Raw genomic sequence first — 63,780 nt, 5'->3', positions numbered from 1 at the left:
CGCAGGCGCAGCTTTGTGTTCCGTGCTTTTGTGGAACACCCGAGGGCTGGAACCGCGCGCAGCGCAGTGCACGCTCCATATAGAGCAGCCGGGAGCCTGAGCAGGGTAGAGGGGAAAGCAGCGCCAGCCCCTCCCTGCAGCGCGACGGAACTAGCAACCTGAACAAGAGGCCACCTCCGCCCGCCTGTGTCAGGGCGGAAATTAGGCACAGGAGAGACCGGCAAACAGAAGCCAAATAAACAAAGGGAACCGCTTCAGAAGGGACCGGTGCAACAGATTAAAATCCCTGTAGAAAACACCGACTACACCGGAAGGGGCCTGTAGATATCCAGAAGTGTAAGCTGGAACGAGGGGCTATCTGAAACTGAACCGAACCCACACTGACCGCAACAGCTCCAGAAAAATTCCTAGATATATTTTTACTTTTTTTTTTTTTAAGTAAAAAAAAAAAAATTTTTTTTCTTTTTTCTTTTCTATTTTTTCTCTTTTATTTTCTTTTAAAATTCCCTATTACTCCCCCATTACTCCTTAACTTTCATTTTCATAGATTTTTACGATTTTCTTAATTAGAAAAAAAATTTTATTCTTGTGTTTTTTTTCTTTTTTGTCTTCTATTTTCTATTTTTCTTTTTCTCTTATTTCCTTTTAAAGTCCTCTATTACTCCTCTACTACTCCTTAATTTTCATTTTCATTACACTATAACCTTAAAAAAAAAGAGAGAGAGAGAAGCCCTATTTTTAAACCGAACTTCATATATATTTCTAAAAAATTTTTTGTGTGTTGTGGTTTTTGTTTTTAATATAATGTTTTTAAGAGTCTAACCTCTACTCTAGATTTTTAATCTTTGTTTTTCAGTATATGATATAAATTGTGGACATTTAAGAATCCAATATTCAGTTCCCATTTTTATTCAGGAGTGTGTTGATTATTCTCTCCCAATCTTGACTCTCCTTTTTCTACCTCAGAACACCTCTATTTCCTCCTTTCCCCTTCTCTTCCCAATCCAATTCTGTGAATCTTTGTGGGTGTCTGGGCTACGGAGAACACTCTGGGAACAAACTGCATAGATCGGTCTCTCTCCTCTTGAGTCCCCCTTTTTCTCCTCCTGCTCATCTCTATCTCCCTCCTCCCTCTCCTCTTCTTCATGTAACTCTGTGAACCTCTCTGGGCGTCCCTCACGGGAGAGAATCTTTTCAGCATTAACCTAGAAGTTTTATTAGCAGTGCTGTATAGTAGGAGAAGTCTTGAGACTACTGGAAGAATAAAACTGAAATCCAGAGGCAGGAGACTTAAGCCCAAAACCCAAGAACACCAGAAAACTCCTGACTACATGGAATTTTATGTAATAAGAGACCGTCCAAAAGCCTCCATACCTACACTGAAACCAATCACCACCAAAGAGCCAATAAGTTCCAGAGCAAGACATACCACACAAATTCTCCAGCAACACAGGAACATAGCCTTGAACGCCAACATACAGGCTGCCCAAGGTCACACCTGACTCATAGACACATCTCAAAACTCATCACTGGGCACTCCATTGCACTCCAGAGAGAAGAAATCAAGTTCCATGCACCAGAACACCGATGCAAGCTTCCCTAACCAGGAAACCTTGACAAGCCAATCGTCCAACCCCACCCACTGGGTAAAACCTCCACAATAAAAAGGAATCACAGACCTCCAGAATACAGAAAGCCCACTCCAGACACAGCAATCTAAACAAGATGAAAAGGCAGAGAAATACCCAACAGGTAAAGGAGCATGAAAAATGACTACCAAGTCAAACAAAAGAGGAGGAGATAGGGAATCTACCTGAAAAAGAATTTAGAATAATGATAATAAAAATGATCCAAAATCTTGAAAACAAAATGGAGTTACAGATAAATAGCCTGGAGACAAATATTGAAAAGATGCAAGAAATGTTTAATAAAGACCTTGAAGAAATAAAAAAGAGTCAATTAAAAATGAATAATGCAATAAATGAGATCAAAAACACTCTGGAGGGAACCAAGAGTAGAATAACAGAGACAGAAGATAGGATAAGTGAGGTAGAAGATAAAATGGTGGAAATAAATGAAGCAGAGAGGAAAAAAGAATCAAAAGAAATGAGGACAACCTCAGGGACCTCTGGGACAATGTGAAACGCCCCAACATTCGAATCATAGGAGTCCCAGAAGAAGAAGACAAAAAGAAAGGCCATGAGAAAATACTCAAGGAGATAATAGCTGAAAACTTCCCTAAAATGGGGAAGGAAATAGCCACCCAAGTCCAAGAAACCCAGAGAGTCCCAAACAGGATAAACCCAAGGCGAAACACCCCAAGACACATATTAATCAAATTAACAAAGATCAAACACAAATAACAAATATTAAAAGCAGCAAGGGAGAAACAACAAATAACACACAAAGGGATTCCCATAAGGATAACAGCTGATCTATCAATAGAAACCCTCCAGGCCAGAAGGGAATGGCAGGACATACTTAAGGTAATGAAAGAGAATAACCTACAACCTAGATTACTGTACCCAGCAAGGATCTCATTCAGATATGAAGGAGAATTCAAAAGCTTTACAGACAAGCAAAAGCTGAGAGAATTCAGCACCACCAAACCAGCTCTTCAACAAATGCTAAAGGATCTTCTCTAGACAGGAAATGCAGAAAGGTTGTATAAACGTGAACCCAAAACAATAAAGTAAATGGCAACGGGACCACACCTATCAATAATCACCTTAAATGTAAATGGGTTGAATGCCCCAACCAAAAGACAAAGATTGGCTGAATGGATACAAAAACAAGACCCCTATATATGCTGTCTACAAGAGACCCACCTCAAAACACGAGACACATACAGACTAAAAGTGAAGGGCTGGAAAAAAATATTTCACGCAAACAGAGAACAAAAGAAAGCAGGAGTCGCAATACTCATATCAGATAAAATAGACTTTCAAATAAAGGATGTGAAAAGAGACAAAGAAGGACACTACATAATGATCAAAGGATCAATCCAAGAAGAGGATATAACAATTATAAATATATATGCACCCAACATAGGACCATTGCAATATGTACAGCAAATGCTAACGAGTATGAAAGAGGAAATTAATAGTAACACAATAATAGTGGGAGACTTTAATACCCCACTCATAACTATGGATAGATCAACTAAACAGAAAATTAACAAGGAAACACAAACCTTAAATGACACAATGGACCAGCTAGACCTAATTGATATCTATAGGACATTTCACCCCAAAACAATCAACTTCACCTTTTTCTCAAGTGCACACGGAACCTTCTCCAGAATAGATCACATCCTGGGCCACAAATCTGGCCTTGGAAAATTCAAAAAAATTGAAATCATTCCAGTCATCTTTTCTGACCACAGTGCAGTAAGATTAGATCTCAACTACAGGGAAAAAATTGTTAAAAATTCAAACATATGGAGGCTAAATAACACGCTTCTGAATAACCAACAAGTCATAGAAGAAATCAAAAAAGAAATCAAAATATGCATAGAAATGAATGAAAATGAAAACACAACAACCCAAAACCCATGGGACACTGTAAAAGCAGTGCTAAGGGGAAGGTTCATAGCATTACAGGCTTACATCAAGAAACAAGAAAAAAGCCAAATAAATAACCTAACTCTACACCTAAAGCAATTAGAGAAGGAAGAAATGAAGAACCCCAGGGTTAGTAGAAGGAAAGAAATCTTAAAAATTAGGGCAGAAATAAACGCAAAAGAAACTAAAGAGACCATAGTAAAAATCAACAAAGCTAAAGCTGGTTTTTTGAAAAAATAAACAAAATTGACAAACCATTAGCAAGACTCATTAAGAAACAAAGAGAGAAGAACCAAATTAACAAAATTAGAAATGAAAATGGAGAGATCACAACAGATAACACTGAAATACAAAGGATCATAAGAGACTACTACCAGCAGCTCTGTGCCAATAAAACGGACAACTTGGATGAAATGGACAAATTCTTAGAAAAGTATAACTTTCCAAAACTGAACCAGGAAGAAATAGAAGATCTTAACAGACCCATCACAAGCAAGGAAATCGAAACTGTAATCAGAAATCTTCCAGCAAACAAAAGCCCAGGACCTGATGGCTTCACAGATGAATTCTACCAAAAACTTAGAGAAGAGCTAACACCTATCTTACTCAAACTCTTCCAGAAAATTGCAGAGGAAGGTAAACTTCCAAACTCATTCTATGAGGCCACCATCACCCTAATTCCAAAACCAGACAAAGATGCCACAAAAAGGAAAACTACAGGCTAATATCACTGATGAACATAGATGCAAAAATCCTTAACAAAATTCTAGCAAACAGAATCCAACAACATATTAAAAAAATCATACACCATGACCAAGTGGGCTTTATCCCAGGAATGCAAGGATTCTTTAATATCTGCAAATCAATCAATGTAATACACCACATTAACAAATTGAAAGATAAAAACCATATGATTATCTCAATAGATGCAGAGAAAGCTTTTGACAAAATTCAACACTCATTTATGATTAAAACTCTCCAGAAAGCAGGAATAGAAGGAACATACCTCAACATAATAAAAGCTATATATGACAAAGCCACAGCAAGTATCACCCTCAATGGTGAAAAATTGAAAGCATTTCCCCTGAAATCAGGAACAAGACAAGGGTGCCCACTCTCACCACTACTATTCAACATACTTTTGGAAGTTTTGGCCACAGCAATCAGAGCAGAAAAAGAAGTAAAAGGAATCCAGATAGGAAAAGAAGAAGTGAAACTCTCGCTGTTTGCAGATGACATGATCCTACATAGAAAACCCTAAAGACTCTACCAGAAAATTACTAGAGCTAATCAATGAATATAGTAAAGTTGCAGGATATAAAATTAACACACAGAAATCCCTTGCATTCCTATACACTAACAATGAAAAAACAGAAAGAGAAATTAAGGAAACAATACCATTCACCATTGCAACAAAAAGAATAAAATACTTAGGAGTACATCTACCTAAAGAAACAAAAGACCCATACATAGAAAACTATAAAACACTGATGAAAGAAATCAAAGAGGACACAAACAGATGGAGAAACATACCGTGTTCATGGATTGGAAGAATCAATATTGTCAAAATGGCTATTCTACCCAAAGCAGTCTATAGATTCAATGCAATCCCTATCAAGCTACCAACAGTATTTTTCACAGACCTAGAACAAATAATTTCACAATTTGTATGGAAATACAAAAAACCTCGAATAGCCAAAGCAATCTTGAGAAAGAAGAATGGAACTGGAGGAATCAACCTGCCTGACTTCAGGCTCTACTACAAAGCCACAGTCATCAAGACAGTATGGTACTGGCACAAAGACAGAAATATAGACCAATGGAACAGAATAGAAAGCCCAGAGATAAATCCATGAACCTATGGACACCTTATCTTTGATAAAGGAGGCAAGGATATACAATGGAAAAAAGAAAACCTCTTCAACAAGTGGTGCTGGGAAAACTGGTCAACCACTTGTAAAAGAATGAAACTAGAACACTTTCTAACACCATACACAAAAATAAACTCAAAATGGATTAAAGATCTAAATGTAAGACCAGAAACTATAAAACTCCTAGAGGAGAACATAGGCAAAACACTCTCCAACATAAATCACAGCAGGATCCTCTATGACCCACCTCCCAGAATATTGAAAATAAAAGCAAAAATAAACAAATGGGACCTAATGAAACTTAAAAGCTTTTGCACTACAAAGGAAACTATAAGTAAGGTGAAAAGACAGCCCTCAGATTGGGAGAAATTAATAGCAAATGAAGCAACAGACAAAGGATTAATCTCAAAAATATGCAAGCAACTCCTGAAGCTCAATTCCAGAAAAATAAATGACCCAATCAAAAAATGGGCCAAAGAACTAAACAGACATTTCTCCAAAGAAGACATACAGATGGCTAACAAACACATGAAAAGATGCTCAACATCACTCATCATCAGAGAAATGCAAATCAAAACCACAATGAGGTACCATTACACGCCAGTCAGGATGGCTGCTATCCAAAAGTCTACAAGCAATAAATGCTGGAGAGGGTGTGGAGAAAAGGGAACCCTCTTACACTGTTGGTGGGAATGCAAACTAGTATAGCCAGTATGGAGAACAGTGTGGAGATTCCTCAAAAAACTGGAAATAGAACTGCCATATGACCCAGCAATCCCACTTCTGGGCATACACACTGAGGAAACCAGATCTGAAAGAGACACGTGCACCCCAATGTTCATCGCAGCATTGTTTATAATAGCCAGGACATGGAAGCAACCTAGATGCCCATCAGCAGACGAATGGATAAGGAAGTTGTGGTACATATATACCATGGAATATTACTCAGCCGTTAAAAAGAATTCATTTGAATCAGTTCTAATGAGATGGATGAAACTGGAGCCCATTATACAGAGTGAAGTAAGCCAGAAAGATAAAGAACATTACAGCATACTAACACATATATATGGAATTTAGAAAGATGGTAATGATAACCCTATATGCAAAACAGAAAAAGAGACACAGAAGTACAGAACAGACTTTTGGACTCTGTGGGAGAAGGCGAGGGTGGGATGTTTCGAGAGAGCAGCATGTATATTATCTAAAGTGAAACAGATCACCAGCCCAGGTGGGATGCATGAGACAAGTGCTCGGGCCTGGTGCACTGGGAAGACCCAGAGGAATCGGGTGGAGAGGGAGGTGGGAGAGGGGATCGGGATGGGGAATACACGTAACTCCATGGCTGATTCATGTCAATGTATGACAAAACCCACTGCAATGTTGTGAAGTAATTAGCCTCCAACTAATAAAAATTTAAAAAAAAAAAAGAAAAAAAAAAAACTACTAAAAAAAAAAGTTATAATGTCATATGAAATGCTTCAAAGTGCTACATCTAATTAAAAACATTTAAGAAATTAAAAAAAAATAAACATATCATATTGCAACATAGAGAAACATATCTACCTAATCTGTCTCTCATATCCCTGACTTGCCCTAAACTCTCTGGTGCTGTGTTTACCCTACAGGATTTATGAATCCATCAACTTTGCTCCTTTAGTTGCTGGGAGAGAGATGAACAAACCTGTCCCTGGATGGCAGCCCTCTTTCTGCAGTCTGGGTGCCACTGAAAGGCCTTTACTCACTCTTCCCAGCTTCACTGAAATTCTTGTGCAATCAGTCGAAAAAATATCTGAGCCAGCTCTCATGTGTAAACAAGTTTTGGCTTTCCTTCCCTGCCCCAACTGTCCTGCACAGAATGTACCACAGTAGGGTTAGATTGCAAGAACTTTCACTTTCTCTGGGAAGACAAGGATCTGGGGTGATGAATTAAAACTCAGATGTTCATTCTAGTAAATCATGTGGTTGAAAATCAATGTAAACTCCTCTCTGCTTTCTATTTCTCTTTCTAACCTCTTTACCTTGAAGTACCCTAATTCTGGCCTCTGTCAATAGCACCTACTGGCAAAATCCCACTGTAGGAGACCCCTAACTATGGGCTTTATGATTCCCTGCACCAAAGTACCACCCAGCAGGGATGGGTTCCACCAAAAATTTATGATCAACAGCTTCATATAGGACTTCAACTTTGCCCTGCAATTTTAGTACAATTTCAACAGAAACTCTCACTCTTGCAAAGGACTAATGAAGATCTTGTCTGTGTTTCTCAAACATCAATCTCTTTCAGTCCCTCACACTTGGCAGAAGTCCTTGCCTCCTCCTTTACAGGAAAAAAACCCACAACATTTAAGCTACTGGTACAACTTTTTAAGAGATATAGGGCTTTCAGGTTATTTAGTTCATCTTGAGTTAGCCTTGGTAGGGTACCAATCTGGATTCAACCAGGAGAAAGGGACAATTCAGTCACTTGAACAAAGTTTAATATAAAGAATGACTAACTGCAAGAGGGATTAGAGTAACAAAGAATTTACTTTGTTGTTGTTGTTCAGACACTAAGTTGTGTCCAACTCTTTGCGACCCCATGGACTGCAACACACCAGCCTCCTTTGTCCTCCACTTTCTCCCTCCAAGAGTTTGCTCAAATTCATGTCCATTGAGTCAGAGATGCTATCTAATCATCTCCTCCTTTGTTGCCCACTTCTCCTTCTGCCCTCAATCTATCCCAGCATCAGGGTCTTTTCCAGTGAGTCAGCTCTTCCCCTTAGGTGGCTAAAGTATTGGAGCTTCAGCTTCAGCATCAGCCCTTCCAATGAATATTCAGGGTTGATACGTTTTAGTATTGACTAGTTTGATCCACTTGAAGTCCAAGGGACTCTCAAGAGTCTTCTCTAATGACACATTTTGAAAGCATCAATTCTTTGGAGCTTAAAGTTCTTTATAGTCCAACTCTCACATTCATACATGACTATTGGAAAAGCCATAGGTCATCCTAAAGGAAATCAGTCCTGAATATTCACTGGAAGGACTGATGCTGAAACTGAAACTCCAATACTTTGGCCACCCGAGGCAAAGAACTGACTCATTTGAAAAGACCCTGATGCTGGGAAAGATTGAAGGCAGAAGGAGAAGGGGATGACAGAGGATGAGATGGATGAGTTGGCATCACTGGCTTGATGGACATGAGTTTGAGTAAACTCTGGGAGTTGGTGATGGACAGGGAAGCCTGGCATGCTGCAATCCATGGGGTCGCAGAGTCAGACACAACTGAGCAACTGAACTGAACTTGACTATATGAACCTTTCTAGGTAGTGATATGTCTGCTTTTTAGTATGCTGTCTAGGTTCATCATAGCCTTCCTTCCAAGGAGCAAGCATCTTTTAATTTCTCGGCTACAGTTACCACACAGTGATTTTGGAGCCCAGGAAAATAAAACATGTCAGTGTTTCCACTTTTCCCCCTTCTATTTGCCATGAAGTGATGGAACTAGATGCTGTGATTTTAGTTTTCTTTTTAATATTGAGTTTCAAACCAGCTTTTTCACTCTCCTCTTTCACCCTCATGAAGAGGCTTTTTAGTTCCTCTTCACTTTCTGCCATTAGAGTGGTATCAACTGCATATCAGAGTTTGTTGATATTTGTCCTAGCAATCTTGATTCTAGCTTGTGATTCATCCAGCCCAGCATTTAGCATGCTGTGCACTTCGTATAAGTTAAATAAGCAGGGTGACAATATACAGTCTTGATGTACTCCTTTCCCAATTTTGAACCAGTCATTTAGTTGTTACATGTCTGGTTCTGACTGCTGCTTCTTGAGCCCCATACAAGTTTCTCGTGAGACAGGTAAAGTGGTCTGATGCTTCTATCTCTTTAAAGAATTTCCCACAGTTTGTTGTGATCCACACAGTCAAAGGATCTAGCATAGTCAGTGAAGCAGAAGTAGATGTTTTTTCTGGAATTTCCATGCTTTCTCCATGGTCCAACAAATTTTGACAGTTTGATCTCTGGTCCCTCTACACTTTCTAAACCCACCTTGTACATATGAAAGTTCTCAGTTCATGTCCTGCTGAAGCCTAGCTAGAAGGATTTTGAGCATAACCTTGTTAGCATTGAAATGAGAAAAATTGTACGGCAGTTTGAATAGTCTTTGACGTTGCCTTTCTTTGGGAATTGGAATGAAAACTGAACTTTTCCAGTTGTGGCCACTGCTGAGTTTTCCAAATTTGCTGACATATTGAGTGCAGCACATTAACAGCATCATCTTTTAGAATTTTAAATAGCTCAGCTGGAATTTCATCACTTCCATTAGCTCCATTTCTAGTAGTACTTCCAAAGGCCCACTTGACTTCACACTGCAGGATGCCTGGTTCTGGGTGAGTGACCACACCATTGAGTTTATCTGGGTCATTAAGACCTTTCTTGTATAGCTGTTCTGAATATTTTTACCACCTCTTCTTAATCTCTTCTGCTTCTGTTAGTTCCTTGCTTTTTCTGTCCTTTATTGTGCCCATCTTTATATGAAATGTTCCCTTGATATCTCCAATTTCTTGGAGAGATCTATGGTCTTTCCCATTCTATTGTTTTCCTCTATTTCTTTGCATTATTCATTTAAAAAGGCTTTCTTATCTCTCCTTGCTATTCTCTGGATCTTCACATTCAGTTGGGTATATCTTTCCCTTTCTTCCTTGCCTTTCACTTCTCTTCTTCCCTCAGCTATTTGTAAAGCCTACTCAGACAACCACTTCACCTTTTTATACATCTTTTTCTTTGAGATGGTTTTGGTCACTGCCTCCTGTACAATGTTATAAACCTCAGTTCATAGTTCTTCAGACACTCTGTCTATCAGATCTAATCTTTTGAGTCTATTCATCACCTCCACTGCATATCATAAAGGATTTAACTTAGATCATACCTGAATGGCCTAGTGGTTTTCCCTACTTTCTTCAAGTTAAGCCTGAATTTTGCAATAAGGAACTGATGATCCAAGCCACAGTTAGCTCCAGGTCTTGTATTTATTGATTGTGTGGAGTTTCTCCATCTTTGACTACAAAGAACATAGTCAATCTGATTTTCATGTTGACCAGATATCTGGTAATGTCCATATGTAGAGTCATCTCTTGTGTTGTTGGAAAATTGTGTTTGCTATGATCAGCATGGTCTCTTGACAAAACTGTTGGCCTTTGCCCTGCTTCATTTTGTACTCTAAGGCCAAACTTGCCTGTTATCCCAAGTATCTCTTGACTTCCTACTTTTGCATTCCAATCTCCTGTGATGAAAAGGACATTTTTTTTTTTTTTTTTTGGTGTTAGTTCTAGAAGGTGTTGTAGTCTTCATAGAACTGGTCAATGTCAGCTTCTTTGTCATCAGTAGTTGAAGCATTGACTTATATTACTCTGATGTTGAATGGTTTGCCTTGGAAACAAACCAAGATCATTCTGTTGTTTTTGAGACTGCACCCAAAAGTACTGCATTTTGGACTCTTTTGTTGACTGAGGGATTGACTAGCAGGAGTAAAGAGAATTCTAAAGAGTATGAGGGTGGCAGATATAAGAAACAGCCACTAACTCGAGGACTAAGATAGAGTGCCCAAGGCATCCTTGACCCCAGGGATGAGATATGGACTTCTTGGAAAAGGCAAGATCAGATTCATGCAATCATGATCAGTTTGGTGCTGCACCAGCAGAACCCGCCAGAAATCCACCCTATAAGGCTGGGAAAATTGTTCACCACAAGGTATCTTAACAGAGGCACTTTGCTACTAAGTGTCCTATATCTCTTAAAGAAATTGATTTAGTAGTTTAAATTTTTTACCTGTAAAGGAGGAGTCAAGGTCAGCTGCTGAGTATGAAGGACTGGAAGAGACTGAAGTTTGAGAAGCATGGACAAGATTTTCAGTAGTCCTTATTAAGAGTGGGCTTCCCTTGTGCCTCAGCTGGTAACGAATCCACTTGCAATGCGGGAGACCTGGGTTCAATCCCTGGGTTGGAAAGATCCCCTGGAGAAGGGAAAGGCTACCCACTCCAGTGTTCTGGCCTGGAGAATTCCACAGACTGTATAGTCCACGGGGTCACAAAGAGTCTGACATGGCTGAATGACTTTCACGTCACTTCACTTTATGAAGAGTGGGAGCTTGTGTTGAAATTGTACTAAAATTGCAGGGCATCATTGAAGCTGTTGATCATGAATTTATGGTGGAACCCATCCCTGCTGGGTGGTACTTTGATGCAGGGAAGCATAAACTCCATAGGTGTCTCCAACAGTGCAGATTTTGCCAGTAGATGCTATTGACAAATGAGATCAGAGTGAAGGTACTTCAAGGTATTGATGGGGTTAGAAAGAGAAATCAAAAGCGGAGAGGAGTTTGCACTGATTTACAGCCACGTGATTTACTAGAATGAGCATCTGGGTTTTCATCTCCCCAGTGTCCCATCTTCCCAGATAAAGAAAGCAAAAGCTGAGGCATTCTGACCCCACCGTGGTAATTTCTGTGCAGGACAGCTGGGGCAAGAAGGGAGAGTCAAAACTTGTTTATGCATGAGACTTGGCTCAGCTATTTTTTTGACTGATTGCACAAGGATTCCAATTTTATTTCTTCTGAATTTGTGAGGGTGAGAAGAGAGAGTAAATGACTTTCAGTGGCACCTAGGCTAAAGAAAGAGGGCTTGGCGTCCAGAGACAGGTTTGCTCATTTCTCTCCCAGCATCATGAGGAGCCCTAATTGGTGGATTCTTAAGTCCTGTAGGGTAAACACGGTATCAAAGAGTTTAGGGGAAGTCAGGGGTATGGGAGACAGATTGGAGGGATATGTTTCTCTATGTTGCAATATGATATGTTTAATAAGCCTTCCTAACAGTACTTCCTGACACTAGTCCTGCAACTCTCTAACCCAGTCTCCGTATTTTAGGGAGTTTTTCTTTCTTCCGTCATTCATTGTTCATTGTACAAGTAATATGTCAATGTATCCTCCTTACCTTAGTCTTATTTCAGTTGACACTAAAGACCTCTTGGGTACCTAAATCCCCCAACTCACTCTGTTACTCTGAAGAGGAGGCGAGTGCTGGTACTACTTGAGAGGTTATTATTCCAGAATTTCTCTGCACTCTCATGCACCTATCAATCCACATCCACATACATCTACGACCATATAGATGCACAAATATTTAGCACCGCTTTTAGGCAAGAAGGAAAAAGATGTGTCCCTTAACAGTATCATACGATGCAATACAACATTTGGACCCAGGTGCTGATGCAGAGACAGAGGGTTGTAGGAAAGGAGTCATGAAACATGAAGCCAATAACATCGGAGTCTCAACCCCATTTAGTAGCTCTGTAACCTCAAGCAAACTATTTAACCTTGTGGTACCTCGGTTGTGATGCTTAAAGAGGAAAGCTCCTTGCACGCAGAGGTTGTTGAGTTACCTCCTCTATGAGCTTCTGTCGTGGCTCCTATGCTAAAAAATCTGCCTGCAGTGCGTGAGACTCTGGTTCCATCCCTGCATTGGGAAGATCTCCTGGAGGAGAAAATGGCAACCCATTCCAGTATTTTCACCTGGAGAATCCCATGGACAGAGGAACCTGGCAGGCTAAAGTCCATGGGGCAGCAAAGAGTCAGACACAACTGAAGCCACTTGGCATGGCATGGCCGTGTCTGTATATCTGTCTGTCTGTATATCTGTCTGTCTATCTATATTCATCTATCTTCTATCACTGTCTTCTCTACCCGCCCTCACGTCTCTCACTTTCTCATCTGATAGATTTTTTAAAAAATTACACTAAGAACCATGTCTCAAAGAACTTGCTTGGAAAACAAACATTGCCCAACACCTCACAGGTGTGAGGTTTTTTTTTGGGGGGGGGGGGTGGGGGGGGGGGGTTCTTTTTTTTCCACCAAAGTCAGCTGCTTGGCAGAGGTCCAAGTTTCAAGTTTCCTAAACGCCTTCCTAAGTGCCGATGGTGGCCTTGAATGCAGGTCAGGCTCTCTGTCCAGCAGTGTATAAATCTCAGCTGCCTGGGCCTTGCTGCATCGTCTGCACATGATGTCCTCAACTAGCAACATGAAGCTGGGCGCTTCTTCCTCCTGGCCAGTCTCCTCACCCTCAACACAAGGCTCCACGCAATTGGTAAGTCTTGTCCCACCTCTCAGAACAAGAGAGTCAGGAAGTGGGAAATCTAGGACTGTCCTGTGCAGTCTAAAGAGGGGATGGAGCGGGGATGAGTAAACATGGAGAACAGTCCACATGAAGAGACACTGGGACACACTCTAATTTTCCCGACGAGTCCCCATGCCAGCATCCCTTTGTGTCTGCCGACCTCCTCTCTCCCTTTCTCCAAAGGCCAACCTTTGCATCTGCACTGCCCTCACTTCCCCCTCTGACTCTGCTTCATCAGCTTCTGGGCCTGTTCCCAGCATCTCTACCCTCTTCTCTGCATTTGCTTCTACCTACAAACAAATACATTTCTGCATTGTTGAGAAACATGCTTCTGAACTTGCTTCTGTTTTCTTTCTTGACAGTTACCAATCACACCTCAGCCCTTCTAATATCACTCCAACCACCACCACTACAATCACCACTAACATACCCCCCCCAATCAATTATCCCCCCACTTCACTCTCCTAAGCATCAATATCTTCCTGGTTGACAATCTAATAATCTTCTTCAATAGTTAACCTCCTTGGTATCTCTGCAGAATCTGCCATTGTTCACGATTTTTCAGCCTGAAACCCTCTTCCACGGCTTCTCTCTTTGCTCTTCCTTTTCTGTGCCTCTGGCTTTCTTTTCCTACACTTCCACAGCCAAAGATGATTTCTTTGGCTGTCTTGCTCCCCCCATATAATCAATGACCAGACTTTGTCAAATCTTCTTTCACAGCTTCTCTTACAGCCTTTGCAATCTGATTGCCACCACCCTAGTTACCTCCCTGGACCCTTGCAATACTACTGGAACTCTCTCTCCTCTAAAACACATGTTGTGTGTTGAATTCCAGCCAACTCTATTCTTGAATATGAGATTGTTCTTCCCAAAGTGCAGCTCTAATCAGGCAACTGATTTCCTCAAAATGCAAATATCTGACAACCTCCCCAACCCCAAACTGTGGAAATCTCCTTAATCCTTGAAAGCCCCTTTGTACTATTTCCACCATAAGCATAATGGACACGCTCAGTTCTTCTAGACTACTGCAGTAGTTCTCAAACTTTAATATGACATGAATTACCCAAGGATCCTGTTAAACTGCAGACTGTGATTCAGGTCTGGGATGGGGTCCAAAATTCTGCATTCTTAACAAGCTTCTAAGTGATGCTGATGACGTTGGCCTACAGACCACATTTTGGGTAGGAAGAGGCTCTGCCAATACTTTAGAATCACCCCAGAAGTGTATTAAAAAGACCAATGCCAAGACCCTCGGCTGGACCAATTAAAGCAGGCTCTCTGAGGTCTCAAGCTCTGTGTTTGCTTGTGTGTGTTTACTGAGATAAAATTTACCATTTTAAGGTGTACCCCTCAGTGGTTTTTAATATATTCACAACGTTGTGCAGACATCACCACCATCTAATTGCAGACCATTCATCACCCCCTAAAGAAAGACCATACCCATTGTCAAACTCCCTGTTCTTTCCTCCCCCCACCCCCTTCTAATCCACTTTCCATCTTTGAAGCATTTTTCTATTCTAGATATTTCATGTAAAGTAAATCATATAATCATGTGGGCTTTTGTGTCTGGCTTCTTCAACATTTTCAAAGTTTATCTAAATTGTAGCATCTACCAGTACTCCATTCCTTTTTATGGCTGGATTGTACAGTTCTACCAGGTATGATTTATACATTCATCAGTTGATGGACATTTGTGTTATTTCTACTTTGTGGCTAGTAAGGAAGTTATGCTGCTATGAGCATTTGTGTATAAATTTTTGTGTGAACATGCTTTCAGTTCCCTTGGGTGGATTTGCAAAGAGTAGAATTGCTGAGTCAAGTGGCAAGTCTATGATTAATTTCTTGAGGAACTGCCAAGCTCTGTTTTCCACAGAGCCTGTACCAGTTTACCTAACATCAATCTGTGAGAGTTCTCATCCCTCCCACATCTTTTCTGACACTTGTTGACACCTGTCTATTAATTATAGCTGTCATAGTGATTGTGGGATATCTTACTGTGATACCTCATTGTGGTTTCAATTTGCATTTCTCTAGTGATTAATGATATTGGGTGCTTTTTCATATGCTTAATGTTCATTTGTATATGGTCTGTTCAAGAAATGTCAGTTCAAGCCCTCCCTTTGCAAGATGGGAGTGTTTGTCCTTTTCTTGCTGAGTTGTAGGAATTCATTATATATTCTGGATTGTTGTCATTGTTTAGTTGCTAAGATGTGTCTGACCCTTTTGCAACTGAATGAACTATAGCCCACCAGGCTCCACTGTTCATGGGATTTCCCAGGCAAGAATACTAGGGTGTATTGCCATTTCTTTCTCCAGGGGATCTTCCTAACCCAGGGAACCAACCCATGTCTCCTGCACTGTAGTCAGATTCTTCACCACTGAGACACCTTAAAAGCATGTTTTAGATATTTGACCCTTATCAGACATATGATTTGCAAATATTTTCTCCCACTCTGTGGATTTTCTTTCCATTTTCTTGACAGTGTTCTTTAATGCACAAGAGATTTTAATTTTTTGAAGGCCAACTTATATGCCTCTTCTTTTGCTTTTGCTTTGGGTGTCGTATTTAAGAAACCATTGCCCAATCCAAGGTCACAAAGATTTACACCTATGTTTCCTCCTACGAGCTTTATAGTTTTAACTCTTACATTTAGGTCTTTGATTCATTTTGAGTGAATTTTTGTATACGTGTGTGTATACTGTATGGGTATGTGTTACTCAGTCGTGTCTGACTCTTTGCAATCCTATGGACTATAGTCCAACAGGCTCCTCTGTCCACGGAATTCTCCAGGCAAGAATACTGGAATGGGTAGCCATTCCCTTCTCCAGGGGATCTTCCTGACTCAGGGATTGAGCCCAAGTCTCTCGCATTGCAGGCAGATTCTTTACCATCTGAGCCACCAGGGAAGCCCATACTATAAGTATGTATGTATACATATGATTTGAGGCTGTAATCCCAATTTATTCTTTTGCATGTGGAAGTCCATTTTCTTAGCACCATTTATTGAAAAGACCATTCTTTCCCCGTTGGATGGTCTTTGTCAAGGTGTGTGACTGTATTTGTGAGTTCAAATCCCAGCTAATTCTCTAGCACAGTAATCACTAAACCACTCCTATCTAGTTTTTGCAGTCCCTTTTTCGTGTCACTTACTATTAAACATGCATAGTGCTATGAACTGTTGTTATTTCAGAGCAAACTTGATTTCCCATCCTAGTGTTAATCTGCCCTGTTGATATGAAAACTAAACATCCCAATTTCCTGAAACATCTAATCCTGTTCCTTACATAGAGTTGATATTTTTCTTAGAATAAGCTAATGAATTGGAAACAAGGGAATGAATGAATGAGTAAATGAACCATGAGCAAATGAATGAATGGTTGGATATTGATGAAGAGTTGTGGTCCCCAACCTTCCTCCACAAATTGGCAAAAGCTGATGAAATCCTAAAATGTCAGACATACTGGCTCTGGAAGAATCTCTAGTACATCTCAGCATCAGCATCAGCTGGAGCCCTCATTAAAATATACGTGTATAGGCTCAACCCTGGAGAAGCTGAGTAATTAGGCCTGAACAGCTCCTACTATCCATAGCTCATTTTAAAGATGATTGTTATCATCAGCCACATTTGGGAGTCACTCATCTAGTCTAGCCTCCCTTTACTTGCTGAAACCACAATACCAGACAGTCTCCATTTACAGAGTGTAAAAGTGAGATCGGAAGAGATTCATAATGTGCATGGCAGAAGCAGGTCAACCCTGTGGCAGGAACCACAGTGAGAATTCTCTTGATGGTGGTGATGTGATTCGTGGTGGAGGTGTTATTCTTCCGCCCAAGTCTTTGATCAGCTTCCAGTGTGCTTCCATCTTTAAACTCTGTCTGGAGGAGTATCAAAGAGCCACACTGAGGCCTTTCTCAGGGATCTGAATCCAATAAATTCTCATCTGAAATAATTTCTGAACTTTAGGGGCTCTACTCTGTATTCAAGGCTAATTTCACTGAGTTCTATAGCAAAACGGACATGTGCTTTAAAAGGAAATGTCCCTGAGTTCAAATCCAAATATTCCTGCAAATCCTGCAGATATGATTTGATGGAAGGTTCACATGAGGTTCTCTGTGAGATCATGTTTAAACAATGAAGATCTAGATCAAAGTGTATCCTGATATTATTAGGTCATGGTCGTCTACAACATAAATGTTCATGGTATTGAAGTGTCTCAGCCCAGTCTTTTCTGACCCTGAAGGTATCTGTGTGGAGGAGTGCGGAGAAGACGGGGACTGTGCGGCAGGAGAGAAGTACATCAGCAATGGCTGTAGCCACGTGTGCTCACCAGCTCCGCGAGCAAGTAAGGCTGAGTGCCCTGCCTGATGTCCTGGTCCCAACAGGAATATATGCTTTGTTCTGCCCAACTTTTCAACCGTTGTTCAATAGTAATTAACTCCTGAGTATGGTTTTCAACACGTTCATCATAAAATATTTATAAAAAGGAGATCTTTTGGACTCTTCCATCACGATCTCATTGCATTCCTTAATTGTCAACTTTTTCAGCCTGGGCACTTCTTTTTAAGAACAACTCTCCTTTTTATCCCCTCCCCGCCCCAGATATATATTTATGGTTGCAAAACAAGACTCTACAGCTAAAACTATATAACCGTATAAATGACACCCACAATATCATCACCCAGAGAAACACCATTCTTAATCTTTACACACTCACTCTGTCTGTCTGTGTGTGGACATGTTAGTGATTGCACATTTTTTACTCACTAAGGTATTTTGAATGTCCCTAAGCAGATTTCAATGTCACTTTCTATTTGGGGAAATTCTTCACACAAAGCAGACACATTGTGGAATGATAGACCATGTACCCATCACCCAGCTTCAACCATTATCAACATGTGGTCATCCTTCTTTCAGATCTAATCCCACCCACCTCCCCTCATCCCCTGATATTTTCAAGCCAATTCCAGACAGCATTTTATTACATATTATTTCTATAAACATCTCTGAAAGAGATACATGAGGTCTATCTTACCTTTTTGGTTGCTATTTTATTTACTGTTGTGAACATATTTATCAGATATATAGCCATTGATTATAGAGCCTATTTTATTTGTGTCGTCTGTCTCTCCTTTTGCCTGCCTCTTACTGCATGCTTTGCATTTCAAAAGCTTTGTGGTTTTTGTTCTGATAGTTACCTTATATCAAGATGTCAGAGTACTACCCTTTGCTATTGTTCACTTGCTGAGTGGTATCCAACTCTTTGCAACCCCATAAACTGCAGCACGCCAGGCTTCCCTGTTCTTCACTATCTCCCAGAGTTTACTCAAACTCATGTCCATTGAGTCGGTGAGGCCATCCAACCATCTCATTGTCTGTCACCCCCTTCTCCTCTTGCCCTCAATCTTTCCCAGACTCAGGGTCTTTTCCAATGAGTTGACTCTTCACACCGGGTACCCAAAGTGTTGGAACTTCAGCTTCAGCATCAGTCCTTCCGATGAATGTTCAGGGTTGATTTCCTTTAGTATTGACTGGTTTGATCTCCTTGCAGTCCAGGGGACTCTCAAGAGTCTTCTCTTTGGTGCCCCCCCTTTTTTAATTATCATCTATAGGTTTGCTACTGTGAGTAACAGACATAATAAAATTAGCTAATTTCCTCCCTTCCTTCCTCTCCACTCCTCTGACCCCAGCAGCTGATTTTAAGCAATATTCTTTCATTTCCCCTGAATCATGTTAAGTTACTTACCAAGCTTACTCTGCTTTTCGTATGTTCTTTCCTTTGTCCTCCCTCATTTTTAATAGGTAGATTGTCAAAGCATATAGCAATTTCATAGACTCTTTCCATAGACCACTACTGAATCTTAATTTTTCACGTGAAATACATACTTACTACAGAGAAGTCAGGAACTACAGAACAAATTGTGCTTCCCGGGTGGTGCTAGTAGTAAAGAACCCACCCGCCAATGCAGGAGACATAAGAAACATAGGTTCACTTGCATGTGAGTCACTTGCCTAGAACTGGTACAATAACAAGGGCTCAGTAAATGGTAGAAAAAGACCCTGGCAGTATGGGAGCCAGATACGCACCACTTCAGAAGATGCCCTTCATTGAAAGGGAGCATCACACTTATGTGATTGTTAAAAACCAGGATATCCAGAGTCCAAAAATCTCCAATGAAATCCCAGCCTTGCCATGGGCCCTCCCCTGTTTTCACCCTGGTCTCCATTCGGAAGACAATTAACAAGCCTTCATCAAACCTAGAGACCTGAACACTTTAAGTGTTTGGATTCAAATGTTCAAAATCGCCCCATGAGGACAACGTAATTATGAAAAAAGTGTGAGGCAGTCCACATGGTGGTTGATTATCCAGTTAACTCAGTGATGCTATTAAACTGTTTAGTAATTTATTGAGCATGGTAGTTTTGACGTGTGTTTGAAAACTTGACGTGTCTACTATTTGACAATACTTGGTGTCTGGAAGGATTTGCCAACCTCCTGCATTAACTGATTCCTTGACAGATACATAGTCACTGTGGGGAAAAACATCAAATTCTGAGTTCCTGCTATTTTCCAGGCATGTTCTGAGACTGTTGCTTTTAAATCTCAGAAGTAAAGTAGTAACAGATATTGTTATACAGATGAGGAAACCAAGGCTTACAGTAGTGAAAAGACTTACCTGTAGCCACATAGACAATCAGAGAGAACCTGGGTCTGTCTGTGAACCGTGTTGAAATTAGCATAAGCTCTCTCTTGTGGCCTCCAGTTGCACAAATTAGCATATATCATATTCCCTTCTATAAAGTGTCCTATCATGCATGACATATGTGCTGTGCTATGCTTAGTCACTCAGTCGTGTCTGATTCTTCGAAACTGTAGCCCGCCAGGCTCCTCTGTCCACGGGCATTCTCCAGGCAACCATGCTGGAGTGGGTTGTCCTGCCCTCCTCCAGGAGATCTTCCCAACTCAGGGATCGAACCCTCATTGCAGGCAGATTCTTTACCATTTGAACCACCAGGGAAGCCCTGCATGAACATATGTCTTTTACAATTTAACATGAGTTGTGGACATTTTCCCATGTCCAGACAGGCAGATTTCATAATTTTAGGATTATATGATGACTAGTGAATACATTTACTTTAATTCATTTAACCAGTTCCCATCTGATGGTCGTTTTATTTGCTTGACAATTTTTTGCTGTTGCCCAGGATGGTATAATGAACGTGATTTAATAGTTTTGTCCATCAGTTGAAATGTTTCCTGTAGAATATATTTCTTAGGAGTGAAACAAAAAGGTCAGTTTATGTTTGTTTCCATAAATATTTTCCCCCTTTCTCCTCCTCTTTCTCCCTCCCTCTCTCTCTGCCTCCCCACCCTCTCCTTCCTTTCTGACACCCCCTTCCTTACCCTCTCTTCCTCATTGACCAGAAGGACTTTCCTATTTTCTATGGGATGAGAACTCACATCATCTCCAGCGTCTTCTCTCTGCTCAGATTTTTAAAGCTTGTAAAAGTAAAGAAGTGCTTCTGAAATTTAGAAAATCTTTTCTCTCTCAGCAAAGCCTGTTGTCTAATTCAACAAAGCCTAACTCAAAACTCACTGCCAAGCCCTGGCCTCTTTATTTCAGGTTGGTGTGCCTTCCCCACAAAGTGGGGGTTGCCATTGACTGGATGAGGTGGTGGCTGTGGGTGGGGATTGGAAAGGCAGAAACTAGGAAGAATCAGGAACAAGAAGATACATGGGATCAGCACCTCTGAATAATATCATCTCTGTTATGTCGTGTATATGGTGAAAGCAGTGTTCAAGCTGTAAAGTGCTATATAGATTGTGAACTGTTTTGCAATAGTAGACATTTTGTAAGTTACATAATTTGTTAAAGTGATAACATGCAGATGTTGCCTCTTAAGAAGGGTTCCATTTATTCTCTGCTGCAGCCCCTTCCTAGTACCTGCTTATGAGACGTAAGGTATTTTTTTTTGTTTTTTTTCCCCAGAATTATTTTTATTAGATGGAGGCTAATTACTTTACAATATTGTAGTGGTTTTTGCCATACATTGACATGAATCAGCCATGGATTTACATGTGTTCCCCATCCTGAACCCCCCTCCTACCTCCCTCCCCAACCCATCCCTCTGGGTCATCCAAGAGCACCAGCCCCTAGCTGGTGCTCATGCATCTCATGCATCCAACCTGGACTGGTGATCTGTTTCACACTTGATAATATACCTCTTTCGATGCTGTTCCCTCAGATCATCCCACCCTCGCCTTCTCCCACAGAGTCTCCCAAAGTCTGTTCTATACATCTGTGTCTCTTTTTCTTTCTTACATATAGGGTTATTGTTACCATCTTTCTAAATTCCATATATATGCGTTAGTATACTGTATTGGTCTTTATCTTTCTGGCTTACTTCACTCTGTATAATGGGCTCCAGTTTCATCCACCTCATTAGAACTGATTCAAATGAATTCTTTTTAATGGCTGAGTAATATTACATTGTGTATATGTACCACAACTTTCTTTTCCATTCATCTGCTGATGGGCATCTAGATTGCTTCCATGTCCTGGCTATTATAAACAGTGCTGCGATGAACATTGGGCTACACGTGTCTCTTTCAGTTCTGGTTTCCTCGGTGTGTATGCCCAGGAGTGGGATTGCTGGGTCATATGGCAGTTCTATTTCCAGTTTTTTAAGAAATCTCCACACTGTTCTCCATAGCGGCTGTACTAGTTTGCATTCCCACCAACAGTGTAAGAGGGTTCCCTTTTCTCCACTCCCTCTCCAGCATTTATTGCTTGTAGACTTTTGGATAGCAGCCATTCTGACTGGCGTGTAATGGTACATCATTGAGGGTTTGATTTGCATTTCTCTGATGATGAGTGATGTTGAACATCTTTTCATGTGTTTGTTAGCCATCTGTATGTCTTCTTTGGAGAAATGTCTGTTTAGATCTTTGGCCCATTTTTTGATTGGGTCATTTATTTTTCTGGAATTGAGCTTCAGGAGTTGCTTGCATATTTTTGAGATTAATCCTTTGTCTGTTGCTTCATTTGCTATTATTTTCTCCCATTCTGAATGCTGTCTTTTCATCTTGCTTATAGTTTCCCTTGTTGTGCAGAAGCTTTTAAGTTTCATTAGGTCCCATTTGTTTAGTTTTGCTTTTATTTCCAATATTCTGGGAGGTGGGTCATAGAGGATCTTGCTGTGATTTATGTTGGAGAGTGTTTTGCCTATGTTCTCCTCTAGGAGTTTTATAGTTTCTGGTCTTACATTTAGATCTTTAATCCATTTTGAGTCTATTTTTGTGTATGGTGTTAGAAAGTGTTCTGGTTTCATTCTTTTACAAGTGGTTGACCAGTTTTCCCAGCACCACTTGTTGAAGAGGTTGTCTTTTTTCCATTGTATATTCTTGCCTCCTTTGTCAAAGATAAGGTGTCCATAAGTGTGTGGATTTACCTCTGGGCTGTCTATTTTGTTCCTTGATCTATATTTTTGTCTTTGTGCCAGTACCATACTGTCTTGATGACTGTGGCTTTGTAGTAGAGTCTGAAGTCAGGCAGGTTGATTCCTCCAGTTCCATTCTTCTTTCTCAAGATTGCTTTGACTATTCGAGGTTTTTTGCATTTCCATACAAATTGTGAAATTATTTGTTCTAGTTCTGTGAAGAATACCGTTGGTGGCCTGATGGGGATTGCATTGAATCTATAGATTGCTTTGAGTAGTATACTCATTTTCACAATATTGATTCTTCCAATCCATGAACATGGTATATTTCTCCATCTATTTGTGTCCTCTTTGATTTCTTTCATCAGTGTTTCACAGCTGAATTCTACCAAAAATTTAGAGAAGAGCAAACACCCATCTTACTCAAACTTTTCCAGAAAATTGCAGAAGAAGGTAAACTTCCAAACTCATTCTATGAGGCCACCATCACCCTAATTCCAAAACCAGACAAAGATGCCACAAAAAAGGAAAACTACAGGCTAATATCACTGATGAACATAGATGCAAAAATCCTTAACAAAATTCTAGCAAACAGAATCCAACAACATATTAAAACAATCATACATCATGACCAAGTGGGCTTTATCCCAGGAATGCAAGGATTATTTAATATCCACAAATCAATCAATGTAATACATCACATTAACAAATTGAAAGATAAAAACCATATGATTATCCCAATAGATCCAGAAAAAGCCTTTGACAAATTCAACATCCATTTATGATAAAAAAAAAAAAAAAAACTCTCCAGAAAGCAGGAATAGAAACAACATACCTCAACATAATAAAAGCTATATATGACAAACCCACAGCAAACATTACCTAATTGGTGAAAAATTGAAAGCATTTCCCCTGAAATCAGGAACAAGACAAGGGTGCCCACTCTCACCACCACTATTCAACATACTTTTGGAAGTTTTGGCTACACAATCAGAGCAGAAAAGGAAATAAAAGGAATCCAGATAGGAAAAGAAGAAGTGAAACTCTCGCTGTTTGCAGATGACATGATCCTCTACATAGAAAACCCTAAAGACTCTACCAGAAAATTACTAGAGCTAATCAATGAATATAGTAAAGTTGCAGGATATAAAATTAACACACAGAAATCCCTTGCATTCCTATACACTAACGATGAGAAAACAGAAAGAGAAATTAAGGAAACAATGCCATTCACCATTGCAACAAAAAGAATAAAATACTTAGGAGTATATCTACCTAAAGAAACAAAAGACCCATACATAGAAAACTATAAAACACTGATGAAAGAAATCAATGAGATGTAAGTTTTTGATGCATCTCCTCTCGCAGGCGTCTGTGAGTCCCAGTGCTTCAGAGATCAGGACTGTGGAGCTGGAAGACGGTGCGTCAGCCAAGGCTGTAACCGGGTCTGCTCCCCCGCACCACAAGCATCAATAGGTAAGACAAGAGCCCTGTCTGGTTCTCTAACCAGGTGTGCCAGGCTCACCTTGCCTGGCCTTTTCAAAACTGTGCTGCTTATCAGAAATGAGACAGAAATCCATCAACGTTCTTGGGCCCCCTTCCTCCACTCTTGCCCTTATGGGGGAAAACAGGTCAGAGGGCCAGGTGCCCAGCATCTCATCAACAAAGATCCCTTAAAAAGACCCTTAATAATTTCCTTTTATTTTTCACAAGTGATACTCATTATATAAAAATCAGGAACTAATGATGAGCCTATATATGTGTGTGTGCATATATATATATATACACACTATGATTATGATATAATTGTTTTACATATATATACACATATAGTATGCTTTTATAAGGACTCCCCTGGTGTCTCAGTGGTAAAGAGTATGCCTCCCAATGCAGAATACACAGGTTTGATCCCTGGTCTGGGAGAAACCCCTGGAGAAGGAAATGGCAACCCACCCCACTATTCTTACCTGGGAAATGCCAGGACAGAGGAGCCTGGCGGCTACAGTCCATGAAGTCAAAAAGAGTTGGACATGACTTAGTGACTGAACAATTGATAGCTTACAGTGAACAGTGTTGGATTTCTGGCCTCCACAGGAGAGAATTTCGATCCACGGCCAGAAACTAGGCTTGATCACTCAGCTTTTCTGTAGCAGAGTTTTATTGCACTTAAAAAGTGATACGGAAAGCTCCTGACATAGACATCAGAATCGGGAAGAGTGTCCGGCTTACTAGTTTGGGTGGGGTGTTATATACATTTTTGCATTGGTTACTAACAATAGAAAGGTCTTACCAGACTCACTCCCACAACAGGCATCTTAAGAGAACAGGATCCATCAGAAGGTTTTCGTTAAGGAGAAACATGTCCTCAAGCAAGATCCATTGTTTTATATAATCATCAGTACAGAGCTTAAGAAAAAACATACCCTTGGGCGAGATGTGCTGTTGTGCTGGGTAACCATTCAGTTCTGTTGCTCAGTCATGTCCACCTCTTTGGATCCCATGGACTGCAGCACTCCAGGCCTCCCTGTCCATCACCAACTCCTGGAGTTTACCCAAACTCATGTGCATTGAGTCAGTGATGCCATCCAACCATCTCATTCTCTGTCGTCCCCATCTCCTCCTACTCTCAATCTTTCCCAGCATCAGGGTCTTTACCAATGAGTCAGTTCTTCACATCAGGTGGTCAAAGTATTGGAGTTTCAGCTTCAGCATCCATCCTTCCAGTGAACACCCAGGACTGACCTCCTTTAGGATGGACTGGTTGGATCTACTTGCAGTCCAAGGGACACTCAAGAGTCTTCTCCAGCACCAGAGTTCAAAAGCATCAATTCTTTGGCACCCAGCTTTCTTCACAGTCCAACTCTCACATCCATACATGACCACTGGAAAAACCATGGCCTTGACTATATGGACCTTTGTTGGCAAAGTGATGTCTCTGCTTTTTAACATGCTATCTTTAGGGATTAGAATCCAGTAAATCTTCTACTTGCATCAGAAATAATTTCTGGACATTTGGGGGCTCAACTCTATATTCAAGGTTAATTTCACTGAATTTTAAGGAAAAAGGGACATGTGCTTTAGAGGCAAAGAACCCGGAATTCAAATTCCAACTCTGTCATGGACCAGACAATCTCTCAATGTCCTCATTTATAAAATACCAAAAATAAAACCTACTGGTTAAAGCTCATTGGGGTTACCATTAACCTGCTTTCCTTGCATCTTTCTTTCCTACAAAGACATCAGTCCTAAGGACTTACTCCAAATACCCCGGCAAATACCTCAGCTATTATTTGCTGGAAGGGTCAGATGAGGTTCTATGTGAGACCTCATTTAAGCAGCGGAGTCCTAGATCAAAGTGTATGCTGCTATTGTTATGTCGTGGTCATTTATAAGCATTTATTTAGCTTGAGTGTCTCAACCCAGTCTTTTCTGACCGTGAAGGTATCTGTGTGGAGGAGTGCAGAGAAGACGGGGACTGTGCGGCAGGAGAGAAGTACATCAGCAATGGCTGTGGCCACATGTGCTCACCAGCCCCGCGAGCAAGTAAGGCTGAGTGCCCTGCCTGATGTCCTGGTCCCAACAGGAATATATGCTTTGTTCTGCCCAATTTTTCAACCGTTGTTCAATAGTAATTAACTCCTGAGTATGGTATTGAATGCGTTCATCATAAAATATTTTTAAAAAGGAGATCTTTTGGACTCTTCCATCACGATCTCATTGCATTCCTTAATTGTCAACTTTTTCAGCCTGGGCACTTCTTTTTAAGAACAACTCTCCTTTTTATCCCCTCCCCGCCCCAGATATATATTTATGGTTGCAAAACAAGACTCTACAGCTAAAACTATATAACCGTATAAATGACACCCACAATATCATCACCCAGAGAAACACCATTCTTAATCTTTACACACTCACTCTGTCTGTCTGTGTGTGGACATGTTAGTGATTGCACATTTTTTACTCACTAAGGTATTTTGAATGTCCCTAAGCAGATTTCAATGTCACTTTCTATTTGGGGAAATTCTTCACACAAAGCAGACACATTGTGGAATGATAGACCATGTACCCATCACCCAGCTTCAACCATTATCAACATGTGGTCATCCTTCTTTCAGATCTAATCCCACCCACCTCCCCTCATCCCCTGATATTTTCAAGCCAATTCCAGACAGCATTTTATTACATATTATTTCTATAAACATCTCTGAAAGAGATACATGAGGTCTATCTTACCTTTTTGGTTGCTATTTTATTTACTGTTGTGAACATATTTATCAGATATATAGCCATTGATTATAGAGCCTATTTTATTTGTGTCGTCTGTCTCTCCTTTTGCCTGCCTCTTACTGCATGCTTTGCATTTCAAAAGCTTTGTGGTTTTTGTTCTGATAGTTACCTTATATCAAGACGTCAGAGTACTACCCTTTGCTATTGTTCACTTGCTGAGTGGTATCCAACTCTTTGCAACCCCATAAACTGCAGCACGCCAGGCTTCCCTGTTCTTCACTATCTCCCAGAGTTTACTCAAACTCATGTCCATTGAGTCGGTGAGGCCATCCAACCATCTCATTGTCTGTCACCCCCTTCTCCTCTTGCCCTCAATCTTTCCCAGACTCAGGGTCTTTTCCAATGAGTCAGTTCTTCACATCAGGTGGCCAAAGTATTGGAGTTTCAGCTTCAGCATCAGTCCTTCCAGTGAACACCCTGGACTGACCTCCTTTAGGATGTACTGGCTGGGATTACATATTATTTCTTTATACACCTCTGAAAGAGATACATGAGGTTTATCTTACCTTTTTTGGTTGCTATTTTATTTACTGTTGTGAATATATTTATCAGATGTATAGCCATTGATTATAGAGCCTATTTTATTTGTGTCATCTGTCTCTCCTTTTGCCTGCCTCTTACTGCATGCTTTGCATTTAGAAAGCTTTATGGTTTTTGTTCTGATAGTTACCTTATACCAATGCTTAGAGTACTACCCTTTGCTATTGCTCAGTTGCTGAGTTGTGTCCAACTCTTTGCAACCCCATAAACTGCAGCACGCCAGGCTTCCCTGTTCTTCACTATCTCCCAGAGTTTACTCAAACTCATGTCCATTATGTTGGTGATGCCATCCAACCATCTCATCCTCTGTCACCCCCTTCTCCTCTTGCCCTCAATCATTCCCAGACTCAGGGTCTTTTCCAATGAGTTGACTCTTCACACCGGGTACCCAAAGTGTTGGAACTTTAGCTTCAGCATCAGTCCTTCCGATGAATGTTCAGGGTTGATTTCCTTTAGTATTGACTGGTTTGATCTCCTTGCAGTCCAGGGGACTCTCAGAAGTTTTCTCTTTGGTCCCCCTCTTTTTTAGCTTATCATCTATAGGTTTGCTACTGTGAGTAACAGACATAATAAAATTAGCTAATTTCCTCCCTTCTTTCCTCTCCACTCCTCTGACCCCAGCAGCTGATTTTAAGCAATATTCTTTCATTTCCCCTGAATCATGTTAAGTTACTTACCAAGCTTACTCTGCTTTTCGTATGTTCTTTCCTTTGTCCTCCCTCATTTTTAATAGGTAGATTGTCAAAGCATATAGCAATTTCATAGACCACTACTGAATCTTAATTTTTCACGTGAAATACACACTTACTATAGAAAAGTCAGGAACTACAGAACAAATCGTGGTTCCCAGGTGGTTCTAGTAGTAAAGAACCCACCCGCCAATGCAGGAGACATAAGAGACATAGGTTCAATCCCTGGATTGGGAAGATATCCTGGAGGCAGTATTCTTGCCTGGAGAATCCCACAGTAGAGGAGCTAGGCAGGCCACAGTCCATAGGGTCGCAAAGAGTAGGACAGGACTGAAGCAACTTAGCATGCCTGCACAGAACAAATTGATGAAAGATGTGTCTATAATCTTATTACCCAGAGATAAACAGAGTTACATGTATATTCATATTCTTCCACATGTATATTCAGGGGGTATGGTGCCAAATAATCATGGCATCACCCTCCACGAATATATTTTTAAATTTTCCCTTATCTTTTAACACTCAGTAATATGTAGTGAATAGTTTGCCACAAGCGTGGACATATGTTATACAACTTTATTTTTTTTTAAAGACTTCAAAGCATTTTTATTGTAAATATACCACATTTTGTTTACTAATCCTTAATCAATGGACTTTTCAACTTCTCTAATACTTTTGTATCAAAGGATCCCCTTGGAACTAAATCTTTATGTGTATAGCTTGATTCTTTCCTTAGGAAACATTCCTAGAAGTGATATTGCTCACTCAAAGGGCATGTATCTTTGTTTGTTTTTTTAATTCAAACACACTTGGCTAATTTGCTATTCTCAGGAAGTATTGTTTAGGTTAAAAAGTTTCATGAACTTTAAAATGCTGCATATAGTTCAAGTTTTCACTGTTTGACAATGATAATAATTTTATATGAGTTTATTGTTTTAAACTACATGCAATTTTAAAACAACATGAGTGATGTTGATGAAAGACGGCTCTTAGGGATTATTTCAATGATCGTTTGCAATGAGTTGGCATCCCAAAGAATAGCAAAAGAGGGAAAAACCCATATTTGGCAACCCCTCTGTGTCAGGTCTTTTCAAAGTTCATTCTGTTGTTTAACCTTGAGAACTTTATGTATGAAAGAAGTAGGTATTCATCTCACCTCCATTTGCCAGATGAGGAAACTTAAGAATGAACCAAATATATTTTGTTCCTCTTTCTCATACTACCGTGATTTGTGCCCACCCTCTTCTTTAAGTTACCTGGCTCACGCTGCAAACAGTGAGCCCAAGGGGTGCCTTAACAGCGCCCCCAGCTGTAGCCCCCATTCAGGAAGGGCGATGCCAGGCCGCCGGGCTCGGGAGCTAGGTCTGTAGTGTGAACTACCGTGGCGCCATCTGCTGGCTGCCACTGACCACTGCATGACCTCCCCAATCATAACAGTACTGGCTAAAGCGGGTAAGGTAGAAATGTCTGGAGACCTCACTTTTGCACTTTATCTCCATTACACCTTCAAGAAGTAAATCTAATCACCCATATTTCAAGTGCTTGGAATCTGGGCCTCAGGAAGGTTGTGTGCTCCTCCTAGTTATCAGGCAGTTAATACACGGCAGCAGTGGTCTGTTCGTACCCAATGCCAGAGTACTTCCCAGCTGATCACGTTGCCTCCCAAAGAAGTAACAAGGAAGGGACATTATCCACGTGGCCTGTATTTTCCTCCACACTCAAACTATCAGGAAAAAGCCCACCCTGCATCTTTGCATGAAGTGGCCACAAGTGTGTGTCCCTAGCATGGCAGCTGCTGGCCGCACTCTGGCTCCTTCTCATGGCCACGCTGCCCGCTTAGGACATCTCCTTCCTGCTCAGATCTTCTTGTCCTGTTCTCTGCAAGGTGAACTGGAGCAGCCACCTCTGTCCCAGGGCGGGTGTTTCCCCACTTCTGGCGGGCTGATGGGGCTTCCCCTGGGACTCCCCTCCTGACCTGCACAGCCCCACTCTGCAGAGCTAGGACAGGAGGCTTCTGATGGGGAAGGCTAGTGCTGGGGCTGACATCATTGTCCCGGTTCACATGAGAACACCGCTGCTAGCTCAAGAGAGCCTTCGCAGCAGTAGAGGGTAATGGGGAGGTTCACAGTCACACAGACAGCATTCAAACCCTGGCCACTCCTTTCCCAGCTCTGAGATGGTTGCAAGTTGCTCATCCTAAAACAAAGGTAGTAGTCCCTATCTCACAAGGTCATTCTAAGAGTTAAGTGAGATTGCGCTAAATATGTAGCCAGGTGCCTGGCACTTAGTCAGTGCTCAATAAATGGTAGCCCAGAAACAAGTGAAGGGCAAGTGCCAGATATGCACCTTCCCCAAGGCCCCCTTAGTCAGGTGGGAGCATTAGCACAGACAGACGTCCACTTGGTTTTTGGCTGGGCCACTGAGGATGGATGGAAATCACCACAAGCTCAAATGTCACCTTTGGGAGAATAAGAAAAAGGCCTCTTACAGTGGACAGAGTCCAGTGGGTGCTTAGTTTGGTGACCAACTACTTTTATCCATATGGAAAAATTGCCCTTTTCTCTGGGTGGAGGCAGTGCCCAGGCGGAAGGCTTCAGGATGAAGATGGGATGGATTATAGTCCTGCTCATCCTGTCACCAGACATAATTGTGCAGTGCACAACCTGTAAAACCATACATGGCAGGCCTGGGTGGAGTGGATGAGGGGGAAGTGTGAGTGCCTTGATTCCTCATGACATCTTTTTAAGCTGTCGTGTCACGCTCATTTCCTAGACATAGAAATTTGAGCTCAGAAAAGTTATGTGACTTGTTAATACATGGCAAAGCTGGTGTCCTCAACTTGAAAAACCCTGAACACTTCTCTACAGCCTCCCTGCAGGAAGAACTCTTCAAGAGTCATCATTTACCCACTTCCATCTTTTTCTTCATTCATTTCCTCAAGGCACAGAAGGCTGAATGGAAAGGACCTGCACATGTCATATGGTGTGTTCTGTTCTTTTTTCTGAAAGTCCCAACTGAAGCAAGCAGGCCCTGTCCCCGTGGGATTTCCCCACATCTTGCTAGCTGCCTGCCTTCCTCCCCAGCTCCCTTCCCTTCCCTTAGTCAGGAACCACAGCACCATCCTGAGAAGGTCTTCTGATCGAAGCAGCATTCTGGGGCTGTCCTCCCGTCCTAGTTCATGCGTGAACACAGATGTTAGTGCTACAGAGAGGTGGCAGCGGTAATAAGGAACCTTCTTTTCAAATCTTTCTTTTGAAAGATTTGTGTGTCTCAGATTCTGTGTCTGCTTTTTTCTAGCTCTGGGGCCTTGTGGAAGTTACACAAGCTCCCAGAGTCTCGGTTTCTGTACATTGAGATTAAGAAGGCCCATCTCCTAGTGATCTTGTGACAAATAAATGAGGTCACAGATGTGAGTCACTTGCCTAGAACTGGCACAATAACAAGGGCTCAGTAAATGGTAGAAAAAGACCCTGGCAGTATGGGAGCCAAATATGCACCATTTCAGAAGATGCCATTCATCGAAAGGGAGCATCACTCTTATGTGATTGTGAAAAACCAGGATATCCAGAGTCCAAAAATCTCCAATGAAATCCCAGCCTTGCCATAGGCCCTCCCCTGTTTTCACCTTGGTCTCCGTTCAGAGGACAATTAACAAGCCTTCAGTCAAACCTAGAGACCTGAACACTTTAAGTGTTTTGGATTCAAATGTTCAAAATCGCCCCATGAGGACAATGTAATTATGTAAAAAGTGTGAGGCAGTCCACATGGTGGTTGATTATCCAGTTAACTCAGTGATGCTATTAAACTGTTTAGTAATTTATTGAGCATGGTAGTTTCCACATGTGTTTGAAAACTTGACATGTCTACTATTTGACAATACTTGGTGTCTGGAAGGATTTGCCAACCTCCTGCATTAACTGATTCCTTGACAGATACATAGTCACTGTGGGAAGAAACACCAAATTCTGAGTTCCTGCTATTTTCCAGGCATGTTCTGAGACTGTTGCTTTTAAATCTCAGAAGTAAAGTAGTAACAGATATTGTTATACAGATGAGGAAACCAAGGCTTATGTTAGTGAAAAGACTTACCTGTAGCCACATAGACAATCAGAGAGAACCTGGGTCTGTCTGTGAACCGTGTTGAAATTAGCATAAGCTCTCTCTTGTGGCCTCCAGTTGCACAAATTAGCATATATCATATTCCCTTCTATAAAGTGTCCTATCATGCATGGCATATGTGCTGTGCTATGCTTAGTCGCTCAGTCGTGTCTGATTCTTTGCAACTGTAGCCAGCCAGGCTCCTCTGTCCACGGGCATTCTCCAGGCAAGCATGCTGGAGTGGGTTGCCCCGCCCTCCTCCAGGAGATTTTCCCAACCCAGGGATTGAACTCGCATTGCAGGCAGATTCTTCACTGTTTGAGCCACTAGGGAAGCCCTGCATGAACATATGTCTTTTACAATTTAACATGAGTTGTGGACATTTTCCCATGTCCAGACAGGCAGATTTCATAATTTTAGGATTATATGATGACTAGTGAATACATTTACTTTAATTCATTTAACCAGTTCCCATCTGATGGTCGTTTTATTTGCTTGACAATTTTTTGCTGTTGCCCAGGATGGTATAATGAACGTGATTTAATAGTTTTGTCCGTCAGTGGAAATGTTTTCTGTAGTATATGTTTCTTAAGAGTGAAACAAAAAGGTCAAGTTTATGTTTGTTTCCATAAGTATTTTCTCCCATTCTCCTCCTGTTTCTCCCTCCCTCTCTGTCTCCCCACTCTCTCCTTCCTTTCTGATACCCTCTTCCTTACGCTTTCTTCCCCATTGACCAGAAGGACTTTCCCATTTTCTATGGGATGAGAACTCACATCATCTCCAGCGTTTTCTCTCTGTTCAGATTTCTAAGCCTTGTAAAGAGGCGCTTCTGAAATTTAGAAAATCTTTTCTCTCTCAGCAAAGCCTGTTGTCTAATTCAACAAAGCCTAACTCAAAACTCACTGCCAAGCCCTGGCCTCTTTCAGGTTGGTGTGCCTTCCCCGCAAAGTGGGGGGCTGCCATTGACTGGATGAGGTGTGGCTGTGGGTGGGGATTGGAAAGGCAGAAACTAGGAAGAATCAGGAACAAGAAGATACATGGGATCAGCACCTCTGAATAATATCATCTCCATTACATCGTGTACATTGTGAAAGCAGTGTTCAAGCTGTAAAGTTCTATATAGATTGTGAACTGTTTTGCAATAGTAGACATTTTGTAAATTACATTGTTTGTTAAAGTGATAAAATGTAGGTGCTGCCTCTTAAGAAGGGTCTGTTTATTCTCTGCTGCAGCCCCTTTCTAGTACCTGCTTATGAGACATAAGGGTTTTGTTTTTTTTTTTTTTCATTTATTTTTATTAGTTGGAGGCTAATTACTTTACAATATTGTAGTGGTTTTTGCCATACATTGACATGAATCAGCCATGGATTTACATGTGTTCCCCATCCTGAACCCCCCCCCCCCACCTCCCTCCCCATCCCATCACTCTGGGTCATCCCAGTGTGCCGACGTAAGTTTTTGATGCATCTTCTCATGCAGGCGTCTGTGAGTCCCAGTGCTTCAGAGATCAGGACTGTGGAGCTGGAAGACGGTGCGTCAGCCAAGGCTGTAACCGGGTCTGCTCCCCCGCACCACAAGCACCAATAGGTAAGACAAGAGCCCTGTCTAGTTCCCTAACCAGGTGTGCCAGGCTAGCCCTGCCTGGCCTTTTCAAAACTGTGCTGCTGATCAGAAATGAGACAGAAACCCATCAACGTTCTTGGGGCCCCTTCCTCCACTCTTGCCCTTATGGGGGAAAACAGGTCAGAGGGCCAGGTACCCAGCATCTCATCAATAAATATCCCTTAAAAAGACCCTTAATCATTTCCTTTTTTTTCTTTTTACTGTTATAGCCACACTTTCCGGGAAACAGACTCACTCAGAAGGACAATGCAGATAGTGGAGTGCAGTTTATGACACCGGTGGGCCCAAGGCAGAGTCTCCTCTTAGCCAAGGACCCCGACCAGCATTTGTGAAAATCTTTTGTACCCCATGTGTCCAAACCCACTACCCCAATTCCCTTGAGACTTACATAAACAAAGGAAGGGTAAATACAACTACAATAACCCCATCATTCACGTGTTATGTGTTCAAACAGTCAATAATCAATAAGCCCGCAGTTACATTCCAAATAGTTAAGCCTGTGCTTACATTCTGATAGATAGTGTCCGGAGGCAGGGGTGATTAGTGTCTGTTTTCTTTTCTTCAAGATTCCCCTGCCCAGAGGGGGGTCTTATCCTTCCACTGTCATTCCCACAGGCGCTAAGCACAGAGTTCAGAGTCCACTGGAGAGGTGGCCGCGCACAATCAGCACAGACAGGCTTGAGATGGAGTCCAGGCCCTATGAATTCCTTCTTCATTCCCCCCTCTTGATGCTCTTAGTTTCCATAACGAGCATCATTTATTGAGATATATTGTACCTTAGCCCTCCTGCCACCCACATGAGAGAATGCTATCAATCTCTGGGTTATAAAATTCACAAGGCATTGTAGGAAGCAGGGCCCACAAAGCAGTATGATCAAGATTACTATAACAGTTCATTAGACATGGCTTTCACTTGATTTTGCATATCCTCCAAGGCAGCAGATACATCTTCAGACAGGTCAGGGATGTACACACCATTCGCCAAAGTCCCTCCTTGGGCTGCTGTGAGTATGTCTAATGCCATCCTATTTTTAATTACTGCCTTCCTCATCTGAATCTGTTCTTCGTTCAAAGCTTGAATGGCTTTAGTACTGTCTAAGAGGGCCTGTTTAATGAAATTAGTTAAGGCCTCTACCTTAACCATGATATCCGTTGTCCCTACAGAGGGTATAAACAAGGCAGCAAGATAGTCATACCATTGGAACACAGATCGTGTCCATCTTGCATGCAGATAAGGCAGGTTTACTGGAGGCTGGTGTAGGCTAGGCTTAATTCTGCCATGGGCGAAAGCAAATCCTAATGTGCAACGCCGCACCCAGCCAACTGGTAACCATGGCCATAAGTTAAGCCCACAGAGCCACTGGGTCCCATTGGGGGCTACCCAGCGGATTCCAGGATTATATTTCCAGTCGGAACCGGGCCACTGAGCAGACTGATTGGGGTGATAGGTAACCTCCAAGATTTGTTTACTTTTTTCAGGGGACAAATAACAATTCTTTTGGGTCTAGGGGATGGTCTCCAAATCCAACTTTCTGTTCTTTTTGTTCCCAGCAAATAGTAGCAGGGGCAATCAACTGTCCCTTCTCAGGAGTCATCCAGAAATATTCATCCCAGACCTGGTAGTATTGCTCAAGGCACCGGGAGGCCTGTCCCCCTTTTGTAAGGGAGCCCTTTTCCTCTTTAATTCTCATATATGAGGTATAAGCCTTTGTTATCTCCGTAAGGCTGGTGTTCATGTTAAATGTAACCCTATGTCCCTGGCCCATTGATGGCTTCTTCTAACACCAGAGGGCAAAGAAAGGTTATGGTTGGTGAGAGAGAGGAAAGTTCCTTTCTGTTGTTAAAGTCCCCATAACGGAGTGGCGATACTCACCAGGGGAGTCTGTCTATTACTGACAGGGGCATAGCCCCACATACCCAAATTCAGAATTGCATTGGTGAGGCCAAGCAGCAGGAGTCGTTTACCCAGCTCCATCCTGTAGAGGGCTCGTCCGGGACCTTGTTTTCTTCCTCCTCAGAATGATCTTGGTTTCCCGTGGGTTGGTGGGGTCCTTCTGGGTGGTCCACTCAGCGTCCTCCGGGTCAGCGTGGTATGCCTTCTTCGCTCTGGTGTGATGGATCAAGGGACAATACCTGCAACTTTAACTGCAGTAGGGGTAGTTAGAATAACATAAGGGCCCTTTCACCAAAGGGCTAGCAATCATGTTTCCAATCTTTGACCCATACTTGGTCACCAAGTGTAAACTCATGAATCTGTTCCCTAAGGGGGAACGGCACCCTTTCTTGTACAAACTTAGTTACCCAATTTATTACCTTACCCAGTTCCATCTGCTGTGAAATCCTATCCCCCCTTACCTGAGGCAAATTTGTTGACACCTGTTTTCTTATGGGAGAAGGCCTCCCATACACAATTTCGTGTGGAGAATAGCCTTGGGACTGTGGGGTCATCCTGAGTCTGAGCAGAGCCATTGGGAGCAAGTCCACTCAGGAGCAGTCAGTCTCTCTGATCCACTTGGAGAGTCTCTTTAAGTGTCCGGTTGGTTCATTCCACCATCTCAGAACTCTGGGCCTCCTCTTTGTAGATCTGTGCCTTCTTCTTCGACACCCGGTAACCTGCTTCCATCAACAGCTGGAGCAGTGCATTTGTCCCTTTCCAGCATTTTTTCTCAGTCTCAGGCAGCCAGCAGCAGGTCATCCCCCTATTGTAGGAGCTGACATCCATACTCTTGCGGATGGAATGAGTCCAGATCAGAAGCCAAGGCTTCCCCAAAGATGGCTGGGAAGTTTTTAAACACTTGTGGGGGAGTCCAGATGAGCTGTTGTTTGGTGCTCCCCACTGGATCTTCCCATTCAAAGGCAAAGATGGGCTGTGAGGCTGGGGCGAGGCGTATGCAGAAGAAGGCATCCTTGAGATCTAGGCAAGTGTGAACTTTAGTCCTCGGTGGGAGGAGGCTAAGTAAGGTATAGGGGTTTGGAACAGTGGGATGTAAAGTCACAGTAGCCTGGTTGACTAGCCTGAGATCTTGTACAGGCCTATAGTCCTGTCCTCCTTCCCTGTTGACTGGCAGGATTGGCGTATTCCAAGCCGACTGGCACTCTACTAGAATGCCTGCTTGTTTCAATCTATTTATGTGGGGCAATATGCCGGTTCAGGCCTCCATCCATAGCGGGTACTGGCGCTCTCTAACCGGGATGGTGTCTAGTTTGAGTTCCATTATCACTGGGGCATGATGTTCAGCCAGCCTGGGGGGAGGGGGGGTTGTCTTCCACCCAGACCTCAGGGAATAATTGAGTTAGCTCCCTCATGCTCTTCCGGCCCACCCAGTTCTGCCTTCAGAGGCTCATGCAACCTCCACTCATCTTGGGTTGGCACTGAGAGAGATGGCAAATAAGTCATAGAGTCCGTCCAGAAGGTGGGCCTCTCCTCAGGGGAGAAAGTCACTTGTGCTCCTAGTTTGGAGAGCAAGTCTCTTCCCAACAGGGGTACTGGGCACTCAGGAATGTAGAGGAATTCATGAATCACTTGGTGCCCCCCCCATCTGACATTTTTTGGGCTGGCAAAACGATTTAGTCATCTCTTCCGATACCCCAGTTACAGCGGTAGTCTTTTTGGACAGAGGTGCCACAGGTTTTATTACTACTGACAGTTCTGCTCCTGTATCCACCATGAAGTCAATGTTTTGGTCCCCCACTTTTCAGGTCACCATGGGCTCTCAGGGACCTGATATCCCTGAGCCCTGGCAGCCCTAGTTAATTTCCAGGTCAGCAAGCCCCACAACTGCGGGAGCTTCCTCTTCCTTCCTTGCCTTAGGGCATTCATTCTTCCAGTGGCCAAAAGCTCGGCACCGGGCACACTGGTTTGGCTGTAACTGGGCCTAGGGCCTCCCTTGGGACCGGTTGAAGGACTGTCCTGTCCCTGGGGCAGATGAGGTTTTCCGGAGGGCCCAAGATAGACTTTTCCAGAGCCGCAGCTAGCACTGTAAGTCTCTTGTCTGTTCTCTTTTATTCCCTCCGGCTCTCTGGCAGAGCGCAGTCTCTGCTTAATTCCAACATCTCCCTCCCCCTCTTGTCAGTACTCACCGGGAGAGGCGGGTATAGCTTGGGCGGTTCGGTTGGAGCCGGATTCTGGAAGTGTTGGCCAGAGGCTTCTGTCACCGGGATCAGAGCCTGCCCAAACGGCGGCTCTACGAACTCCGGGAAAGCTGGCGGAGGAGCAGTGGCTGTTGCAGAAACTTCACCTGGCCCTGGATTGGGCATTAAGGCAGCCTCCGGTCCTGGTGAAGCACTGGGAGACAGGCGTGTCATTATCCAGCATGGGGGAGGGGTGAGGTCATCCCCGTCCAAATCCTGTAGAATTTCCTTTTTTATCATCAGTCAATTTTTGTGCCCTTAATATTTTTCCCTTTCCCTTCTGGATACAGAACCTTGTCCAAGTAGGAGGGTCTCAAGCTAACCCTAGCCATGAGTCAATAGATGGATATTGATCCAGGTGTCCTGGCTCTCCTGTGACTACTGTATAGACTGCTTCCACTATTTTTAAGTTCACGGTGTTCTCTGGTGGCCATCCTGCTCCCATAGGGGTCCATTCGACCTCACAGAGTATGTGGAGGCAGTTAGGCTTCATCTTCACCCCATAGTCTCCTCCTAATCCCTTCTTTTTAAATTTTTAATCATGCACTCCAATACAGTTGCCTTAGATTCACTTTCCCCCATCTTGCTTACCTTCTCGGACCTTCTTCTACTTTTCCTTTTCGTTCTGTCTACGAAGTTCTCAGTACCCTATGTACTTCTGATATTTCCACTCAGTGACACTTAAATTGCCATTCTGCCTCCTTCCTAATTGGGGTGAGAAGAGCCTTACCTGCCAGACCCCAGAGGGAGAAGGGGGATCGGCGTGTCTTCACCTGCTGGTCAGCACAGCTGAACCAGAACATCACATGGTCCAAGACTGTTTCTCCCTTAAAGTCCATTCTGCCTTGGTGGGCTTGATCAGGTGCGAATGAAAACACAGATGGGTTAAATATCCCATGTCCCAGGCCATCTCCGGAAAAGCCAATTCATACTCACTTCTGTATCACCCTCCTTCTAGCCTAACAATTCCGAGGGGGTCAAGAATTTCACAGCAGACAGGACACCTCCTGGGGGAGGGCAGAATACGAGCATACAAGGACCAGTTTCCTATCCTAAAAATCCCCTGGCGATCGCTTGGTAATAATTTTCCCCAAGACGGCATGGAAACACCTCCTAAATGACCTTCACAAATTTCCTTCCTAAACCCTAGCACGCTCGTCGACCTGTGTACCAAGCAATCGCCGCCTGCCTATCCCAGGCTCCTGTGGGTCCCCGCTCCTTCTAGTCCCTCCCAGGGGGGTGATCAGGCCCCCTCTTCCACCCTGCCGGGTGGGTTCCTCCTCACCTGAGCGCTCAGTTCCCCTGCTGCCGTCCACTACCTGCTGACGTGAAAGGTCCGGGCGTTGAGAAGCAGAATCCTTCCAGAGGGGCGAGGCGCCTTCCCCCCTCTGGGAGATTCAAGCTACAAAGCCTCGGGGTGGCCTCAAATGAGACCTGTCTCCTCAAAGTGAGGAGTTTCCCGGCCAATGCACCAAATGTTATAGCCACGCTTTCCAGGAAACAAACTCACTCAGAAGGACAATGCAGATAGTGGAGTGCAGTTTATGACACCGGCGGGCCCAAGGCAGAGTCTCCTCTTAGCCAAGGACCCCGACCAGCATTTGTGAAAATCTTTTGTACCCCATGTGTCCAAACCCACTACCCCAATTCCCTTGAGACTTACATAAACAAAGGAAGGGTAAATACAACTACAATAACCCCATCATTCACGTGTTATGTGTTCAAACAGTCAATAATCAATAAGCCCGCAGTTACATTCCAAATAGTTAAGCCTGTGCTTACATTCTGATAGATAGTGTCCGGAGGCAGGGGTGATTAGTGTCTGTTTTCTCTTCTTCAAGATTCCCCTGCCCAGAGGGGGGTCTTATCCTTCCACTGTCATTCCCACAGGTGCTAAGCACAGAGTTCAGAGTCCACTGGAGAGGTGGCCGCGCATGATCAGCACAGACAGGCCTGAGATGGAGTCCAGGCCCTATGAATTCCTTCTTCATTACAAGTCATACTCATTATATAAAAATCAGAAACTAATGATAAGCCTATATATATGTGTGTGCATATATATATATATATACACAGTATGATTATGATATAATTGTTTTACATATATATATATGGTATGCTTTTATAAGGACTCCCCTGGTGTCTCAGTGGTAAAGAGTATGCCTCCCAATGCAGAATACACAGGTTTGATCCCTGGTCTGGGAGAAACCCCTGGAGAAGGAAATGGCAACCCACCCCACTATTCTTACCTGGGAAATGCCAGGACAGAGGAGCCTGGCGGCTACAGTCCATGAAGTCAAAAAGAGTTGGACATGATTTAGTGACTGAACAATTGATAGCTTATGGTGAACGGTGTCAGACTTGTGGTGTCCATAGGAGAGAATTTCGATCCAGGGCCAGAGATAAGGCTTGATCACTCAGTTTTTGTGTAGCAGAGTTTTATTACAGTGAAAAAGTGATAGGGAAAGCTCCTGACATAGACATCAGTTGCAGGCAGAGTGTGTCCCGCTTACTAGTTTGGGTGGGGCATCATATACTTTTTTGCATTGGTTACTAACAATAGAAAGTTCTTACCAGACTCACTCCCACAACAGGCATCTTAAGAGAACAGGATCGGTCAGAAGGTTTTTGTTAAGGAGAAACATGTCCTCAAGCAAGATCCATTGTTTTATATAATCATCAGTACAGAGCTTAAGAAAAAACATACCCTTGGGCAAGATGTGCTGTTGTGCTGGGTAACCATTCAGTTCTGTCGTTCAGTCCGACTCTTTGACCCCTTGGACTAGAGCACTCCAGGCCTCCCTGTCCATCACCAACTCCCAGAGTTTACTCAAACTCATGTGCATTGAGTCAGTGATGCCATCCAACCATATAATCCTCTGTCATCCCCTTCTCTTCCTACCCTCAATCTTTCCCAGCATCAGGGTCTTTTCCAATGAGTCATCTCTTCATATCAGGTGGCCGAAGTATTAGAGTTTCAGCTTCAATGTCAGTCCTTCCAAGGAACACTTGGGACTGATCTCCTTTAGGATGGACTGGTTGGATCTCCTTGCTGTCCAAGAGACTCTCAAGAGTCTTCTCCAATACTATAGTTCAAAAGCATCAATTCTTTGGCACTCAGCTTTCTTTATGGTCCAACTCTCACATCCATACATAACTACTGGAAAAACTATAGCTTTGACTAGACAGATCTTTGTTGGCAAAGTAATGTCTTTGCTTTTTAATAGGCTGCTTAAGTTGGTCATAACTTTTCTTCCAAGGAGCAAGCATCTTTTAATTTCATGGCTGCAGTCACCATCTGCAGTGATTTTGGAGCCCCAAGAAAAACCATTAGCTCTGGGCTTAATGAAAGTTAGTCTTAGGAGAAATACAATCTTAGAGGTTGAGAAAAAACATCTTATGTGACTAAGACACAGAAATGTAAAAAAAAAAAAGTTTGTCCTTTTCTCCTCCTGCAGAGCCCCAAACTCCTTATCAATCTATCGAAGAATAAGCTCTCTTACAATGCTTATATAATAATAATATTTTGACTGCCTAGAAAATAATGAACATTTCTGCAGCATTGTACTTATTATTTGCATTTATTAAATATTAATAATATTTACCATTATTATATTTTTAACTCCCAAAAGTCACCCCATACTTTTTTGTCACTTTAGTTTTATGGGAGCATCTTTCAACTATAATATAATATGTGTCAACACTTAATATGGTTAGTTTTACTTTATTTCACATATCTAATTACTAAATGCAGTAAATTTATTTATCTAACTAAATTTACTCTATCCCACCATGTAGAATATACTACATCACCTCAGTAAATCACCTTCTAGTGGACATTTCAGGTGGGATTTTGTTTACTGTTGCTATTCTAAGCAAAGTATTCTAAGCAATACTTCAATGCTGGTTCTTCTCACTAGATTTTACATACCTCCTTATCATACTAGATGAAGAAACTGAAGTTTCTTAGGTCTAAGTGACCATAAATTGCTCATAGTTATAAAACCAGTGAGTCAGGATTGCCCCCAGGTCTGTGCTTGGCATCGAGGGAAGTGGAAGACAGGGCTTCAGAAACTTCAAATTCTACCTCTACAGCTCACCAATGTGGGGTTCAGGGCAAGTTACTTAACTTCAAGTTCCTCTGCTGTTACATGGGTCAATACCTATGTCAGAGGATATGGTGAAGGCTCAATGAGCTAATGTAGATCTGTATTTGGTCCTGACCATAGCACATACTTTCTAAAAAGAAAATTACCAGTAGGGAAAAGAATGGAGTAACAGGAAACACTGTAAGTAAGAGGCAACACCTCATGCAATTAGGAATTTACTTCAAAATGTTGTTCTGGGAACACTGGGGAAAGGTATATAATTTTTTTAAAAATTCATGTATTTATTTATCTTGTTTTTGACTGCACTGGGTCTTCCTTGCTTTGCATGGGCTTTCTCCAGCTGTGGTGTGTGGGCTTCTCATTGTCGTGGCTTCTCTTGTTGCAGAGCAGGGGCTCTTGTGCTCAGGGTTCAGTAGTTGCAGCACACCAGTGCATTAGTTGTCGCTCTTGGGCTCTAGAACACAGACCCAGCAGGTGTGGTGCATGGGCTTAGCTGTTTCATGGCATGTGGGATCTTCCCCAACCAGGGATAAGAACACATTTCTCATGCATTGACATGCGGATGCCCATCCACTGCACCACCAGAGAAGCCCATATGTAATATTTTATTACCCTCAGTTCCACATCAAGGAAACCAGAAAATGATATCTCTGTTACTGCATTGTGTGAGGACTAAATGAAATATATGAATTTATACAGTATTGCCAGCCTTTTACAAGAAAATGGTAAGCAATGCAGCCAGCAAAATCAATTTTTTTTGAGAACAGCAGAGAACTTAGAATTGGAGACAAGAAAAATGCGGTAAACTAGGGGTAAGTCAGGAGAGCGAAGGAGAGCAGCACTTTTACAGTGGACAGGAGAAATTTGGGAAGGGTTGTTTTAAACAGAAGTTCATTGGAGGAAAGTGAGAGTCCAAAGTGGTGGTAGCTTCTCATTGGCTGCAGGCAAGGGCGGCTCCCAGTTGCCAGCGGACAGGAAATCTCCCTCTTCCCTGCTGGGGAATACAAGCTGCCTTGAGTGGTACCTGTGTGTGAGCCCTCCCTTCATGGTTTCCTCACTCTATTTGTTTTCTGAACTTTTTATTTTATATTAGAGTATAGCTGATTGGAATTCCAGGTGGCTCAAACAGTAAAGAATCTGCCTGCAATGCAGGAGACCTGGGTTCGATCCCTGTGTTGGGAAGATCCCCTGGAGGAGGACATGGCAACCTAATCTTGCCTGGAGAATCCCGTGTACAGTGAAACCTGGAGGACTATAGTCCATGGAGTTGCAAAGAGTCGGACACAAGGGAGCAACTAACACAACACAATAGCTGATTAGCAATGTTACAGTAGACAGCAAAGGAACTCAGCCACACATATACATGTATCCATTCTCCCCCAAACTCTCCTCCCATCCTCACTCTGATTTTGAGTTAGGTTTCCTTAACACATTTTCACAGTATAAACTTCTGGCAAAGCATATGTGCTCAGATAACCAGTGACTCCTTGCATGGGGCCGCCCTGTGCCTGAATTCATGAGCTGGGACAAACAAAAAGAATCTTAGTGTCCACCTCACCTATACCTTTTATCCCTCTAAACCTGGCTAATTTAATTCGGGTCACCCAGAAGAGGGAAATGGAATACAAATTGGAGAGGAACAGATGAGACTCAGCTTTGACACATAGTCTGTTGCATATGGATCAGCCTCTACTCCCAGATGACTTTCTTTGTGTAAGAAACTCCACATTTCAGATGACAAATCTATCCTGGAGACGAAATAGATGCTACAGGAAGCTGGTATGAGCATACAGGCTCAACTTGCAGAGTTTTCGCAGGGATTACTTGTTCTTCTCTTCCCTTAATGGCAAAGCTCTGGAAATCTTACAGGAGATGAGCTCATTCATGGAACAGTCCCACCAGACCAGAGAATGAGGGTGTGCAGGGTTAGACCATCCTCCAGACAGGAGCCAGGAGCTGGAAACCTGGGACCTGAACTCTCCTCCAGTCAGGCCTGGGGGCCTCTGACCAGAACCCCAAGCCAAGGTTTCCCAGCCAAACTCACTGGCCATGAGCTGGTGCCCACATCAGCTTGGTTTCTCAAAGCCACAGGGGTGACAGTCTCACTGTTGATCAAAGATGTCCATTTCCCTGTAGGCTGCTGGGACCTGACGTTTCCTCCTTCTTGCCCTTGCCTCTTCTGGGGCCCCACTCCCCACCCCCTAAAAAGGCTTTGGTTGCACATTCCCTTTAATTTGGCTCACTTTTTCAGGGCATCCTACCCCGCCCCCCGCCATCCCCCTAGCAACCATTCTGCTCAATTCTCTGCACAGCTGGAGCAGAAGAAAATTTGAGAGGTTCCTTAACAAGTTACATCCCCAGTTGTTCCCCCACTTTGCCCTCAAGCAAGGTCTGTAGATCAAACCTTTGTTCCTCTGAGTGATTTTCTTTCTTTTTTAAATTATTTTTTAAGATTTTTAAAAATGTGGACCATTTTTACAGTCTTTATTGACTTTGTTATAACATTGCTTCTGTTTTATGTTGGGGTTTTTTGGCTGCAAAATATGTGGGATCTTAGTTCCTTTGACCGGGGATCAAACCCATGTCTCTTGCATCTCCTGCATTGGCAGGAGGATTCTTTACCACTGAGCCACGTGACTCTAGAAGCACAAGCAGCAAATTCAGTCAAGTCGCTTAAAGAGGAAACATTCCTTTGAACCAAAAGGCCACTGGTTACCGTGACCTCCATCCTGTTCTCCACAGTGACTGTACCAATTTACATTCCCACCAACTCACTGATCTTTTTCTGATGTTAGGAATCTGTGTGCAATGCTGCTGAGGAAACTGGGACTGAGGGGCTGGAGAACGATGTATCAGGAAGGGATGCAGTCGGGTCTGCTCTCCAGTCCACACAGGAGGTAAAAACACCCAGCCCTGCCCAGGTCCCCACACCCCACACAACCCAGGGAGACTTAGCTTAGCACAACGCTGTGCTTAGCTCTGCCCAGGCTTCCCTCCTTAGATGGTTAATTCCCACAGTCTCCACGGTCAGGCTTGTCCTTCTGGAGGGAAAAGCATATCACAGAGCTATGTGTCTTAACGTTTTGAACACAGAAACTCCTTCTTTTATTTTGTTATACAACTTATAATACTCGTTATTTAAAAAAAAACAACTCAAATACTACTAATTAGAAAGATAAATGATCCATGATCCCGTTTCTCAGATAACCATGTTAGCATTTACAATAAAAGCTTCCATATTTCATATGCACACAGATATATTTTTTTTCAGATTTCACAGAGAATAGATATTGATTTTTGTAGTTACTGCGTGCCTGGGACTGTGCTGAGTGCTGGGAGATAGCAAAGCAGAGATCTGCATCTTTAAAGATCTCATAGTAGCAGAGACAGACATACAAGCAAACCAACAAAAATCCAGGATGTATGATTTTTACAAATATGGTGTCATAGACCATCCCTAATAAATAAACACAATTCTATCACACATTTTAAAGAGCTTCTTTGTTTCCCAGTATGTGGATATGCCTTATTTCCATGCCCTCTTCTACTATTGAAGAATTAGATAATCTGTCATTTTGAGTTACTTTTTCATAACAAGTACAAGATAAATGTCCTTGAGTTAAATCACATTTCATAGGCTAAACTCCTAAACATGGAATGGCCAAATTACATTTGAAAGCTTTTGATGTACATTGCTAAATTGCCTAATGGAGACATCTTTCAATACCAAAAATATGTATAGTCTCATGCCACATATTTGTAATTTAATAGACAAACATCTCCTTGCATTGTGTGTGTACATGTGTGCGTTATTGGTGTGTTTGCCTTTATATTTGTAAAAGCACAGAGAAGATTCCAGAAGGAGCTACAGGAAATAGGAGATATCTCCTGGGAAATGGACTGAACGGGTTGGGGGAAAGAGAGACTTCCTTTTTACTTTATATAGTTGAGTACTTTTTGTTTTAAAACTTCTGAAATGTACTACTTTCATGATCACGCAAAATATGTAGATAGCTTGTCTATATTTTTTGAATTGAATAAAAGTTTAAAACAAACAAACCTTCTCACAGCCTTCCCCTGCTATCCTGCCAGGCTTAGCAGTTTTCAGCTGAATTTTCTCTAGGGGTAGGTATCTACTTGGACCAATGCCAAGGACACCGGGACTGCCCGGCAGGAAGCCAATGTGTCAGCAATGGATGTGGCCTTGTCTACTCACCCACCCAGGACCAGCGAGGTAAGAGCTGCAAGGCTTCTACATCCCTGGCCCACTGAATGCTCAGCCCTGCTAGGACAATGGCTATCAGACCCGCTGCACATAGAGAGAGGAGATTGCTATAGTGGGGCCAAAAGAGCCTCTGACAAAGTAGGAAAAGATGCCCCGTCTCCCAAGTCTAGAAGACGATGAAGACATTGATAATATCTTGCTTTAGAAGTATTTGAAAACTTGAAAAGGCTATAAATACTCTTAAAAGTGAAATAACATTCAGGTACCAAATTATTCTTCCACAAGGGCTGGAAAGAACACGGTTATGACCAAGTTAGCTGATGTCTCACACCCAAACACTGGTGTGACACACAGTTCCATTCATTCAGTCCACCGGTGTGTACACCTGCCTAGGCTGATTCTCTCTCTTTTTTTTTTTTTTTTTAACATTTTCCTATATTTGCTTCATATCTTTATTTTCGATAGATAAACATTTCAAAGACACTTGAAACCACTTGAACAAGTATCTTTTTTCCCATTCCATTCTTCCCTTCCCAGAGGTCATAATGAACTTCATTTGGTTTTTAGTCTCTTCTTGCTTGTTTTTATAAGTTTATACATACATGTGATTCCATGAGCATGATAGAGTTACACATACTATTATATAAATATTACACCACATGTATTATTCTGCAACTTGTGATTTTTCTCAACATGGTTATTTTAATATCTTTCTATTTTAATACATCTTGATGACTAAAGCTTATCATAAACTGCTCTGTGCACTGTCCCAGTTACCTCATGATCCAGGCTGTGCTTTCCCCATAGAACCTTCAATTCCCTTGCTTTCTTGACTGAAGGCGAGGGTTGAGCATTGCTGCTGTAATTTTGGTGGGTGAATCAAAGTGGCCTGAGAGGGACTTCCCTGGTGGTCCAGTGGTTAAGACTCTGAGCTTCCAATGCAGGGGAGCGCTGGTTCAATCACTGGTCAGGGCACTAAGATCCTACATGCTATGCAGTGCAAACAACAAACAAATAAAGTGGCCTGGGAATTAGGGAGGCTGTAGAGTTAAGACTGCATGTATAATCCAAAGAACAGCTTGCTAACACACCTCTCCATTGTCTCGGCTCAAGCACCACACTTAGATGTTTTTTAGGGGGGGTGTGTGATGGAGGAGCATGTAAGGGAATCCCACAGATTAAGGAGGTCTTTGCCCAACACGGAGAAGAGAGAATTGTCAACCCCCATTTCACTTGATGCACAAGGGTAATAACCAGCCTGCATTTTCCACACCCCCAACTCAATAGGGTAGACTGTTTTGGGGGATGATATACAGCAGAGTTTCTCCAGTATCTGCATGTGTAAGAATAACCTGGGGGGAAGGCTTGTTAAATCCAGATTGCTCTGCCCCAACCCTAGAGTTTCAGTAGGTCTGGGGTGGAGCCCAAGAATCGAATTTCTAACAAGCTGCTAGGGGATGCTGATTCTGCCGGGTCATGGGATCCAATTTGAGTAGCACTGGACACTGGACTGCGGATCTTAGTTCCCCGATCAAGGATTGAAACCAGTCCGTGGCAGTGAGAGTTCCGAGTCTTAACCACTGGACTGCCAGGGAGCACCCTTTTAAAAATTTGAAACCTGGCTTTTTGTCTTTCATCTGCTATTTCTTTCCAAATACAGCCATCAGAACCCTGTACTAGAATGATGCTGCTGATGGTCTGATGATTTTTCTCACTTTGGGACTCATTGTTCATTGGCACCTGAAGGCGGGTAGAGTTGGTGGGAAGCTGGCGCTGTTTGTGATATGAGATTTAATTATCTAGTTTCAACTGGAACAAAAAGAAGGGGGTTAGTGGCAAGGCTCTCTCCTCTTCTGCCAAGACACTACAGTGGTTGATCATCAGTGTGTTTTCTCATAGACAAAGCAGTCCTGTGTGCCTCCAAAGTTGAGAAAGGGGGGTGACTGGGGACATCAAGAAGGGAAGAGGCTAGAGGTCCCTCAGGACGTGAGACTCTTAAGCTCTCTATCTCTCAACACTGGGACCCACTCCCTTCTACAGAGCCAGCCTGGGTTGTGGAAAGTCTGTTTTGTTTTTTAGCAGAACAGAGACCTGGAACGTGTCCAAGGGTGCCAGAAGGAATGGTTGGAACTTGTGCTGAAAGCTGCACAGGAGATGGATCCTGTCCCCCGGGCCAAAAATGCTGCAGCATTGGCTGTGGAAAATCTTGCCAAGTCCCTGTGAGTATAGGGGAGCTACTTACGGGGAGGCTGAGTCCCTGCTGGCTTTTGCCAGCCCAGAAGGGACTCCAGCTGCCCCTCTGCTCGTGGGAGTCTGGGTGGCACGTGGAAAAAGCTGGTTGGTAGCAAAGAGCAGGAATTTCTGAAAAGTAACATAATGATCTTTGTGTTTTAGGATCTGGGCTTCACTATCCATTTGGATGATAAATGAACCTTGGCCTCCTTCAGTAATTGTTTCCAAATGTCATCTTTACTCTGAGATCTGTGCTTTCTTACTGTCTTTTCCGGAACCCCAGGATCACAGGATGTGGGTCCAAAATAGCTAAGTTTAAGGGTTGAATTCTGGCAATTGTTTGATGATTCATGGCGTGACTACTTCAAAAATCGTGTTTTTTTCTGAATAAAATGATTTCTGTGGCATTATCCAACCTGAGTCATCCTTTCTATGTAAAATTTCTAGTTCACTTACATTAGGATCGCCACTGCAAACAAGTATTTAACCCCAATCCGCGGACCTTCTCTCTTTTTCATTATCCATCACAATTCATGGCCTGTTTCCTCCTCATCCTTTTTTCTGGGACCAGCCCAGGCACTCAATACTGTCTGGATATCTAACCACACTTCCCCGCCCCCCCCCCCCCCCCCCCCCAGAAAATTCACTCTCCCAACCACCAAGGTGACAATGTCACACTTCTCTTTCTTCAAACACCCATGTCATCTTACCTCTTACTCCAACCTCCACCCTTCCAGTCTCACCATCTTTCTCGCCACATCTTTCATTAAGAAAAGAGCTGTGGGACTTCACTGGTGATCTGGTGGTTAAGAATCTGCCTTCCAATGTGAGGAATACAGGTCCAATCCCTGGTCAGAGAACTAAGGTCCCACATGCCACTCTGGAGCTTACCCGCCTCAACTGGAGAGACGCCCACATGCTGCTACAAAGACCCAAGAGCCACGACTAAGGCCTGATGGAGCCAAAAATAAATTAATATTTTTTTAAAGAGAAAAAGTGCAAGTTTACAACTTGTAATAGAAATTCCCTCCTTTTCTATCCCTGTATATTTGTACCCATTTATTCTGCTTTATGGGCTTCCCTGCTCTCCTGGTGGCTCAGTGGTAAAGAACCTGCCTGCCAAGCAGGAGACTGGGATCTGATCCCTGGATCAGGAAGATCCCCTAGAGAAGGAAGTGGCAACCCACTCCAGTAGTCTCGCCTGGAGAATCCCATGGACAGAGGAGCCTGGCGGCTATAGTCCATGAGGTCGCAAAGAATCAGTCATGACTAATGCTTAACTTGCCTCCTCATACAGTCTGGATAACACCCCTGCTTATCCATCAAAGACTTCTCTAATTGTTATCTCCAGTGGTAGAAGTCTCCCTTGCTACTGAATCTGTCTATTTCTCACACAACTATGCCTTAACTTCATATTTCCTTTTTTTTTTTTTTTTTTTTTTTTTGAGATTTTTTTGAAGAGTTTTTGATATGGACCCTTTTTTAAAGTCTTTATTGAATTTGTTACAATATTGCTTCTGTTTTATGTTTTGGTTTTTTGGCCCCAAGGCATGTTGGATCTTAGTTCTCTGACCAAGAATCCAATGTACCACCTGCATCAGAAGGCAAAATCTTAACCACTGGACCACCAGGAAGTCCCATGACTCCATATTTCAATCCAGCTACCATCTGTTTTTCCAGTGGTCATGTATGGATGTGAGAGTTGGACTGTGAAGAAGGCTGAGCACCGAAGAATTGATGCTTTTGAACTATGGTGTTGGAGAAGACTCTTGAGAGTCCTTTGGACTGCAAGGAGATCCAACCAGTCCATCCTAAAGGAGATCAGTCCTGGGTGTTCATTGGACGGACTGATGTTGAAGCTGAAACTCCAATACTTTGGCCACCTCATGCGAAGAGTTGACTCATTGGAAAAGACCCTGATGCTGGGAGGGATTGGGGGCAGGAGGAGACGGGGACGACAGAGGATAAGATGGCTGGATGGCATCACCGACTCGACGGGCATGAGTTTGAGTAAACTCTGGGAGTTGGTGATGGACAGGGAGGCCTGGTGTGCTGAGATTCATGGGGTTGCAAAGAGTCAGACACAACTGAGCGACTGAAATGAACTGAACTGAACTGAACTGAACCATCCACTCCACAGATGAAATCCCAGCTACCACTGTCTGTCTATGTTTACTTCTTTACCTCCTCGCCACTGTCCCCCCTGCCCCCACTTTCTTTCCTCAAAGTGCATGCCTCCTGCTTCCTTGGGATTGGCTCCAAGCTCCATCTCACCACACTTTGGGACTCCAACCAAAGTTCCTGTGGTCTACCACACACACTGAAACTTGCATGAGGCCAGTCATGTAGTTGAAACAGCACTTCCCATGGGGACCCTCTGAGCAGGGCACATGGAATGGAAAGCTAGCACACTCCAAAACAAATGATCTCTGGAGATAGTAGAGTAGCTGAGGGCCTTGTTGGACCCCTGGTCTGGAGGATGATGCCCAAAGTAGTGACTGACAACTAAATTCTTTTCTTTTTTCTTCTTTTAATAGGTAAAATTAACATTTAGCTCAGCATTCACATGTAGTCAGTGAAAAAAAAAATTAGTGAGATATTTTACCTTCTTTTTTTCACACTAAATCTTTGAAGTCCAGTGTGTATTTTACATTTATAGTGTATCTCAATCTGGGCTTCAAATTTTCATCAAAAATTCTTGACCTGTACTTAGATTTCACAAAATGTACAGTTGAAAAAGAAGATTCAAGTCCCAAATTTGTCCCAAACATGCTTAAATGTTTCCAATGACTAAGCTGAATATCTGTTTCTAAAAGCAAACTTAAATGATCCAACAGTTGACTAAATAAAGGTAAAACTCTCCTGCTCCTTGGTTGCACAAACCACATTTCAAGTGCTCACTCGTCACAGGTGGCTAATGGCCGCCATAGTGGATATCCAGGCCTAGATCCTCAGGGCAGCTCTCAAACCTATGGTTCTTTTCATGGTAACAGATGCTCCAGAGAGGTCACAAAGGATAACCTCTTGCCTCTAGGAGTTTAAAATCCAACTGAGGGTAAGGAAGCATTTAGAGGAGAAGGAAAATATTTTATTTGGTATACTATTCATGTCAGATACTTCCCCGATGTTATTTCCTTATTCTTATAACAGCCATGAGTTGAGTATGCTGAGCCTCTAACTCTTGATGGAGAAACGTGGAGAGATTAATGGTCGAGGTCATATGGCCAGGATGTGGTGGAACCTGCATTTAAATCCAGATTTTAGTGGCTCCAAAACTCCTTCTTCTTCTTATACTATGTGCTCTGCTGTGCTTGCTTAGTCGCTCAGTGTGTCTGACTCTTTGCAACCCCAGGCTCCTCTGTCCATGGGGATTCTCACTATACCACATTCAAAAATGCAGGATGCATGTGCATGCTAAGTTACTTCAGTTGTGTCTGACACTGTGCAACCCTATGGACTGCAGCCTGCCAGTCCCCACTGTCAGTCTGGAAATTTAATTCCAACCAACCACTTTGAAAGCTATTATACTCACCACGCTCCTACAGTGGGAAGCATTCATAGTGTTTGAGGCCTTAGGAATTGACACAGCAGGGTTTCATAACACTTGGTTAGTGACTTGCTACAGGATCTATGCTACAATTTGGGCCACCAAGAGCTTGAAACATGAAGGTGAAAGTCGCCCAGTTGCATTCAACTCTTTGCGACCCCAAGGACTATACAATCCATGGAATTCTCCAGGCCAGAATACAGGAGTGGGTAGCCTTTCCCTTCTCCAGGGGATCTTCCCAACCCACGGATCGAACCCAGTCTCCTGCATTGCAGGTGGATTCTTTATCAGCTGAGCCACAAGGGAAGCCCAAGAATACTGCAGTGGGTAGCCTATCCCTTCTCCAGGGGATCTTCTCCAGGGAGTCGAACCGAGGTCTCCTGCACTGCAGATGGATTCTTAACCAACTGAGCTATCAGGGAAGCCATCAGAGCTTGAAAGACCTGGAGCAATTACATAGTCTCAGGGCAAAGATAACCAAACAGTCCCTAACAGAGAGAGTATGGGTACGGGGTCCTCCTGAAAGCTTGAGAGATAAAGAGGGAACTTCTGGGACTTCCCTTGCAGTCCAGAGGTTAAGACTCCATGCTTCGAGTGCTTCCACTGCAGGAAGTCCTGGTCCATCTCTGGTCTGAGAACTAAGATCCCACATGCTGCATGATGCAGGGAGGGGAGGGAGAGGGAACCTCTAACATTGGATTGTGAGAATAGCACCATCTCAGCTGACAGAGGATTGCGATGTCCCTGGAGTCTAAAGCCTACGTGATGCTACCTGCGGAAGCACTTGCTAGCCAGCTGGTACATTTGTGTCTGTGCAATGGAAAGTCACCGGTAGCCCAGAAATCTGTACTTATTTCCAGCTGGAGCAACTCCAAAATATTTGTCCACCTTAGCCTTTTCTCCCCTTCACTGAGCTTCACTTTCTCAACCTCAAGCTGAAATCCCAGGGCTCACAAATACTCCCTCTCCTAGGCCAATAAAATGCACAATGGGGTTACCCCAAAGTCCTTAACCTCATAGCCTATAAGGAAAGAAGGAAATCACAGCTGAATTATAGCACAGGCTGGCACATCCTAAATGCCATAAGAATGCAGTATTCTGTAATGGCTGCACTACCACCATTATTCAGGAAAAATAAGTGACTTCAAGAAATTGGAATTTCCACCCCCCCTCAAATATCTTTAGGAGTGGAGTGTGTGTATATGTTGACTGGTGGGGGGAGCTGTGCGGGGGGAGGATGGGGCAAGAGATTAAAAGGATTTGTCAAGAGTGATATGGTACAGGGGAGTTCCCCAGTGGTCTAGTGGCTATGGTTCAGCACCTTCACTGCAGAGGCTGAGGTTTGATCCTTGATTGGGGAACCAACCTGCATGTTATGTGATCAAAATAGAAAAATTAAAAAAGAGTGATGGGACTAATTAGAGTTCACAGTGTATTAAATAGCTGTTGGAACAAATAAATCTGCAAATCTTACTGGCTTAAATCAGTTATGTTTTCTCATCATATATGTGAAATCGAAAACGGGTACTCTTGAGCAGCAGGCAAGATTTCCTCCAAGTGGTATTTTGGGAACCAGCAGTTGCAGTACTTGGCCTCATTAGTTGTGGCTCTCAGGCTCTAGAGCGCAGACTCAGCAGTTGTAGCCCACGGGCTTAGTTGCTCCACAGCATGTGGGATCTTCCTGGACCAGGGATTGAACCCATGTCTCATGCATTGGCAGGTGGAAAAACTAGGTCCACATTTCTGAGAACCTGTGGTAAAAGGGGCCATGAGGATTCTGTACAAGGTAGAAGGAGGGAAAACAGCTATTATACTCAGATATGGGGTTTTCCTTCCACCTGAGCATTGCTTGAAACTTAACTTACCAAAGGGAATTTCTCCTTGTTAGCAGTTCAGGTTATGTGACTCAGGAAGGAATTCTAGAGTTCCATGGAGGTTGGGGGAAATGAGAGGGTGCCAGTGCCCATTCTTAGGTCAAGCCTTGAGCCCTGTAAAATTAACATTTGGGTCTAGACTCTAGTGAGTGGCAATTTGTAAGGAAAAGGCAGAAACAGTGTCGGGTGGAGGACAGAGCTTGGGATTTGAAGTCAGAAAGACTTGGGTAATTAAGAAGTTGTGTGAATCTGGGGAAGTGACTATCTCCCCATGTGTGAAATGGAGATAACCCTTGAGAGAGTATTTTTGATATTGAAAAGGAGTGAAGATAATGTGTGTGTATATATATAATTATATGGACATGTAATTATATGTATATTGAAGCTTCCCAGGTGGCGTGGTGTTAAAGAATCCGTCTGCCAATGCAAGAGATTCAGGTTTGATCCCTGGGCCGGGAAGATCCCCAGGCATAGGAAATGGCAACCCACTCCAATATTCTTGCCTGGAAAATTCCATGGACAGAGGAGCTTGGGAGGCCCCAGTCAATGAGGTTGCAAAGAGTCAGACGTGACTGGCTGGCTGAGCACATACACACAATTATATATATTTAAAATACATATATGTATCAATGTGCATCTGTTTATAAAATCTGGCACATAGAAGTGCCAGGTATATACCAGGTCCCTTTCTTCCCACCTCCTTTTCCTCTGTCACTCAAAGTAGCCTCCATTCTTTAGTAGTTTTGATGGTGGAACAAGCTATTTCTTTTGGCTCAGAGAGCTTATTTGAAAGAAGAACATTACTCAACATTAAACCCAGGTCTGATTAACCAGAAAGGTCAGCTGCCTATCAGGGATTACAGTTGCAGTTACCTGTGTCCTGATCCAGGATCCAAGATGCAGAGCTCAGAGAGAATGAGTATAACTCACAGCCCATTGCTGCCCATGTGTGTTGTCCTCAAAGGAGAGTCCACGCAGCAGCATGATGTGAGTGCAGGGGTCGAGCCTGTCATCCTCCCCACCATCAACATAGAGCTGCAGGGTCTGCCCTCAAAACTCACAAGGTGATTGGGGCATCCTGGCAGTGAAACTGCTTACCTCAGGTTGGGCTTTGAACCCATGTGCTGGGACTCGAACCCATCCAAAATCCTGTTTGGCACGTGAACCCGTGTGGCCAGTGTAGGGAATATGCTATGCACAGGCCTGTACTATAATTAACAGGGCTTCTTTGAAAAATAAGAATGACTTTCTCATCACCTCCAGTCAAAGGGCTGGGAGCAGTAAAATGTACATTGTATGAAGACATCTTGAAAACAAGATGTTGAAGTACTGATGTGACTGATGGAAAACCATTAGTGACTGTTCTCATAACCAGAGGGAGTTGCTGAGAAATGACATTGAGGACTATGCTTTGTGTATCTTCATCTCTGATCTGAGATTGGAAACAACAGATATCTCTAGAGCATGAACAAGGAAGTAGATGGTAGCCATAAAAGGCATGCAAAGATTAGGATCTGGGCTTTTGCCTGTGAATGGCATCAGCCCCCTGATCCCCACTTTTATTTCTGAGTCTTAATTTTCCTTATTCTTCTGTGGCACCGCTCCTTCAGGTCGATTCGTTATTGGGCTGGTCCCAACAGCCAGGACTTGAACCCGGCCAAAATCCTGCTTGGGACTTGAACCTATGTGACTGGGACTCAAACCCAGCCAAAACTCCACCCCGTTCCTGGTTTCAGGGCCTAAAGAAGCTCAGGTACTTGATGTCTCATTGCAGAAAGAATTCAGTGAGAGATAGTGATAAATAAGTAGTTGATTTATTCAGATTTAGAGAGGAGCACACACCACAGACAGAGTGTGGGTCATCGCAGAGGGTGAGTGTGGCAGGTTAGTTGTTATAACCTGGGTAATTTCATATGCTAACTAGTGGGAGATTACCCCAACTATTTTGGGGAAGGGGTGGAGATTTCCAGGAATTGGGCCACTGCCCACTCCTTGGCCTTTTGACAGTGCCTTGGAACTGTCACGGTGCCTCTGGGTGTGTGATTTAGATTGCTGATTGAGGATCAAGGTCTCACCAAAGTCCACTTGTCTGCCATCTTGGACCCATTTGATTCTCATCGGTGTATGTTGTGTCCTTCAGTCAGTTCAGCTCAGTCACTCAGTCGTGTCTGACTTTTTGCAAACCCATGGGCTGCAGCACGCCAGGCTTCCCTGTCCATCACCAAGCCCCAAGCTTGCTCAAACTCAAGTCCATTGAGTCGGTGATGCCATCCAACCATCTCATCCTCTGTCATCCCCTTCTCCTCCCACCTTGAATCTTTCCCAGCATCAAGGTCTTTTCCAATGAGTCAGTTGTTGGCATCAGGTGGCCAAACTATTGGAGTTTCAGCTTCAGCATTAATTCTTCCAGTGAATATTCAGGACCGATTTTCTTTAGGATTGACAGTTTGATCTCTTTGAAGTCCAAAGGATTCTCAAGAGTCCTCTCCAACACCACAGTTCAAAAGCATCATTTCTTCTGCGCTCAGCCTTCTTTATGGTCCAATTCTCACATCCATACATGACTACCAGAAAAACCATAGCTTTGACTAGACAGACATTTGCCAGCAAAACAATGTCTCTGATTTTTAGTATGCTGTCTAGGTTTTTCATAACTTTTCTTCCAAAGGAACAAGCGTCTTTTAATTTCATGGCTGCAGTCACCTGCAATCACTGCAATCATCTGCAGTGATTTTGGAACCCAAGAAAATAAAGTCTGTCACTGCTTCCACTGTTTCCCCATCTATTTGCCATGAAGTGATGGGACCAGACGCCATGATCTTTGTTTTTTGAATGTTGAGTTTTAAGCCAACTTTTTCACTCTCCTTTTCCACTTTCATCAAGAGGCTCTTTAATTCTTCTTCAATTTCTGCCATAAGGGTGGTGTCATCTGCATATCTGAGGTTATTGATATTTCTCCTGGCAATCATGATTCCAGCTTATGCTTCATCCAGCCTGGTATTTTGCATGAAGAACTCTGTATATAAGTTAAATAAGCACGGTGACAATATACAGCCTTGACATACTCCTTTCCCAATTTGGAACCAGTCTCTTATTCCATGTCCAGTTCTAACTGTTGCTTCTTGACCTGCATACAGATTTCTCAGGAGGCAGGTAAGGTGGACTAGTATTTCCATCTCTTTCAGAATTTTCCACATTTTGTTGTGATCCACACTGTCAAAGACCTTGGTGTAGTCAATAAAGCAGAAGTTGATGTTTTCCTGAAACTCTCTTGCTTTTTCTATGATCCAACAAATGTTGGCATTTTGATCTCTGGTTCCTCTGCCTTTTCTAAATCCAGCTTGAACATCTGGAAGTTCTTATGTACTGTTGAAGCCTGGCTTTGAGAATTTCTAGCCTGTGAGATGTGTGCAATTGTACAGTAGTTTGAACATTCTTTGGCATTGCCCTTCTTTGGGATTGGAATAAAAACTGACCTTTTCCAGTCCTGTGGCCACTGCTGAGTTTTCAAAATTTGCTGGCATATTGAGTGCAGCACTTTGACAGCATCATCTTTTAGGATTTGAAATAGCTCAACTGGAATTCCATCACCTCCACTAACTTTGTTCATAGTGATGCTTCCTAAGGCCCATTTGACTTCACATTCCAGGATGACTGGCTCTAGTTGAATGATCACACCATCGTGATTATCTGAGTCATGAAGATCTTTTTTGTATAGTTCTTCTGTGTTTTCTTGCCACCTCTTCTTAATATCTTCTGCTTCTGTTAGTTCCATACCAATTCTGTTCTTCACTGTGCCCATCTTTGCATGAAATGTTCCCTTGGTATATCTAATTTTCTTGAAGAGATCTCTAGTCTTGAAAGAGTCATTTCCTAGGCAGGTTGATAAGAAGTCTAGGGGTCCCCAAGGAGAGAGGGGTCTGGAATTCTCAAGGAGGAAGAAAGGACAAACTTTTTTTCCTTCTATATTCCTTGGGATTGTATAACAATAATGTATCCTGCCTGAGGACAGTCTCTGGATTAAACCTTCCAGCTAATCCTGTTATCTTAAAATGTAAATTATGGGAGTAGGTCTGGTGAGGTCTTTACAACCTCCAGACATTCTTTGGATTCATTGGAGAGTATATAACTCCATTGTTAACACTAGCAAGCGGGTACTCTTTCTGCCCCCTTCTGATGTCTATGTCAGAAGCTTTCTCTATCTCCTTTATACTTTAATAAAACTTTATTACACAAAAGCTCTGAGCGATCAAGCCTCGTCTCTGGCCCTGGATTGAATTCTTCTCCAGAGGCCAAGAATCCCGGCGTCTTTGTGAGATTCAGCAACAACCTTTCATCTTAGGGGCTCGTCCGAAATTTCTCAGGACAAGGTAAGGATGCTTGGAGCTCCAGTTCTTTGTTCTCCTAGCGAACACGTTTTCTGCTGTACTTTACTAACTCTATGGTGTGCTTGTGTGAATGAATGAAACACCCTGCACAAAGCAAGTGAGGAGCCCTGCTCTGTGGTTCCACAGTGACCTCATACAGCTTATGGCAGAAACCTGTCGGGGGTTTATTCCGACCTGCCAATGCCAAGAGGCACCCAACGTCTCCTTCGGGGACCGACCAGAAGTGGGCAAAGCGTGTGGACCGAACTCTCCTTTCTCGGTCAAACTTTTCAGTCTCTTTGACCATTTCATAACTCCTTGGAAATTAGAAGTACTAACCTAATCTGTCGCATCATAGACTTTCAAGGGACTTGTGATCTATGCTGTTACTTAGATCCCAAACTTGCATTGGTAGTCAGGAAGCACCTAGCCTCACTAGGAATCAAAAGTTCAGAAGTTAGATGGAGGTCTAGCTACAAGAGGATCTCTGAGGTTAAAGGTTACTTAGATTGGAACTGCAATGGGGTTTTTTTTTTCCCCTTTGGTAACGCTGGCTCTTAGTGGACCAGAGGAGGCTCTTATACTGGTGTGGTGACACTTAGGAGGCTCTTATACTGCTGTGGTGACACTTGGAAGACACATCTCAGTTTTATGTTCGTATCGGTCTTATTGAGGTCAGGAATATACTCAGGGTCATGCACAGGCACTCAGGTGATGAATGTTTCCCCCAGCAGTTTAGCCTGGGAGGCATTCTGGAAGGTTACTCTGATTGCATCCCGGGTGGCATCAGAGGTAAGCATGGTTTTAATGTTGAGGAGCTGGACGTCATTCAGGGATGCCATTAGGTCTACCCCTGGTTCATCTCCACCCCGTCTCAGTGGTAGAACCGGGAGGGACAAGTAGGTCACCTGTGTCGGTAAGGGACAGACTAAGCCCGACCAGGGAAGGAAAGCTTTGGTGTAAAATCTGTCTACACCCCCATCTAGAGCAGGGAGGGATGCCTCCGGTAGAAAGATGGCACTGGTCGCTTTTTTTTCTCTCTTACAGATGGGAGCTAACAATTAGAGCCTCACTCCTTTGAACTGTATCCTGAAAAACTGGGATAGATTTGATCCCCAGGGCTTAAAGAAGACACACCTGGTCTTCCTATGTGATACTGCATGGCCACGTATCCATTGGAGGATGGCAAACGGTGGCCGGTTGGAGGGTCTCTTAATTGTAATACTGTTTTACAATTAGACTGGTTCTGTAGAAAACAAGGGAAATGGGTAGAAGTAGCATATGTGTCGCCCTTTTTCTCTCTGTGAAATATGCCAGGCTTGTGTCCTAAGGGTATAGACTTGGGTGTGACTCCTTCAGCTTGTTGAGTTAACTCTCTCTCTCGACTGTTAAGCCCGTCCGGTTTCCCTTCTGGGAGATTGTGCAAACTCGATTCATCTTGAGGTGTTACTGAGAGGAAGAGTAAATAGGTGGTTGAGCCCACTCGAACACTGGGTCATTCATGGGGGGAAAGGTCACTTGTGCCCCCAATTTAGACAGCAAGACTCTTCCTAACAAAGGTACTGGGCATTCAGGGATGTATAAAAATTCATGAGTCACTTGGTGTCCCCTCATCTGACATTTTCAGGGTACGCTAGAGACACAAAGGCTGCATTTATCACCATCTGAGACCCAGGAGCCTCTGGCTGGGTCTATTGGCATATAAAGCCTATAGGCCTCGCACAGTCTTTTCGCAGAACTCAGAGGGTGATTCACTTTCCCTTTGAATCACTTCGGCGGGCTTTTTGATACTCTTGAGACCTTGTAAAATAGTCACCCGATATCTCTCCAGGTGGCCCCTCACTTCCTTGGGTCACAGTCCCAATCGGGCCTCTCATCAGGGGTGGCTGGTTCTGCCCACGCTGCAGGTTTGCAGTGCCCCCAGGTGCCATTTCTCTGAGCCATTTTCTAGCCTCGGTTAGGATCCTGTATCTTTCCTAAGGGCTGAAAAGGGAGACTAGTAGTTGGATTATGTCATCCCATGTAGGGCGGTGGGTTCGAAAAATAGTCCCCATTAGCCTAATCATGGCTTGTGGCTCCCCTGAGTACGGTGGAGTGTGTCTCTGCCAGTTTAATACATCCATAGAGGAAAATGGCTGGTAATAACAGGCTACAGGGGGGTGATGGTAGTGCCCACATATGTCCTGAACCTCAGGCTGTTGTAGCTCTCTAAGGGGCATCTGAAGTGGGGTTCTTTCCCCCTGTTCCTTGGCGGAGCACAGCCTCTGTCTAATTGCTGTGTTTTCTTCCCCCTTCCCATTGGTACTCACCGGGAGAGGTGGATACAATCTAGGAGGTCCAGCTGAGGTGGAATTCTGAGGGCGTTGACCAGAGGTCTCCATTGCTGGGATTGGAGCCTGCCGGAAGGGCGGCTCTATGAACTCCGGGAGAGCTGGTGGAAGAGCAGCGGCTGCTGCAGGAACTTCGCCTGGCCCTGGATCAGGCATTAAGGCGGCCTCTGGTCCTGGTGGAGCACTGGGAGGCAGGCGCGTCATTATCCAGTATGGGGGAGGGGTCAGGTCATCCCCGTTCAAATCCTGCAGAATTTCCTTTTCTATCATCAGTCAATTATTGTGCCATTAATATTTTTCCCTTTCCCTCTGGATACAGAACCTTGTCCAAGTAAGAGGGTCTTGAGCTAACCCTAGCCATGAGTCAATAGATGGATGTTGATCCAGGTGTCCTGGCTCTCCTGTGACTACTGTATAGACTGCTTCCACTATTTTTAAGTTCATGGTGTTCTCTGGTGGCCATCCTACTCCCACAGGGGTCCATTCGACCTCACAGAGTATGTGGAGGCAGTTAGGCTTCATCTTCACCCCATAGTCTCCTCCTAATCCCTTCTTTAAATTTTTAATCATGCACTCCAATACAGTCGCCTTAGATTCACTTCCCCCCATCTTGCTTACCTTCTCAGACCTTCTTCTACTTTTCCTTTTCTTTCTGTCTACGGAGTTCTCAGTACCCCCATGTACTTCTGATATTTCCACTCAATGACACTTAAATTGCCATTTGAGAAGAGCTTTACCTGCCAGATCCCAGAGGGAGAAGAGGGATCGGCATGTCTTCATCTGCCAGTCAGCACAGCCGAACCAGAACACCACGTGGTCCAAGACTGTTTCTCCCTTAACTTTTAAAGTCCATTCTGCCTTGGTGGGCTTGATCAGGTGCGGATGAAAATACAGATCCCACATCCCAGGCCATCTCTGGAAAAGCCAGTTCATACTCACTTATGTATCCCCCTCCTTCTAGCCTGACAGTTCTGAGGGGGTCAAGAATTTCATAGCAGATGGGACACCTCCTTGGGGAGGGCAGAATACGAGCACACAAAAACCAAGTTTCTTCTCCTAACAATCCCCTGGCAATTGTTCGGTAATAATTTTCCCCAAGACGGCATGGACACCACCTCCTAAATGACCTTCACAAATTTCCTTCCTAAGCCCTAGCACACTCCTCGACCTGTGTACCAAGCAATCGTTGCCACCTGCTTATTCCAGGCTCCTGTGGGTCTGTGCCCCTTCTACTCCCTCCCAGGGGGTTGATCAGGACCCCTCTTCCACCCTGCTGGGTGGGTTCCTCCTCACCTGAGCGCTCAGTTCCCCTGCTGCCATCCACTACGTGCTAACGTGAAAGGTCTGGGCGTTGAGAAGCAGAATCCTTCCAGAAGGACGAGGCACCTTCCCCCCTCTAGAAGATTCAAGCCGCAAGGCCTCGGAGGAGTCCCAAATGGGACTTGTCTCCTCAAAGTGAGGAGTTTCCCGGCTCAGGCACCAAATGTTGTAGCCACGCGTTCTGGGAAACAAACTCACTCAGGAGGACAATGCAGATAGTGGAGTGCGGGCCACTATTACACCAGCGGGCCCAAGGCAGAGTCTCCTCTTAGACAAGGACCCTGACTAGTTTTTCTGAAAACCTTATATACCCTAAGTGTACGTGCCCAAACCCACCTCCCCAAATTCCCTGAAACTAGTCTGAACAAAGGAAAAGAAAGATACAGTCAAAGTTAACCTGTGATTCATATGCCTTAAGCCTCGGTAGTTAACAGTGAACAATTATCAATAGGCCTGTGGTCATACCCAATAAGCATAATAGAATTTATGATTCCATTTGGTTACACAGATAATTAGGGTATTCTTTTAGGCAACAGAGATCTAGGTACACGCCCTGGGGCTCTTCCATCTGGGGGGCCTGGTTTTCCAGTTGGTATGTCGTTTCCATAGATACTGGGCATATAGCTCAAAGGCCACAGTCTGGCCCAAGATGGAGTCCTGCTTTCAAGATGGAGCCTGTTCTGTCTGTTTCCTCCTTCATTCCCCACTCTTGATGCTCTTAACTCATAGTATGAGCATCATTCTTAGGGATAATTGCACCCTGACTCTCCGACCTCCAATTTGGGAGAATGACATCAACCTTTGTGTTACAAAGTTCATAATACATTGTAAAATAAAGGGTCCACAAAGCAGAACTATCAAGGCAACTATAACAATAGTAAATATAGTTTTCCACCAATCACCCTTCACCCAAGATAGGACTGAAGTCCAAAAAGGAAGATTATCATCAGACATAACTTTTACCTGACCTTTCATGTCATCTAGGTTGGCTGATATATAGCCAGATACATCAGAAATATATACACAACATTCAACTTTAATTATAGCACAGGTCCCTCTTTGTAATGAAACTATGGTTAATCTCAAGATGATACCAGCAAGTCCTTGTAGCAGCAGTTGATTGTAGAGCTTCATCTCTTTTTCTTCTTTAAGATGATCTTGGTTTCACGAGGATCAGTGGGGTCCTTTTATGTAGTCCATTCAGTGTCCTCCAGGTCTGCGTGGTATGCTCTCTTCACCCTCATGTGATGGATCCAGGGGGTGACACCTGCAACTTTAACTGCAGTGGGGCTGGTTCAGTTCAGTTCAGTTCAGTTCAGTCGCTCAGTCGTGTCCAACTCTGCAACCCCATGAATCACAGCACGCCAGGCCTCCCTGTCTATCACCAACTCC

General features: G+C 43.2%; 1 protein-coding gene across 1 annotated transcript; it reads left to right on the top strand.

Moving 5' to 3' along the window:
• The first annotated feature begins 12,642 nt into the window (after nt 1-12,642).
• On the top strand, nt 12,643-49,360 carry LOC122693199 (WAP four-disulfide core domain protein 3-like). Its single transcript, XM_043900763.1, is given in 10 exon segments — nt 12,643-12,666; nt 13,477-13,546; nt 17,819-17,920; nt 24,385-24,492; nt 26,458-26,559; nt 34,110-34,217; nt 45,289-45,390; nt 46,617-46,727; nt 48,798-48,937; nt 49,113-49,360. Coding segments are annotated over 10 exon segments (903 nt in total). The 3' UTR covers nt 49,149-49,360.
• Nucleotides 49,361-63,780: the final 14,420 nt, after the last annotated feature.

Source organism: Cervus elaphus, chromosome 5 (genome assembly GCF_910594005.1).
Source record: "Cervus elaphus chromosome 5, mCerEla1.1, whole genome shotgun sequence".
NCBI classification, from domain to species: domain Eukaryota; kingdom Metazoa; phylum Chordata; class Mammalia; order Artiodactyla; family Cervidae; genus Cervus; species Cervus elaphus.
The sequence above is the reverse complement of the archived record's forward strand: the minus strand, read 5'-3'. Positions and strand labels throughout refer to the sequence as shown.